The sequence below is a fragment of the Lactuca serriola genome, chromosome 6 (genome assembly GCF_051521515.1).
Source record: "Lactuca serriola cultivar US96UC23 chromosome 6, Lser_US96UC23_V15, whole genome shotgun sequence".
NCBI lineage: Eukaryota > Viridiplantae > Streptophyta > Magnoliopsida > Asterales > Asteraceae > Lactuca > Lactuca serriola.
Window position 1 is genome coordinate 92044306 of NC_136413.1, and position 72089 is coordinate 92116394.

A 72089-nucleotide genomic window follows, 5' to 3' on the forward strand; every position below is an offset into this window, starting at 1 on the left:
GGGGGGATTGGTATAGAAGACGGAAGGATGAACCTCATTATATGTGATGAGATGTCGGGGACAAGCTATAAATAACGGATTTTCCCATCATGTAAGGATCAAAGGTATATATTTTAGGTGTCTCAGACCACTACTTAGTTTTGTCTCACAAGAGTAATTTATTATTATTATTATTGCGCAACTACTATAAAAGAATATACAAAGTAAAACGGGGGTAAGATCGTAAGATCATAGACGATCCGATCCCATGTAAAAAACTACAAAAAGAAAAGTAAAATGAACATTTGTTGTATATCTTTGTCATTGTTGTATACCTCTGTCCTTGTTGTATGTGATTCCATGTAAAACAGATTTGATAGTGGAAGGTATTTGTTCTTGGTTTTTTGGTGTAACTGATAAGTTTATAACAAGTGAGTATGTGGTTTGATGAATGCGAGTCTAAGAAGAGATGATAGAGTTGTGATGATCCTGGTTTTTTACTTTTTGAGATAGATAATTATAACTATTATGAGAAAAGAAAAATGTTTATTATGTAAGATCTTACGACCCCAATTTGATTTTATGATTGCAATCTTGCAAAATAAAAAATGATCCTAAGTAAAATCTCGATTTTAACAACCTTCGATCCAACAACAAAGAAATATAATACATCAAATTTTAGTCCAAACTTGTAAAAAATAGACCAATGTGAGAAAAGGATAAACAAAAATAAATAAAATAAAATCATTAGAAAATAGGTTGCAAATTATGGATATTGAAAGGCATATGAGTTCGACGGATTTTGTGAGTTTGACCTATCTCGACCCGACACAAGTCCGTTTACTAGTTCTATGTTATTATATTTGATCTGGAAAAAAAATGTGTTACTACCGTTAGATATTTCTACGTCTAGTGAGGATCATGTGGGTCGACTAACGTCTAAATTAGGCAACCAAAAGGGCACGAAGGCCAAAAAAAAAAAAAAACAAACCTTATAGATCGAGCATGAGTTCCAATAATTATTCTAAAATAAGCCATAAGGACTATTCACGTAATTTTGTCCCATAAAAATTAAAAGAGGAATATGTTGAATAGAAGATAAACTTAATTGCATATAGTGTAAAAAATGAAAAGAAAAAAGTTTGGTGTCAAAAAATGAAAAGAGAAACGGGCGTGTGTGAAAAGGGAAGGGAGGGAATTTAGCTTTCTTAATAGGATGTGTTGATTGGCCAAAATTTCTATATTCCACAGCATTAATTTTCAGTTAATTATTTTAATAAATGAGACTAGTATTATTGGGTGGCTACACGAGGTCTATAGGTGGCACGTCCAGATAGGTGTCGACTAACTTGAACCGACCCGACCGACGCTTCTTCAGTTCTTTGTTTTTAAATGTACACCAGCAAATTTATAGCTGCCTTAACGTTTCCTTTAATCAATTTGAAAACCACAAATTTGGTGAAACTATAAAGACGGATAAATTAAAATGATCAAAATAAACCACAGATTTGCTAGAGCTAGAATAAAATGATTTTTCATTTTGATTTTGTTAAATTACTTCCTTCATTGAATCAATTTTCAAATATGAGAAATTAAAACTTTGTATATCTTTATTTGGATTCGTTCATATTCCACGAAACAAGGGTGAAGGTAGGTACCGGATTTTTTTTTTTTGGAACTACATATTTGGACCGAATTGTGATAGCTCAAATAAGTAGCTGTAATTGAATTTAATTAAGGGGAAATAATGGGTTTTAAACCTGAAATCGTGACTCTTGATGAAAAAATAAATTAGGGCGAGTTAAAGGGATTTAGGGATGAAATCTTAGGCATTATAAAAAGCTTAACTTGTGAAACCTCCACTTGAATTTTGGAAAACGATAAGGTGTAATCGAGCAAAGAAGTTTTTAAAGGTTTTGAGAGTTTTTTTTAGCAATTAAGGTACGATTATATGATTTTAGCTAGTTATAGTCATTTAGAAACGTTTATATTTGTGTTCTATGTGTTTTAGTTCAATCTTGTGTTATGTCCAACCAAAAAGACTAAGTTTGGTTAAAACCTTATGTAAAAATTTGGGTATTAAATGATACATTTAATCTAAAATTATGTGGTTTTATTTAGATTGAATGTGAATGAATGTTAGGGGTCGTTTGGTTCGTTGGAATCCGAATGAATTGGAATTTAATTTCTTCCTATGTTTGGTTCAAGTTTTGAGAAGGAATTGGATTCCTAAATGTGTCCAACTTTACTTCCATTAAGGGAAAATAAATTCCATCTAAAAGATGAGGAAATTCAAAATTCTTCAAGTGGGAATGTTGAAGATTACCATATTACCCTTTTCATTTTTAACATTAATTATGAAAAACCTCCGTCACTACTTGCGACCACCACCGTTACCACCACCACCATCCATAACCTCCGTTACCACCTACACCACCACCCTACCACTATAATTGTTACTACTAACACCATCATCATCACCACCACCTTTATTGCCACCACCACCGTCACTGCCACCCACACCCACCACCACCACCGACATCCACCAGCTACTAACACCCACCGGCACAACCACCACTGTCTCTACCATCAACACTAGTGATGCCACTACCACCACCACCTTCACCTTTTTCACCACCACCATGGCTTCTGCCACCATCACCGCCGCCACCACCACCGTTTACAATTTTTATAATTTATATAATATATCTTTACATATAATTATAAAACAAAGTAAAAAAATAAACAAAAAACAAGAAGGGTAGTTCTGTTATTTTATACTATTCCAATTCTATTTTCCGTCAACCAAACAAAATATAAAATTCAATTCAAATTCCATTTACTGCTAACCAAACAGAATATTGAATTGGATTCCAATTCAAGACATATTCCAATTCATTCAAAAACATTATGTAAGTAGGGAGCGGAGATAATCAAAAACAATTTAAAATAATTAATTGGTGAATAAAAAACAAAACTTCATTAAGTTAAAAATGGCATACTTTTGGATAGAGAAGACAATTTTTTTTTTGTAAAAAGCATGCCTTGTAACAGATATATTTTACAAAATTAAAACAAAAGAACATTAGGTAGTGTTTTGGGTAGTAAGTTATACATTTAATCTAAAGCTGTAATGGTATTAAATTATATATTTAGGCAAGTCTATTCTATTCTTGTTAAGTAGAGATGTACAAACCTTATTTTTTCAAAAACCAGATCGGTTCGTTTTGAGTCAAACGAGTCAAAATTGGTTTGGTCAGAAACCAGATTTGACTGGAAAATGCTCGAACCTATACACATCACATCGGATTGGCTAGAAACCAAATCGGACAGGATTATGTGAAACCGGTTTGGAGAAAACCAGATCAAATTGGGTTTTTGTTTTGGTTCTCTCGGAATTAGTGTAGCCTATACATTTAGAAAATTAAATTGTCTCATATCTTTTATGCCTATAAATATTCATACCCACTAAAGTTATAACAAGTGTCATCATTCCACCATTCAATTTAATTTTATTTGATATCCCTAATATACCCTTAATGAGATAATTAAAAAAAATAATAAAATGATGACACTTATCATAATTTTAATGGATAGAAAGATTTGTAAGAATAAAAGATATGAGACAATTCAATTTCTCATACATTTATTTGCAAAGCCCATTTGTGGTTTAATTTCCAAACTTTAGCCCAACGAATGGTAAATGTGAATTGTGAACATAAAGCATACGTCATAATGAAGTTATGAAGGCATAAGTCATACTGAAGTTATGAAGGCGGTTAATTTGCTTTCGAAGGACATAACTGATGGGCTTTATAGAAAACAAAATAGTATAATGCGGAAAACAATTAACACTTAATAGGATACATGCATCTTACAAAAGATTTATGTCATACATATTGATGGCAACATACAATGAACTAAACCTAGTATAACCCTAGTGTAATGAAAATTACCAAGTGTAGAGTTACATATCTCTTGATTTGTTGTATTAAACAAATCACTTCAATCTCTTCGTAGTGTAGGTCTTGGAAAGCTTAGCACCAAAAGGATGGTACCTTTAATGGCTCACACCCAAACCCTATAACTAGAAGACAAGAGGAGAGAGGAGAGAGAAGAGATTTTCGGCCAGAAAATCCTTCAAAGAAGAGTATGAACAAAAATTGATGGACTTGGTAACTTAGGGACAAAACAAAATTTGAGTAATTAAATAATAAATTTAATCTCAATTCAAATCATTTTCTTATTTACTACCATGAGGCTTATGGACACCTTAAAAAGATTCTCAAAACCGTCCACCTTGATGGTAAGTTTTAAAATTGTCTTTCCTTTCTCAACTATGACTAATTACAATTCACTCCTTGCATCTTTAATTAATTTTTTAGATTAATTTTGATTAATAATTAATTAATTCCAATTGAGTTCACATTAATTTATTAATCATGTAAATTAACAAACCAATTTTCTATTTTCAATTAATATATTGATCATATAATATATTAACAAATTATTTCCTCATAATTTTCAATTAGTTTAGACAAAATTTCATAATTGGTCACTGTGGTATGTAGAATATCACTCTTTGAGGACTTCCTAGCAAAAAGTCACGCGACTGGTCCCTGTGGTTTGTAAAATTACATGAAAGGTCCTCCTGCCGTTAAATTTAACTTTTCAGCCGTTAGATTTTAATGAAAAAAGCTATTTAGCCCTTGTACCAATATTGCAATACACTACAAACCTCAAGGACCATCTGTGTAATTTTATAAATTTAAAATTATATATATATATATATATATATATATATATATATATATATATATATATATATATATAAATTTTATATATATGTATATATATATAATTTCAACAATTTGATAAATTTTTTTTATCTTTTTGACATTTTGTTTTCAATTTTTATTTTAGAGTTTTAGTAATTTATGGTTTTTTGTTATGTTTTTATTTATTTTGATTCAAGTAAATAAACTTAAATTCGATAAACCATGTCGAAATTATTTTTTATTTAATTTTTCTTATTTGTGAATTGAAGCATTAATGGTTTTTTATTTTTTTTATTATTATTTTTTTAGTTTTATGTCGTTACTATTGATATGTGAATATTTAACTATATATTTAGTATAGACTTTTATTATTTATTAGTTAATTATTGCAATTTATGGACAAAAGGTACTTAATAATGTTTAAATTGTATTTTCAGTCCGAAAGTTATGCTCGGAAGCAAAAGGAAGCAGGAGATACAATCAAAAGCTCGGGAATTAAAGAAAGAAGAAAAAAGAGCCAAATCCTGAAGGACTCGACGAGTCTGGACGTCTACTTGACGAGTACCCATGAAGGTTCGCGAAGCGAAAACATAAAGTCCTTACCGTACACAAATTCTACAAGGGGACTCGGCGAGTCGGTTGGCTACTCGACGAGTAGCCTCTGTTTTCTAAAAACTATAAATAGAGACCAAATTCCAAAACAAAACCCTCTCTGAATTTTTGAAGGATTACCTTGCGACTAGGAAGGCTGCTGGAGCTCTGGAAACTGTAAGAGTCAACCCTAGTTTTCAATTCTAAGAAGATTAAAGGCAACATAAGTTTACTCTTTACTTTATCTATTGTTTTAATCATGTTTAAACTACTAGACATTGTTTTTGAGTTACTTTCTGCTACAATCATGAGCTAAACTTTATATCTTCTGTTTAGGGTAGGAAAATTTACAACTATGGATTGATTTGTGGTTGGATCAATTATTTATTGGTGAATTTAGTTTTATTAAGCTTGTTAAAGAACCTTATGCATTAACCATAACTATTTTTTGTTAATTATCAAGTAATTAAGCTGCATGAACATCTCTTAATTGCTTATCTCATGTGATTTATGTGAAACCATTGTTATGTGCCTAGGAATAGCGAACGTGAAGCTAGGATTAACTAGAAAATGAGTAAATTAATGTGTGAGCTTGTGTGATAAACCATCAACAAGAGGTTAATTGAACGACCAATTTAATTAACCACTACAAGTCTTATTTAACCCGAATAATTAACTAGGAAATTTATTAGTTTAATCAACTGACCATTGTTTGAATTTATATGTTTTCTAAGGATTGGTAAGAGCGAATGTGAACCTAATCACTTTAATCGGTAGCCAATAACAATTAATCCATTGCACTTGCCATAAAATCAACCATAAGAGTAGATAAACCGAACCTAAACAGAAGTCTTCTTATTATTGAATTTAGTTGATTTTTACTTGCTTTAGCCGTTAGTTATTTAATTTGCATGTTAGTTAGTTTATCTAAGTTTCTAGTATTGCAAAACTAGAGAAACCATTTTACTTTTATTACTTTTTTAGTAAATTCTAGTTATTAGTTTAATTACCGTTCCCTGAGTTCGATACCCTGCTTATTCAACTATATCACCAATTGACATGTCCACTGCCTTTTGTGTGTCAAATTCATATTTAAAAAGTAGGATAAAACTAGTTCGTTTAACACATATCAAGTTTTTGGCGTCATTGTCGGGGAACGGTTCAAAAATTAATTTTAATTTCTAGTATTATCGATCCTTTGTGTGAGATCCATCTTGCACAAAGTTATTGCTTTAGTAATTTAGTTATTAGGTTAATTTCTATTAATTCATGTTTTTCTTTTTTTGGATGCTTCATAGTTAATATCGTTAACAACTTTATGTTTGCATTTATCATTATCATTATTTGACCTTCTGTTTTCTATGTTTGTTATAATTTTAATTATTTATTATTCTTCTATTGTTTTTATTTATTTTGATTCAAGTAATGAAAAAAAAAACAAAAAACAAAAACTCAAACACCAAGTTCTAATATATTCTAATATATTAATACATTTTATATTTTCATATTTTTAGGTTTTTTCGTATTTCTTTTATATTTTTTTGTATGAATATATTAGAGTATATTATAATTTTGGTGTTTGAGCTTTTTTGGTTTTTTTTATTATTATAATTTTGGTTATTTATGGTTTTTGTAACTTTTTTTTATTTTGATCCGTGTAAATAAAATAGTTATATTTACAAATATAAATAAAGAAAATGAACATAACTTTTTTATTAACACAAATAAAAAAAAGTTACGAAAACCATAAATAATCAAAATTAATAAAAAAAATACGAAAAAACCAAAAAAATATGAAAAATGTAAAACGTATTAATATATTAGAGTATTTTACAACTTTGGTGTTTGAGTTTTTATTTTTCTGTTTTTCTATTTTTCATTACTTGAATCAAAATAAATAAAAACAACAGAAGAATAATAAATAATTAAATATATAAAAAAACAAAAGTCAATTAAAAATGCAAACATAAAGTTGCTAACGATATTAACTATGATGCATCAAGATAAAAAAAATAAAAAATAAAAAAATATACCGCAACAACATAAAATTAAAATAAAAAACATTAACGTTTCATTTCATAATTAAGAAAAAAAAAAAGGTTTCGATATGGTTTATCGAATTAAGTTTATTTACTTGAATCAAAATCAATAAAAATATTAAAAACCATAAATAATAAAAATTATAAAATAAAAATAGAAAACAAAATGTCAAAAAAATAAAAAAAAATTATCAAATTGTTGAATATATATATATATATATATATATATATATATATATATATATATATATATACTTATATAAAAAATTTATATTTATAATTTATATATATACAAATTTTCAAATTTAGAAAATTATAGAAATGGTCCTTGAGGTTTGTAGTGTATTGCAATATTGGTACGAGGGCAAAACAGTCTTTTTCACTAAAATCTAACATCTGAAAAGTTAGATTTAACGGCGGGAGGACATTTCATGTAATATTACAAATCACAGGACCAGTTGCTTGACTTTTTGCTAGGAAGTCCTCAAAGTGCGATTCTGTAAACCACATGGACCAATTGTGAAATTTTGTCATTAGTTTACCAATGATATAATAATCTAATAAATCATTTTCTCTCTATAAATATCATTCTAACCAAGTTCTAGTTATGAGGGCAACCCAAAAAAGGTTTTGCTTCTAATTACAAGAATATATTAATTTAGTTATCCAACAATAACTGCAAAAACGGTCCTCCTGGTTAGCTGGAAATTGTCATTTTGGTCTAAAAAGGTTTGGACTAGTAACAGAGATCCAAAATTTTCATTTTGTTGCGAGTTTGGTCCAAATTGTTTTTAACTTTTTTATAATGACGATTGTTCCCTTGATATATTTTTTATTTTTTAATTACTTTAATGTTTTTCTGATTAAAAGAAAAAAACTTAAATCCTCAACCCACCTCCTACTAACACATCCAACCCACCCTTTCACTTTTAACCAATGTTGTAGAAAATGCTCGACGTTAGCTGGTGTATGGATAGGGGTTAAAGGATTAATCGGCTAGGCAAGAATTAAGTGATTAATCGGGGGACCATAAACTGCTAATTCGTTGAATTCTAAAAAAATTAAATATGACTAATATCACAACAAAGTTCGTAAATACCACTAATATCATAACAAAATAGATTAATATGATTAATACAAGGGATAATGCCATAAAAACCGTCAATTTTTCAAGAAATGTTCGGTTATATCCTAAATCCATTTTTATGTCCACAAAAACCGTACATTTGGACAAAAATTGTCATAATTGCCCTATTTTCCAATTTTACCCTTCTTTGGCATTAGGAGATGTTTGGTTACAGATCGACACATGTTAGGGGATGTTTGGCATTATGGGATGTCGAAATGAAGTTGGGCATTGTCTGCAACTTCTGACGAGCCTTCATGGTTCTTCTCTAATCGTCAGTGACCACCAATCGAGGGGAAAATGAAGCAGAGACCGGGTAGATCGGAGAAGCAGATCTCTGGCGGTCAAGCAAATCGCGAAGAGGGGAAAGGAGACGATATCCGGTGGGCTCCCCTTGGCCCCATCATCCTCGTCTTCGATAGCAATCGAACCGAAAATTAGAGCTGACAAAAATCGAGCAAACCCGCCAACCCAACCCGAACCCAGCCTAAAATTAGTGGGTTGGGTTGACATTTTCAACCCATTTAACTTAAATGGGTCAACCCGTCTAACCCATTTAATTAAATAGGTTGAGTTGGGTAAAAGTTATCAACCCGTTTTCAACCCGTCAACCCATTTAACTTTAATATATCCCACACTCGAACTGCTGGTCTAGACTCCGCCTACACATATCACAATCATCTCTACTTAACAATTATATAAAACGTTATGCTAACTCCTCTACTAAATCTCCGAAAAGGGTGAAAAACCATTTTACCCCTCTATGTTCTCCAAAGTCCACAACTTAACCCAACCCTAAAAGTCAACGAAAGTCAACACTCAAGTCAATAGTCCATGTTGACTCAACTCGTCGAGTGCAGCTCATGAACTCGTCGAGTCCTCAGTACTCATAAATCACGAAAACCCGAGTCAATTAGCCGAGTTGCTAGCTAACTCGTCGAGTCCATGCAGAGTCCAGAAGACTTGGGAAAAAACCTAACCACTCGTCGAGTTCTCTCATCAACTCGTCGAATTCACTCTGAATCCAGAAACAGGAAAACCCAACTCAACTCGTCGAGTTGGATCCCCAACTCGTCGAGTTCCTCATCCTTTTCTCATTAAACTCATTCCTGTCGATTCTAATGCTCCAACCTCCTGGGATGGAGTTACCATGTAAAATTGCTAACTTTATGATCATGCAACGCCTCATAAGGCTAAATCACCCAAAACTATGCTCAAGAAGGGGTTTAGGACATGAAGACGGGTCAAAGCTTCATAAAACTTGAAGCTTTATGTACATGGGACTTAGAGAAGTCCAGATTTGAAACTCATACCCCTTAGGCAAGCTTAACTCGAGAATGACCCTCATTTTGAGCCAAAAACCCATAAATTCACATAAGAAGAGATATAAGGAATGGAAAGCCAAGGTAAGGACTTTTTACCTCCAAATAGGTGCTACAACTATATGAATGCTAGATCTAAAGACTCCTCCTTGTTCCAAGCTCTTCACTCTTCAAGCTTCCTCCAAGAATGCACACTTTTGGCTTCACACACTCAAAATATGGGCTACCTCACTAGGGTTTCTCTGTATACATGATAGGGTGATGAGGGAGGCGGGGTAAAGGAGTTAAAGTCATTTAAATATGGTGTAAACCCGAATAATTAGGGTTTTTTCTAAACTTCAACTTGTCGAGTCCAACTCTCCAACTCGGTGAGTAGGCTTCATAACTCGTACATCCAGATCAACTCCTACACGACGAGTTGGGCCAACCAACTCGTCGAGTAGCCCCTTCAACTTGCACAAAATCCCCAAGTCCTACATCCAAAAATCGGGGTGTTACACACAACCTATCAAATAATATCTATAAAAGATAATTATTATATATAAAGTTAAGTATATATGAATAATCATGTATAAAAATTGGTATCAAATAAAGACTAAGTAAGGAAAAGAAAAACCAATAATCATACTTGAGTTTAAATAAAAACGTGTTAGTGAGATGTTATTATTCATCCTATAGGCTAATTAAATTCGGCTACCCCGAACCTATAATCATTTATCTTACGAGAGACAGAAATATATGTATAGATCTATACGAGGCTAATACCCCCACATGTGATTGCTAGCTACAATCCTGACAGGATAACTTTCTTAAGTATAAAAATAATATTATTCGACGTCTGATGAAGCATCGTGTGGGGTATATATCGGTCCACATCGTCGATTATAGGGGTTCATGGTAATATTGTTCAGAAAATCTTAATTTAAACTGCCTAGAGGGACGCCTTCAAGTAGCTGTATGATTCGATTCGATAAATAATTATAAAATTTTAGGATGGGTATTATATCCTAAAAGAAATAAATAAGCTGAAGAATGAAAATTTTATAATATTAGTGTAGATAGTACGTCATAAGGATAATATCCAGGAAACGAAAATAAAAGTATTAGATATGGAAATCCTAGGAAATAAGGAAAAAAATGAAAGATAAACATATTCATAAACAAAGATCCTAAAATTTTTCAAAGAGTTTTATCGATATTTATAAAACCTGTGAACTCACCAACATCAAGTTGACGTTTTCAAAAATCGCATGTGTTCCTATGATGAAGGAAAGCTTAGCGCAAGGAAGAGCAAGTTGCATGAAGATAGATAGGTTTTAGTTTAGTGGATGTAATTGATATTATTAATGAAAGATAAATTTATGTTATGAGATTGTGCCATAGGTCAACCCTCGTTGTTTCTGCCGTCGGTCAGGGGTGTGACAATATATATATATATATATATATATATATATATATATATATATATATATATATATATATATATATGAGAGTCATGTATCCTAACATGACAAAGAGAAAGTATCCTAGCATGACAAAGAGAAAGAAAGAGAAGAGGATTATATGTACTATAATCCTACATAAGATTATGAACTTGTGGTTATATTCATGTATCTGAGCATGACAAATAGAAAGAGAGAAAAGGATTATATGTACTATAATCCTACATAAGATTATATGCTTGTGGTATGCACTTAAGATCATGTATCCGAGCATTTGCGTATAACCAAATTATACAAATATGTATAGAGAAAGAACAAGAGTATTATGAGTAATACTCTTGAGAGTAGATAAAGAATGAATGTGATTATATGTATTACAATCCTATGTATGAGTGGATGATGATAAATTATATTTGTAGATACCTAATAGATTTTCGATAGGGATAGAGAATGATTATACGTAATATAATCATAAGTGTATGTAGCTATGTCTAGACATGGATGATATTGTGTAGAATACCTATATGCTAATAGATATAGATAAAGAATAAGTACTTAATGAATTAAGTATTAGATGTGTATTATAAGATCTCCTGAAGAGATAAAGAGATAGAATGTCCATATGACATGTTTTATATAATGAGTCACATAACAAATATAAAGATGTAGAGAAAGATGGTTCTTTCAGGGATAAGAGATAGAAGTACCTTCCGGGACAAGTGATAAAGATTCCTTCGGGAATAAGAGATAAAGATTCATTCAGGAATAGAGAATATGGTTCCTATGGGAATGAGTGGATGGTTCCTTAGGGAACATAGATAGATGATTCCTGTAGGAATTAAAGATTGTGTATGGTTAGAAAAGATAGATAAAAGGTCCCATGAGTGAAACAAGGTAATGAAGTTCTTTTAAGAAGTTGGAGATAATATGTGAGGGATAAAGAGTAAGGAATCCATGAAAAAAAGAGAATGTCAAAGAATCTGTGAGGGATCAAGATGAGAAGTATGAGATGAAGCAAGTAGAGCAAGAGAAGAGCATGCATAAAGCATATATAAGAGTAGAGGTAAAAGGCGATGAGACGGAGTATGAAAGGAGATATAAAGATTTAGAGTAGAGTATAGAAAAGACAAAGGTAGAGGCATATATAGAGTATGTGGAGAGAATGTGATGAGCCTGAGAAGAGGCTATGAAAGATAGAAGAGACATATGAGGGAGAATAATAGCAATGTGTGCTAGTAGAGAGGAAAAGTAGAGCATAAAGTATGAGAATGAGAGAATAGAATGCTAAGGCATGAAAAAAGATAGATGTGATGACATGAGAAAGATTAGACAGTCTATGCCATGAGAAAAAGAGTTTAAAATGTAGAGAATGAGATAAAAGAGAAGAACAATTAGAGTGTGAAAGATGGAATGAGTAGATAACATGGAAATAGAAAGAATATAACTCGCCAGACATTGTTATCTGATGTTGTAGAGATGTTTCATTTTTAGCAGGTTCAAGTAACAACAGTTGTGGTACCAGAGGAGAAGACAGGAGCATAAAGACTTTGATTATGTTGTTATCTTAGTTGTATTTCCATGTTGTTCTTTTATGTTGAAAATTTATTGTAAACTCGTGATTATTGTCTGGGATATAAAATGTTTTTACTTTTATGAGTTAATAGAATTTCATAAATTTGTAGAAATAATCATGATAATCCCTTATGTTAGATGTTAGGAAATCCGGGCCATTACAATGTTGCTCCATATACTCATACATATCAATTGTTATAATAAGTTTCCCATCATCAAACCATTGCTTATCAAGAGTCTTGGTAAACTCGATTTTCCAACATCTATAGGACCCTAGTACATAAACGAAGTAGTTAGCTGTTAATATCTTCTCAAAACAGTCCGAAACCTCAATAATGCCTCCGTCACAACACTAATTACTTGATCTTGGCCTACAACTTGCTCATGAAACCTATTTGCTTCCTTTTTAATTAGAGGGTAATTGTGGTGGAGTCTAGCGGTGGCTAAAGCTATAGGAAAAGTTGTAGGTGAAAGAATAAAAGGTGAAGGTGAAAAGGAAATAAATAATTTACAGGCTTCATATAATAATCAAAAAGTAAAACAATTGACTAATAAAAATAATAATTTTAAAACATTTAATATATATTTGGAATTGTTAAAATTAAAAGTTTGAAAATGATATTTTAAAAATTAAGAAAGATAAATATGATATTTTAAAAATAAATCGAACAAGTAATATTTTATGAAAATTTTCTTATTATATGTGATCAAGATAATTAGTTTTTGTCAACAATATATTGGAATAATAAAAAACTTTAGTGGAGATGGTGTATAGGGTTGGTAAGAGCAGCACAACATATTTCGCCATTTGTTTCTCCCATTTCCCTGATACTGAGTGACCTTTTACTCATTCTAGCCTATCACCTCAACAACAACACGCCGCCTTGCTGCCAGCACCTCCGTTGACTTTCAACAATCTCCACCATGCAAGCTTCCTTGATTGCCCCAACTCCCCGCCCCACCAGCATTCTCCCATCCACAACTTTCCGACCACTCATCCCAACTACCCATAAACCCTACACATTCTCACCCCGAGCCTCCGCCGCCTCCTCATCCACAACCGAAACAGTCCCACCACCACCACAATCTGTCTCCTCCGTCGACCCATCATCAAAACTCAACAAGTTCAGCTCCAGAATCACCGAACCCAAGTCACAGGGTGGCTCTCAGGCCGTCCTTTACGGCGTAGGTCTTTCCGATGACGACCTTAAAAAACCCCAAATTGGTATTTCATCTGTTTGGTACGAAGGGAATACCTGTAATATGCACTTACTGAAGCTAGCTGAGGCTGTGAAAGAAGGGGTTCAAGATGCTGGCATGATTGGATTCAGGTTCAACACTATTGGGGTTAGTGATGCCATTTCAATGGGTACTAGAGGAATGTGTTATAGTCTTCAATCCAGGGATTTAATTGCTGATAGCATTGAAACTGTTATGTCTGCTCAATGGTATGATGCCAATATCTCCATCCCTGGTTGTGACAAAAATGTAAGTTAACCCTCAATTTCTTTTATACTTCACTATTCTTTTTTTTTTTTTTTTTTTTTTTTTTTTGATTGTTTGTTAAAGAAGCAATCTTTTAAGGGTTTTTGTTACAAATTATGTAAAATACTTGGTGGGAATCTCTTTTCACGTTGAAAGTAAACTCTTTCGATCTTTTTGAGGTTGGTTATGATTTGCTATGGAATCTATCTCAAAAAGTTAACCCCATTTCTTGTTAAAAAAGGCCATTCTCAAGAATCTTGATTGACATATTTATTTCTATTGGTCATTACTAAAATTATGAATCATTTGCTTAAAATCATGGGAAAATGTTTCCTCTATATGACAATGACATGATCAGATACATTCAAATATTTTGTTTTTCAGATGCCAGGTACCATTATGGCAATGGGGCGCTTGAACAGACCAAGTATAATGATCTATGGTGGCACCATTAAGGTCTGATTTGTATAATTTATAAACACTTTCTTTATATAATTTATTCAGTAGGTATATTTTTTTTTTGTTAATTGCTTATGAATATGCATCAAATATTTATAAGGTTTATAAAACTTTCTTGCAGCCTGGTCATTTTCAAGGCCACACATACGATATAGTATCTGCATTTCAGGTATAATTAATGTTTTGCTCATATCTTATTTGCTACTTTATCTAAATAATACTTTTTAATTGTAATAATTTTTTATTTGCTATTATTTTTTTATAGGTTTATGGAGAATATGTAAGTGGTTCCATAACTGATGAACACAGAACAGATGTGCTTCGTGCTTCTTGCCCAGGGGCAGGGGCATGTGGAGGAATGTACACTGCTAACACCATGGCTTCTGCCATTGAGGCAATGGGAATGTCTCTTCCTTACAGGTAGGGTCATTTTCGTAATTTCACACTGTTCTATTTGCAATTTACAGATTCACCATCTGATTTTCTATTTTTGTATTTCCAAAAGCTCGTCAACACCTGCTGAAGATCCGTTGAAGTTGGATGAATGCCGCTTAGCTGGAAAGTATATTCTTGAGTTATTAAAAATGGACTTGAAGCCAAAAGACATAATTACCCCTAGATCAATGCGTAATGCAATGGTTACTGTGATGGCGCTTGGTGGATCCACTAATGCTGTATTACACTTGATTGCCATAGCAAGGTAAAACAGCAAATTGGTTGGATTAATGTTTTCATTGAATTGATTTTGACTTTCATTTCTTCATATTACAACTTTTATTATAGCAATTCAATCCAAATTAAAAGCAAATTTTACTGTTTAATTGCAGATCAGTTGGCTTGAGTTTGACTCTTGATGATTTTCAGAAGGTTAGTGATCAAGTTCCATTTCTTGCGGATCTTAAACCAAGTGGAAAATATGTTATGGAAGATGTACATAAGGTCAGAATCGTAAATTTAAGTTCATTGAGAGACAATTTTAGATTTTTGTTGCATACCCTAAACTTTTTTCTTTATTTCTTTTGAGCTGGATTAGATTGGAGGAACACCTGCAATTCTTCGTTACCTTTTGGAGCTCGGGTATCTAGATGGAGATTGTATTACAGGTTGGCATAATAAAAACAAGTGTTTGACTAATTGACTCTCCCAACAATTGTACTTGACTTTTTATTATAATCTTGTGAAAACACTACAAAACTCTGAAATGTACGAAAATTAAGAATTTTGGAAAAGTTATGGAGATTTATTAGCCAAAAGAACCATCTTTTTTGACGCCATTTATCCAAAACTTTGTATTCTTGCAAAATCAGTGCTTTTTGTTTGCATTTTTTATAAAGTGGTTCGATCTTTTTTCAAGTTTTAAGGAATTTAAGTTGTTTGTTTTTTTTTTTTTTTTTTTTTTTTTTTTTTTTTTTTTTCTGGTTATTTTCAGTCACGGGGAAGACATTGGCAGAAAATGCAAAACTTTTCCCTTCTTTATCCGAAGGGCAGGTGATATATCATAATCTTTTCGATTTACATTCGACTTTTTCTTGAAAATTCATTTCATATAGCAAAGATTTTGTCACTTTTTTCCAGCAAATCATAAAAACACCAGAAAACCCGATAAAGAAAACGGGTCATCTTCAAATATTATATGGAAATCTTGCACCTGAAGGTTCAGTAGCAAAGATCACAGGAAAAGAAGGGTTATATTTCTCTGGTAATTCTCCCATTTTCACATTTTTATTTTTTTGTTTAATTTATGAATAATGATTTGGGAGACTTTTTTCAGGTCCTGCATATGTCTTTGAGGGGGAGGAAGCCATGATTGCAGCCATCTCTGAAGACCCCATGAGTTTTAAGGTAAACTTCTTTGACTCTAATCAAGAAATAACAATGTTTGAATAGGAAAATAAAAGTCAATTAAAGTATAATAATTTAATAGAAAGCAAATGAAAGTAAGATGCTAAACGTATGTTACTATTTCTTGAATTTAGCCCCCTTTTTTTATTTGATTTTTTGAATAAAACCTTGTTTCAGGGGAAAGTGGTTGTTATTAGAGGAGAAGGTCCAAAAGGGGGCCCTGGTATGCCTGAAATGCTGACACCAACAAGTGCAATAATGGGTGCAGGTCTTGGGAAGGTAATTTTTAGGGTTTCATTCAAAATGGCTTAAAAAGTTACTATAATTTTTCTTCTTTCTAACAAATTGTTTTTAAAAGCTGTTTAGATTGTGTAAATTAGTTATATATTGATGAGATAAATTTGTGAAATTTTTGCAGGAATGTGCATTATTAACTGATGGAAGATTTTCAGGTGGTTCACACGGATATGTTGTTGGACACATTTGCCCTGAAGCTCAGGTTTCATCTTTTTTCTTTTTCTAACTTCTAAGTTCTAACCCCATGAAAAATTGCACGTTAACTTAACTACCATCCAATGGGCAATTAGGTAATTTTAACTGCAAAATTTGCCACATAAGCAAAAGTTGGTTATTTTGATTGAATGTAAAGAGTCATTTAAAGGGCAACAACGTAATTTCTGCAGGAAGGTGGTCCAATTGGTCTAGTGAAAAACGGGGATGTAATTACTATAGACATCAGCAAGAGGAGAATGGATGTTGACTTAACTGAAAAAGAGCTGGATGAGAGAAGAAAAGCATGGAAAGCTCCTGCATATAAGGCTGAAAGAGGTGTCCTTTACAAGGTACATTCTGTTTTTTAAGTGAAAAATCCACCCACTTTAAATCTCAAAGTTGATGTAATTCTATGAAATTCATGAAAACATTGATATGAATATGAAAATACATTCAACTTTTTTCATTTCTCAATGGTTGTGTTTATAATAATCATGTAACAATCTTTTTTGTTTTTTACAGTACATCAGGAATGTTCAATCAGCCTCGAAAGGATGTGTAACAGATGAGTCATAGAGGCGAATTGAGATTAGGGAAGAAGATCTAGAGAATTATTCCAACTCCGGCTTATTATTTATCTTTGTGTTACAAACATACTTTTGGTTGTTTTGAGATTTGAAACTAGAGGATCTAGACATTGTGCAATGGTCCTAGTTAGTTGTATGTATCATGTTCATTTCAAATTTTGAAAGCATTAAAAGAAGTCTTATATAATTCCAATAATAATTTATGTAATATTAACTATTATAAGATTCACTATATAAAAATTAAATAACAATTGTATTAAAATATATACCTTTTCAAATTATATCTATAAACATTAGAAACAATTTTTTTTATAAAAATGATATATTTGTTTAGTTATTGCTCACCAACTTATGCAAATGGTTCACTATAACTGAATTTAATTTCAATTGATCATGTTGCTGGTTTAATGGTTAATGATTTATTTAGGTCGGTTTAATTGGTTTTTTGATTTCTAAAATGTTAACCAAAACCGAACCAAACATGGTTCGGTTGGTTGGTTTGTTTTGGTTTTGTTTTCGGTTAAATTCAAATAACAAAAATCAAGATTTCAAGTATATATTTATAAGGCTGGAGGGCGTACCACACTTTAGGCGAAAGGTAGTTGGAAGCACACCTAAAAACACCACACTCTGAGTACGGTAGTCGGAGGTGCAGTAACCCCTTTACGTTTCTTCTCTCTTCACTTGATTGGACGAATGTAAATTTCATATATATATATATATATATATATATATATATATATATATATATATATATATATATATATATATATATATATATATATATATATAGGCTTATGTTATTTTGTTTTTACTAACTATTGTGTGCCAGAATGCATAAATCTGGACCAACGGATGAAATTCATCAATGGACATAATTTGAGAGTGCATGATATTACAATGGGATAACATGTACCATATAATCATACAAATTTTAGCAAAAGGGTATTTTGGACAATTAACTACAATTATAAAAGGAAATTTTCGGATATTTATGGATAATTAATTCTCTTAATTTTAAAAATATGATTTTTTTAATTAATTCAATTTTAATTCTAACATAATTTGTAAAAATAACCGATTTATTCTGTCAGAATATTTTTTTAGTTAGAATGATGCTCTTTCAAAATTTTATTCTATTAGAATATTATTGAATAATAACAAAATTCTGGAATCCGAGGTTGAAAAATAACTACATTCTAACATATTCTGTCAGAATAACATAATGCCAATCATAAACTACTAAATACATTTTGAAAAGAATACACAAAATAAACTACCAAACAATTAATTGTGATTCTTTGAATATTAACAACATTCTGAAAGAATAACAAGTGTAATTCTTAAAAAATAACAACATTCTTAAACATTGAGTGTGATTATTCTTTAATTCATTCTTCAAACCTATCCCATCAGTTCTTCAAGCCATTCTTCACGCCATTTCTATCACAAATTCTGTTAGAATGCAACAACAAAATTCTGTTAGAATACATTATCAACATATAAGTATTAAAATTTTATCAAAATAAAACAGCAAAATTCTAGCAGAATTTATTATCAACATATAAATAATTAACCAAAACCATAATCGGAAGACATGAATAAAAAATTAACAAATTTTTATCATCTCAATTAATTAACAATCAAATGAATAAAAAAAATTAACAGATTTGATACTTCCATGGTCCTGCAAAACAATTTATAATACAACTGAAACAAAGTTGATTCAAGAGTTTTGTTAAACACCTTACTTACAACAAAAACCTTTATGAAGAAACCATTTATATTTGCCAAAAAAATAGTTGAACTTATATAAAAAGATTGGATAGAAAATCCAGAAACCTGATTTAAGCATTTTATCGAGCAGTTGGTATGTAGCATGAAACTTTCTTTAAATTCTCAATAATGACAGCTTATCCCTTAAAATAACAGGATACATAGAATGCTTAAACAAAGCCTACATAAACATATATACTTATACCTAGATTTCACCGGAGAAGAAGAAGCAACGACCACCACCACATCCTCTCCACCTCCTGACCTGCTTCGATCGGAGCAACAACCCCACCCCGCTGCTTCTCCCTTTGTTCTTCGGTCTAGTCACTCATCGGAGATCGATACCTCCTCCTCTCGCTTTCTTTCTCTTATGTTCCCATCGATCAAGGCCTATGAAGATTCGACTTCATCGTTGATTTCTTTGCCCCATCGGAACCCCTCCTGCCCTCTGATCGAACCTCTAGCACATCTCCCCTTCTACGGTAGCCCAAAACCTCCGAAACCCCGCTGAATAGCAGGGACCAATGCTGGGAAAACGAGAGGGAAGATAAATGGCTGTAGACATGATTAGGCAGAATATGGTTTTTGAGAACGTCGTTGGTGATTTTTGAAGCGTGAATATGATTTCCAGAGAAAGAGAAAAAAATCGGCTAGGGTTTTTTTTCAACAGATTTTGACTTTGACATCCCATATTTAAAAGAATAATAAAGAACATATTAATTATCTACCATATTTAAATATGCCAAGATTACTATAATACCCTTAAATGATTTATTTAATAATTTATTATTTCCTGAATTCTTATTGATGCATACAGGCACACAATAGTTGTCAAAAACATTTGAACCTATCTCTCTCTCTCTCTCTCTCTCTCTCTCTCTATATATATATATATATATATATATATATATATATATATATATACACACACACACACACACACTAAAAAGTTATAAAAAATATAGTAAAAGTTATGATTTTTAATTGCCTACAAATGGAATAATATTGATATAAAATACATTTTAAAAAAAGTGAAATAAAAAGTAACCATTTCCTATCTTCTGAAGAATAAAAAAAATAAGGGGAAAATAAAATGACGTTGAGGTGACATATAAAAGGTAAAGTGTGAGTATCCTCATGGGTCTAAGAAACATGAATAGAAAAGGTGAAACTTAAGTACTTAACATTCTTAAAATGCATTCGTTCTCTAACATTGGCGAGTTTATGTGTTATATTGGTGGGTCACTTGACCTATTTTTTTTTAATTATTTTTGTATAACAAATTATTTGAAAGTAAAGATTGTGACCTACCAAAAAAAATGCAAATGAACCATCTTAATATTTTGGTAACAAAAAAGTATAAATTAGATTTTTAAAGTCCACAATCTCTATTTTAATAGCCCAATATCTTTTAATATATAATCAAATATTCATAGCCTAATACAAGCTACGATAAAAAAAACATTAAGTCACAAATCAATCGTTTCACAACACGTTAACCTTTGATTTTCAATTCTTCACAATCGCCGATCCAGTTTGCAACTGTCGGTAAATATTCAACAACTTTATAAAAATTGATTAAATTATGTGAAAATTCTATTTCTAATTCCAATATTGACAAAGACGACTATTCATTATTTAGTTGTAAGTTTAATTGAATTCAATGTTGGATTTCTTTTCTTTTCTTTTTCTTGTTAATATATATTTCATAAGCATCAAAGGCAATGCTATTGAATGTTTGGCAATACTTAGGAGCTGTTTGTTTTTTTGTGAAGAGCTGCGCAACCACATTTGTCTGCGCCGCGCAGACAACGCGCAGACATATGCCCTCGCAGAGTGTTTGTTTTTTGGAAGTGAGCAGACCAAAAAACGTCTGTGCGAGGTCTTCCTGGCGCAGACATGGGCCACTGTCTTCAAAGGTCTTCAGACCTCATTTTAACCAAAAAAAAAAAGACCACCCGTTTTATTTTTTTTTTCTTTCTCTTTTTGCTGAAAATGCATTTTTAATCTTTATGACATGAAATTAAGTTTGAAAAATTAATTTATTTCAACGGCTGCAGACGTTAAAAACAAACAATCTTTTTATTGCAGACTGCAGACATTTGGTCCACCTCTTCTGCCGCAGAGGCTTGCAGATGTGGTCCGCAGACTGCAGACATTTTGGCTTCAAAAAAACAAACAACACTTTAGTGATTTCTTTTATTGTTCAATGAGTTCATAGTAGGTTTTTTTATATTTCAAATTTTCAATATGAATTGATTATTTGATTGTTGTTCATGTGTTTGGTTATTTGATTGTTGATTATAAATTGTTGTTTATTTCAGAAATCAAAATCAAGAATGTCTTTAAAAATAATTTGATTGTTTTTTTGCTTATACAATTCGATACGATTCGAACCCACAACTAGTTTTTTTTAGTCAGTTTTATTTAAATAGTAAATCATATGGTTTTATCTTCTAAGTGATTGATTAAATGATATTGTCATTTTCATTTTGTCCCTTTGTGTTACAAGGGAGCATCTAGGCTGGAAGGAGTCTATCTCTTCTGCCAATGATTTGATTAAGTTTGGTTTTTCCTAAACTTGGAATGAACCAAAAACTCGGTTTCCATCCTGAAAAAAAAATTTATTTCTTTCTAAATTATTGATTTCTATGTCCCATTGCGTCAGCATTCAATTTCTTCCGTTTTCAATTGGTTAACAATTTCATCAAGATGTCTTACGTATCCACTTCAAATTACTTGATTGGACACCTAATATGTTTACATCAATGTTTTGAGAAATTTTAGACTGTAGCTGGAAAGCCAACTCAATTTCAAAAAGTGTTTGTGAAACAGCATTGTTGAGGGTTTTTTTTTTTTTTTTTTTTTTTTTTTTTTTTTTTTTTTTTTATTGAAAAAAACAAAAACGCAACTAACATTCCCTGGGCCCAAGATGATTTTTTTAGTATTTTGTTTGATTTAGTATTTTTCCACACTCCTACAATTGATTCACGTTCTAAAAAATAAGCCAAAATTATTTTGTCAGTGTGCAATTATCATATTTCATATCCTGATATTTTATATGTGACACCCCGACCTTACAGATACTGTCATTTATTCTTAGTATTCTTTAATTCACTAGGATAAAACCTTTTATTTGGTTTAACAAAATTACATAAACGGAAATGCATAAAAGAAAATCTGTTATAACAGCTAATAATACATTCAAAACTTCTATTAAATTAATAACTATTTATTGTGGTACCTACTCATTCTTGAGATACATACATGATCAATACATAAACTTTAAGCATAGTGACTAGTTATGGTTTTGATTATTTAGCATAAACATTTAATGCAAAAATAAACAGTCAATGCATTCTTTCTTGAAACATGTTTAAAAATATTCTTTTGAGATCTCATAGTTACATGTAAGAAACTATCTTCGTGGCCTATATAAGGTTGTCCCATATGATCCGTTTGTAAGATGGTATTTCATACCGTACCCTATTCGATGAGTATTTAAATGATCAAGCTTAACATGTATAAAACTTTCATGCTATCTTGATAATATGCTAAAACATGTCTTTAAAACATTAAGCAATTAAGCATGATAAAATAATATATAACAAATATAGCATATATGTATCCCATTAAATCACATAAGTACTCACTTTTTTTTTTTTTAGCTTTCTAGAGTTTGGAACTTCAATACTTCTAAATATCCAAGTTGCCATCAAGCATTTGAGAGTGTTTTTTGTTTTGAAATTAAGAATAATGCTTACCATTGCTTGCCTTATAGACGTATAAAATGATACTTTAAGGAAAAACTTACATCTAGTGTACTTGTTGTACTTCATCCCCTTAGGCTATGGGGAGTGGCATGTTAGGAGGGGCTAGTGGCGAGGCTAGGTATAAGGAAGGTGAGTCCCCTTATTTTTTTAGTTTATCTAAAATTTCTTTAGGATTTTTTGAGGGACTTATCTTAAAAAAAATTTAGGACCTATCTTACCTATAAAGATCTTTGAATTTGTATAGAAAAATATATATAGAAAAAAAAATGAACCATATGGTTTCTATTCTAGACTCGCCACTGGGAAGGGCTCGCCAAGCCTTGCTATGCTGGCCAAGCACTGCCCCCTAAGAGCACCCGCCACCCGACTAACGAGAGGAGAGAAAGGGTGGATCAATGGCTTCTGATTGGTTCTTGGCTATTGTTTTCCTCCTCCAAAATCATATCTATTAAATTACACATTATCACTCCCTACATTTTTCGTGTTAGACACGCTAAGCCTATGTGGCATAAAAAAACTAAAAAAATCTATGTGACAATGTGCTAGAAGTATTACTACTCACTCCAACCTTAGAAGCTTACACCTCAAGCTTCTAGCTCTTTTGTGTCATCTTCTAGCTTAATCTAACCACTTTAGAAGTTTACACCTCTGAGTACTTGTTTCTTTCTGTCTCTTTAAGAGTTTCCACTTCATGCTTCTAGCTTAACTTAGAGGTGTTTGAGATTGCTTTTCAAAACAACTTATTGACTTATTACTGCACATTTCATAATCGCTTTTCTTTTAGCTTAAAAAAACATTTTTTAGAAAACATATAAAACTTGGCTTTTTGAAATTGCTTTTGACTTTTTGACCAAAATAACTTCAAAAATAAGTTTTTAAACCAACACTTTTTAGTTGACTTATTGATTTTTTCACTCAAACCTTTTTAAAAAACTCTTTTTACCGCCACTATAAGTCAATAAACACTTTTATCTAAAAATGTTTTTAAAGTTCAAAAAAACATTCCCAAACACCTCCTTAGTCACTAAAATTCCGAACAACTCTTATCTTGTACAACCTATATATAAGTTTACATGGTTACTCTCTTTGTCTATGTTTTATGCTGTAGTTGTAGTTATTGTAAGCATCTTCGTAAGCATGATGTCGACATATAGTAAACTATTTGTGTGCTTGTTAATTTAGTTTTAACTTCTCTTTAAAATAAAATTTGTATTAGTTTTTCATAACAAATATTTCTGAAACGTTTCCCATTTTTGTCTATCCTAATGTCAATTAAAGTTATTATTATGTAGATATTCTGAAATGTTTCCCATTTTTGTCGGTGTCCTTTTAGCCGATATCAACATTTAAAATGCAAACAGAACTATAATCCTCCCTAATAAATGAAAATAATTTTGTCACTTGTAATCCTCTTATGCATTATGCTACATGTCATTTTATGGTAATTTTAGATTAAATTATATTCACGTGTCATTTTATGATTTTTTTTATTTTATTAAATTTCATATAATACTTAAATGCAATAATAAATGTATATCCAATTCATTAATGCAACTTTCCTTATAATTTCTAAATTTTAAATTGAATCAAATTATTTTAGTTGTTTATTTATTTAAATTTTTAGTTTAATTTAAAAGATAAATAAACACTTTTATTTTAATAATTAAATATTTTACTTTTTTCTTATAAATTTAAATTTTTTAAATTTATCTTTTAAATATTAAAAGATAAGTCGAGGAATTAATATTAGAATATATACTCATTTCTATGGGTACATGTGAAATTTCGTTTCTCTCCTTCAGAAGAAAAGAAGGTTTATAACTTCAGTAAATCAATTTTCAAGAAGATTATATCTGCGGAAGAATGGAGTTTAAGTACACTTAGGGAAAGAGATTTCCACCACCCTGAACAAAAAATTATAATAAAATTATAATTTCTGGGATTATATTGATAGCTTTTATAAAGCTTTCCTATATGAGAATCTAAAAAAGAAACATTCTTGGTTCTTCAAAATTTGTGATCATGTTTATAAACAATGACTATCAAATTGGTTTAGCAATGGTGGATCTCATATGGTCCCAATATTCAAATTCTTCTGAAACAATTCAAATCTTTATATGTGGAATGGCTAAATGTAACACAAATTTAATGAGACAATTTCTCATTCTATTAGTGGAAAACAAGTAATACCTTCTTTACACTTTTTTTTATGAATTTTCTATACCTTGGATTTGGAAATGGATTCCAAAAGTAGATTATAGTCCTAATAATTTTCCATATTTGTAAAGATATCTTACGAAGTTTTGGCAAAAATGTTACAAAAAGATCAAACCCCAAATGAGATCAATGCTAGACAAACGATTGATAATATCAATCAAGCAATTTTAAAGTATAAATCTCAAAAGGAATATTTGTCTCATAAGGAGCAATCCACCAAAGTTCCAGCCCTTATGAAATAATTATTAACTCCATAAAAGCCCATGGAAATCCCTTCCCATCCAAAGATGACATAATCAAGACATATTTCCGACAAATGAAGGAAGACCTGTTTCAAAATTTCAATCAATAGAATCACACAACTCAATGCTCTCAACAGAAAATAATTATAATTATTTGGTAGGAGAATCTCAGCCGATTGATGATGAGGATGAAATTATTGAAGATTTCATTGTAGAAGATGCCTTCTCCACTCTTGAAGACATAATGATGCAGAAACTACAGAAGAACATATAACATTCATAGAGACTATACAGTGGAATTCCTAAACTCGTTAATATCTACTGTTTACTTTAATAAAGTAACAATTATGAAGGAGAATTAAGACAATAATACATAGCCAGTTATTGTCAGATGTCAAACCACACTCATGATTGCGCTCAAATTTTGTATTCCAGTAATATGTAAATTTTAATTTAAATTTCATGTTCGGGCCTATATTAAGATGTATATGTTTATGTTTGAGACAAATTCCTTCTTATGCTTCTTCTCATCCTACACTCTCTTGTAAAACATTCAAGTTAATAAAATAAGCTTTGCAATATTCGGGTGCCTCCTTCCTACTGTGTTCCTTCTATAATATAATATCATAAGTCTTCTTTATTTATATTTTGTTATCGTTTGTATTAGCCTAATGATAGGCTATTACTTTTAAAATGTTAAATAATTTTATGGAATTATAGCTTAATTAGTTTCTTAGAAACCAATGTATCATATAATCATTTACCAATGTATCATATAATCATTTGACATACAAAAATCTAGGCTAATAATAGGTAATTTAAATTGAAACATTATTTAACCATTAGTTGCAGTGTTGCCCGTTTTATTAGTCATGGTTTGGCGTTTTTAGGGCTGTTTGCCTTTGACTCGGTTTTCGGTTTTCCAATGTTTCCGTTTGATTATCTGTAATTCTAAATTATCTTATTTATGACTGTATTTTAACATAATTATTTGGTACCCCTGGAAACCATTATAATCTTTTGACCAATGTCAACATTTTATTAAAATGCAAAAGCAGCTATAATACTACAATAGACAAACACTGAAGCACAGTTGATGAATTCACATAAGCAAAGAGATAAACTGGTTCAAATTTTCAAGAAATACAATACAATGTGAAAATCATACGAAACAGAACAAACAAGTGACTTCCGATAGGCTAGCCACCCTTGCACCCTTATTCCTGTAAAATCCCATTTTCAATAATACACTATTCTTTCTCATGTAACAACAGATGAAACAAAAGGCAATGATGATCTACTTGGCATAACAAACATCATCACATGAGTCCCCTCTCTCAAAAACAGCAGCCGCACCCATCCCTGTTCCAATGCACATCGACACTACACCAAACCTACAGTCCCTCCCACGCTTCTTCATTTCATGCAACAGAGTCGCAACACAGCGCGCTCCTACAAATAGTAATCATTCACCATTAATTTTTTTTTTTTTTTTGGGATTATAATTCACTTCAATGACATAAAGAGTGAAAGTGCGTTTGTTGTGGTTTACCTGTTGCACCCAAAGGATGTCCAATGGCCATTGCGCCTCCATTCACATTGATCTTTTGTGGGTCAAGCTCAAGCTTCTTTTGGCAATATAAATATTGTGAAGCAAATGCCTTCACCAAAATAAACAAAATATATATTAATTGTTTCTCCACTCACATCTTTTATAACAAAAAAGAAAATGAAAAATTATTATTACCTCATTGATCTCAAAAAGATCAATGTCTTCCAATTGTAGACCAGCAGCCTTGACTGCAGCTGGAATCGCAACAGCTGGGCCAATTCCCATAATCGCTGGTGGTACACCAACAGCAGCAAATGTCCTACAATCAATCCAACAACAAAAAAAGGACTTATTAATTCCAAGGGCATTTTCGTCTTTTTGGACAGACAATATATCAAGAGCAAGTGTCTGTCCCATAGTGTTAGTCTCGGTGAGACTGTTGACAGTCTAATGCATGTCAAACACAGTACATCAGTATCAGTGTCGGTCTCGGTCAAACTGTTGACAGTCTGATGCATGTCAATCACAGTATAACATGTTCTGTTCTATAACAAATGGGGCCCACGTACCTAAATACACCAAGGATTGGCAAACCCTTTTGAACAGCAAGGCTTCTCTTCATTAATAGAACAGCTCCAGCACCATCACTAACTTGGCTGGAAGTTCCAGCAGTGGTGGACCCATCTTTCTTGAAAACAGGTTTTAATTTTGCAAGATCTGCCAAACTTACCCCTGGCCGGATCCCATCATCAACAGAGATAGTTACAGGTGTCTCATCTCCAGTTTTTGGGTCAACGATCTTTTCACCGAAAAAAAACAAAAAAAATAAAAAGTTGAAAGAAAAAGGAAATACAAAAAGTGGAAGACATTTTCATTTTTTCACCTTGGTTGGAATTGGAATGATCTCGTCCTTGAATCTTCCAGCAGCAGTTGCAGCAGCAGCCTTTCTATGGGACTCGACCTATTCATTATCAAAAAAAAAAAATTTAAATAAAAATTACATTTACAAGAAAGATAAAACATAATAAATTAATTTAACTTACTGCAGCCTGATCTTGTTCCTGTCTTGTTACTTTAAAGCGTTGGGCCACATTTTCTGATGTGATTCCCATTGGAAGAAGACAATCTTGGGCTTGTGCCATGGTTTTCACCTGGTGCGATCAAGGGGCAAAATGGTCAAAAACTGAAACTTTTATATTTTTTTATTATTAAAAAAGAGGGAGAAAAATGTTAATACTTTTGGGTTAACGGATCCTTCCCAAGCCATAGGATTGGTGGTCATAGATTCAAGCCCAGCACCAATACCTATTCATATATAAAATTAATTCAAATGGTGTGAAAATTAATTTATTAAGTATAATAAGAAAAAAATAAGTACTCACCGATTTCATAGAATCCAGCTTTAATAGCTGCAGCTACATCAGCTACTGCCTGAAGACCTGAGGAACACTGTCTGTTGACAGTCCTAATTGGAACAGTTTCTGAAAAAAAAAAAAAAGTAAATCATTATATTTATTGGACAATCATGTTAAAGGAATTAGAGTATTGTGGACATGGAATGGAAAGTATGGAATGGAATCCTGAATTCCATTCATACCAGGAAAGCCGGCATAGAAAGCAGCCATCCTGCATTCACTTGCTCTTTGGGAGCCTGGTCCCAATACTGATCCAACAACAATGTCTCCAACTTCAGCTGGATTAATATTTGTTTTTTCTATCAATGCCTGAGAAATTACAAGGAAACAATGTAAAAGCTGTACAAGATTTTTTAAAATGAATAATAAGACACAAGTTGAAAGGATTTTACCTTCAAAACTGGGGCAAGTATATCATCAGGATAGGTATCCTTGAATCCACCCCTCTTTGATTTGCAAAGAGGGGATCGGTATGCACTGCATAAATCATCAAAATAAGGAAAAAAAGATTACTGACAGAAAGTTGCTGCCTGTGGGTATATTAACATAAAACTACAGCAAGAAACTTGGAAAGAAAGAATATTCAACAGATGTTACTTACGCTACAATTACTACATCATCCCCAAAAACTTGACTCCTTTGATATGCAGCACTATCACCTGCTGCACAGACTGATGCCTGATTTCAAATTACAAACATTAACCACAGTATTGAGGAGAGAATAAACATGACAAGATGAATACTCGTAAAAACATGTAAAATAGACAACATTTGTTCAATTTCAACAAAATCAAGCCAATATGGTGGCACCTAAGGCGATCCATTAGTTTACAAATTCATGAAAAGAAAACATAACAAAATAGCACAAGATGTAAGCATTTAGGCCACATCGAAATACCTTGTTTTAGAACATAACCAAATAAGGACCTATTCTGATCCCAAATTATCCAGGAGATATGCAGGGGATAACTATTGGATGTGATTTTACAACAATCATTTCATCAAAACAAGTTTGAGAGGGCAAAATGAAACGATTACACAGATAAAAATCAATGAAATTGTGAGGAGTTTATGCTAATTCTGAGGTTCTGGGAAGTAAAAGTCATACTTCCACATGGTCCTATGCTCTTCCCTATGTCCTATCCTATATTCAACACTTTTGGTACATCTTCAAACCCCCATCATGGCAAAAATATTCTCTTATTGTACTTTCATTTGAGCTAACTTATTATATATTGATGATTTATCTATTATCAAGCATCTATGCAAAAAATTATCTCTAAAGGTGATCCCAAACTACATCGAAAAAAGCATCAATTTTGATTCCAAATTTTGATTGTGATACTTGCAACAGCAACAACAACCTATCACAAAGCTAACTGGAGAGGCCAAATTAAAAACCTTTGTAGTGAAATTATAAAGGGATCAAGCACCATGTAGTTCTGGGATACAAAAGTCAATACTTCCACATGCCCCTAATCCCTATGCTCGTCCCCACAAGCAATACCTAGAAGCTCAAATTTCTATTCAACACTTTTTTCCGATGCCTCTTCTAAGCTTCGTGGTTGTACAAGTGTTCCTTTTGGTACTCTCATTTCAAGTAACTTACTATAATTTGCTTTAGCTATTATCAAGCATCTGTGGTGGAAAATATTATCCCCAAGACATATTTGTACTTGGTACGAACTGAGGAAACAGGAAAAATAAAAGAATGTCTTGGATCAATCAGGGTACGAACTGAAGAATGTCCATATGATGCCGGTATATAAGGCAATACCTCCGACAACATAACGAATTTTAATTTTAGCAGATCAAAGTCTAATAAATTAGTCAACTGTATAAATCTTTGTGCAACAAAGATCAAATCAGGTTAAAACGATCATAAAACGCATGATATCATGTACGAAACCTAACTTCACGGTGATAATTTTTTTTTCTTCTTCTTCAGCATCTGAATAAATCAGCACGATCAAATTACTCATATACAGATGTAACTTAAGAATTAAGAAAGAACGGATCGAGTCAAACACTAGAGGCATGAAAACAGTTCATTGATTAAAACTAGAATTGAACTTACGGAAATTGAAGAATCGAGATTTTCCAAGGATGAAGAGGTAGAAGACGGACGAAGATGCTCCAGCAGAACTCTTTGTCTCTCGATTGCTCTATCCATTTTCTCTACGAAAACAAAAATAGGTTGCTTGCGCGTTTGAATTGATTAACCGTAGAAGCAACGATGTGCAGCTACGCTATTGGTATTTATAGAGAGAAGGAGAAATTAATTTATGAGTGTGTAAAGGTTGAACATTGGGATGTGTGATGCTTATCGTTTGAGGCGTTATATGGCGGTGTCTCTCGCATGTCAATTTCATAGCAGATGATATTTTAAATAATTGACCATTGCGATATGGGAGTTTTTCAATAAGTTTTTTTTAGTTTTATGTTTTCATTATATAAATAAATTAAATAAAAAATTTTATAAATATAACAAACTTTCATTTGTAAAGTTGTTTTTTTATAAAGTTTATTTATGGGTTTTACTAGAGATGCATAAATAAGTGTCCGACCCGACCCAGATTAATGAGTGGTCAATAAGGCGTGGATCGAGCCCACATACTTTATTTGAGCACAAGGTTGTCTTGGGTCAAAAGACATGAACCACTTAGAGCAACTCCAATGAAAGTTGTTTTTTTTATAAAGGTTATTTATGAGTTTTACTAGAGATGGATAACTAAGTGTCCGATCCGATCCAGATCAATGATTGGTCAATAAGGCGTGGATCGAGCCCACATGCTTTATTTGGGCACCGGGCTGTCTTGGGTCAAAAAAATGAGCTACTTAGAGCAATTCCACTAGACCTGCAAACTTGTGTTTTGCAGGTTCAATTTGTTCCAATGGACTTCTAAACTTGCCGTCAATTTTATGTGGTGCTATAGGAAATCAACAAATTTGTGTGGAACTATTCATCACCACTAAACATATATATACATTATATTATTACATATATTTATTTTTAACACTTATTTAATAATAAGAAAACTTTGCTTTTATAATTATAATATTAAAATATTTTTTTAATGTTAATTTTTAGTGTGTGGTTGGACTTGAAAATGGTTTTTGTGAGTTTTTTTTGCATAAAAATAGTGTGATTTATAATGCTAGCCTTGGAGTTGGTCTTAGGCATTTCATTTTTTTCAATGTTTTTAAAGTAACAAAGTTACAACAATATATATTAGTAAAAAAAACATGAACTATTTTAGACATTTCATTTTTTTTTTAATGTTTTTTAAAGTAACAAATTATATATATATATATATATATATATATATATATATATATATATATATATATATATTTTATATTTTCTTCATATTTATCACTTATAACAATTTCAATGGGTAGGAAGATAAACAAGAAGAAATATGGTTTGTCAGTAACTTTATAATCATTAGTTAAAATTAATATATGCATCGATTTGAATATCCAAAGTCAACATTTATATGTATAGATATTTAATAACATCATGATTTTGTATGATACAATATACATTTGAATATAGTTAAAAAGAAAAAAAACACACACATACAACCATAGAAATGACATTGTTATATGACAAATTAAAATTTAAGATGATTTAAAAAATATACATAAACACAATAAAATCAATTACAAATTAAAATGGTGAATGAAGTATGATTTACTAAAATAAATAAAATATCATATAAAAAAATAAAAGTTTTACAAATTGTTTATAAATTTCTATAAACTTCTTTATCACACATTGTAAGTTTTGTTTGTAAGTATATCATCATTATTTAAATTAACAATTTTAATCATTCTCTACTTTAAACTCTAAATAAAATAATATGTTATTAGTCACGTGTAAAAACAAGATCTTTTATAAATTTCTTAAGATTTTTAATAATTTCTTACAACATTTTTATGATATTTTTTTCCTATATTATTTTAAACTTTGCTTATATATTTTTTTTAATTTTGTTTTTTTATACTTTCACATAATTTTAATACAAGTTATTTTAAACCAAATATTTTCTAATGTTTTAAATTTTTCTAACAAGTTTTTAATTTTTAATTTTTTTAAACATTTTCATACAACTTTTTTTATAACTTTCATACAGTTTGTAACATCCCAAAAATAGTGATAAAATTTTCATTTTTATTTTAATAAAAAACCATCAAGTATTCATAAGAAACCAACCAAAGTATGTCAAATAAGAGTTATTATCAGAATACAAATTCAAATCATAAAGAAAATACGAAACACGGGTGATCAAGTCGGGCCCTTCCATTTCTTACTGGATGTACCTGAAACCACAAACAATCTGTAAGCACAAAGTTTAGTAAACTTCCCAAAATACTATATGCAACATACATATAATATAACATGTGGCTATATCAGGTCCGTATCAACCATCGGGTTTGTATCAACCCAAAATAACAGCAAATAACTGTGTCGGGTCCAAATAAACCCCCGGGTTCGTATCAACCCTGAGTCCATAATGACACCGAGCCCAGATTAGCTCCATAAATAAATCATACAATCACATCAGTCAAAATCATACAACAACATGCATTCTACTCATACAATACAGCGGGCCGACCTTGGTGCCTTCGACCCACTTAAGGTGGTAATAAGACTCACCTCATAGACAGACGAAAAGCTGAAACAACATGCTGCTCTAAAAACCACGTTATTGGTCACCTTTACAAATAACAGTGACCAAAACTCATATTACAACTCAAAATACCCAAAAATACCCTTAGGTCAAACTTAGTCAAATCTTGGTCAAAGTCAATGTCATACCCCGAAACCGATGGCGGAAACGTTCCGGGGCGGAGGACGTCATGTAAAGTATCACAACCAATGTACATAACAAGCATAGTAAACACAACCATTACATTACATAGGAATATTTACATTTGTTTGAAAGCAAGAAAAATACATGTTTTATCTATACATCAATATAACAAAAGTAAAGACGTGACTTCTATACGCTCCGTCTTCTCCAAAAGATCGCGGGATACCTGTCTAACGAGAACCTGAGAATACAAGCAGTTTTAAAAATATCAGCATAAAGTTGGTGAGTTCATAAGCACGTTTGAAAGGATAACCGGTTATTTAATCTTGTGATAAATACTTCATTTCCTTTGATAAAGATTTCTGCAATATCGAAAACCATTGTTACTGAGTTATGAAATACATAAGCATGTTTTCCTAGAAAATCCCATATTTTCTAACATGTAAGTCGATTTCCATAAGATAAGAAAAACCCTAACTAATCACCAGCAAGTTAAGAAAACCATAAGTTAAGATCCCTGGAATACCCTTCAGTACGAAAGTAGGTAATTGTAATACATAAAACTATAGATTAAGAACCCTAGAATACCCTCCAGTACGAAAATAGGTAGTTTTAATACATAAAACTATAGATTAAGAACCCTGGAATACCCTCCAGTACGAAAGTAGGTAGTTTTAATACATAAAACTATAGATTAAGAACCCTAGAATACCCTACAGTACGAAAGTAGGTAGTTTTAATACATAAAACTATAGATTAAGAACTCTGGAATACCCTCCAGTACGAAAGTAGGTAGTTTTAATACATAAAACTATAGATTAAGAACCCTGGAATACCCTCCGGTACGAAAGTAGGTAGTTTTAATACATAAAACCATAGATTAAGAACCCTAGAATACCCTCCAATACGAAAGTAGGTAGTTTTAATACATAAAACTATAGATTAAGAACCCTGGAATACCCTCCAGTTCGAAAGTAGGTAGTTTTAATACATAAAACTATAGATTAAGAACCCTGGAATACCCTCCAGTACGAAAGTAGGTAGTTTTAATACATAAAACTATAGATTAAGAACTCTGGAATACCCTCCAGTACGAAAGTAGGTAGTCTTATTACATAAATAAGACTATAGAAGAAAGAAAGAAATCCGTGAATAAAACTAATTAATTTAATACGTATTGTGAGTTGTATAACCAAACTAATTTGACCCGTGACCTCCTTGACGTTCTTCAAGCGTCGTTCGATTCCAAAATTTGTCACCCCAGGCGTGCCTGCCTAACTGTAGCTAGCAGTTAAGGTGTGGGATTGTCAGTCCCGAATAGATCTATCCACAAATTTCACGTTCTCCCTCTAGGAGACTCTGGTTATACTTCCGGAGAGGATTTACTGGTACCCCGAAGGGTATAACGAAGACAGTCTCACAAGCTAGTATTAACTGATTCACAGGATAATAGACCGTTCTCGAGTTTCGAAATCATTTGGAACAAAGTAGAGTATAAATAATCAAATACGAGATAATTATTTAACAAGATACTCTAGGTTAAACATGGATAAACTAAATCAGACATAGTTTATATTGAATTTGCATGAATCTGAATCCGTAAAACAAGTAATAAAGATCCCAAATTATTCCCATAATAATTTGAATGATTTTATAAGTCCCCACGCTATTTTGAAAACTATGTAATTATATTCAGAAAACGTCCCTTATGCTCCGCATATTACAAAAGGGATAAAGTATCTAGAGTTTGTCAGAAATTCATATAATTACATCAGTTTTAAGTTTCGAAAACCTTTATGATTTGCTTGTATTCCCCCCCCCCCTTGAAAACATGAAAAACTCGAAAAAGTGTAGGGGTATGAACTCACCAGACGAGAAATGTGCCGGTTAGGATGCTAAGTATCAGTTTAAGGCTTGAACACGCGCGAGGTTCCTATGTAACATGAGGAGATACATAATTGTATCTAATTAGACTTTGAACTACTAATTAAGTAATATAATACACTCCGAGACGCGAAAACACTTTATTTCAAGTGTTAGGAATGATATGGGTTGCGTCTAAGGGGGGTGTAGGGCCTAGATATGGAGTTTGCTCTTCAAGAGTAAACTCTTAGAAGAGATTATGGCCCATAGACCATATCCCCATGAGTTTACGGCCGTAAACTCATTGGTGGTGTGTTCTTGGATGATTAAAGGCCTTATAACACTTGTGGAATTAGGCTAGGTTCAATTCTAGGGCATAGGAAGTGATTAAATCACCAAATGGACCATTTATGGGAGTTTACGGCTGTAAACTGTTACTTGTCCCTTCCTTTTGTGTTTTGGTGGTTCTAGGTTAAGCCCATATGATTCTAGTCCAATATACAAGCCATAGAAGGAAGTTAGGGCATCATTTGACCTCTTTAGAGGAGTTTACGGCCAAGGAACCAATCCTAAGGGGGTTTACGTCCGTAATCTACTAAGGACATGGTTTCCTTGATGTTTAGTGTCCCTACTTCGATGGTGGTTGGTTCTAGACATTATTCCAAGCCATAGGAGGTGTTTAAGGGGCAATCTAACACCTTAAATGGTGTTTACGGTCTATGAATGAGTGTTTACGGTCCAAGAATGTTCTTGGTCCGTAAGCTCATGTTTACTCCCCAAATGACAAGATTTTGGTGTTCTAGGTCCATTCATGCAAGCCCTTAAGTCATAGATAAGCACTAGAAGTGATTTTGGAGGGTTTTGGGGCTTCAAAACCCCATTTAAGGGTGTTTACGGTTTGGGGTTGTTCCTGGGCCGTAAACACAAGTTTTTGATACTTTTGGATGATTTAAACATGGATTTTCATGCTAAACAAGCTAAACTATAAGCTAGGATAGATCAATTACCAATTTAGAGCTTGAAAAGGGGTGTTTTTGGATCAAGCTTGGCTTGTAGAGAGAGAGAGAGTGTGTGTTAAGAGAGTGGAAAAGCTTCAAATGAAGTCCACTCACCCTTATATAGGGTTTGAGTTGGTGGCCCGGTGGAAATCTACCCGATACTGACGTTAAACGGAGCTTATGGTCGTACCCGATTAAATTGTCGTAACCCGACTTAGTTGTAACTAAAAATCTTCCAAATGAATAATGGGGGTGTTTTCACATGTTTCTAATGCATTTGGACACTCATGAAGTCATAGTAAAAGTCTCAATTTAAATAACCTAATTCAAAAGTTAACGGAAAATGTTAATAAAAACTAGTTTATTAACGGAAAAAGAGGTTACAATGACAGGATAAATTTCAGGTTGTCACAGTTAACGGTCAAGATGGACCCTCCACGTCGTGGCCTTTAAACAAAAAAAAAACAGACGCATATCCCTTAGTTGCCACGTCGTGACAGATTAGGTCACGCCGTGGGAACGAGATCCAAAACATCTTAATGAGTTAAGTTGAATCCTCCAATTGCAAAGGTTCCAACATCTATATCTGATCATTTCTAATGTCCAAAAGGGGTAAAGTTGCCACCTTTATCACCTGAGATCCATCAAGAGGTTTAGATCTTAAGTCTTAGATCCAAAAAGGCTAAAGGATTGTAATGACTTATCAAGAACCACTTAATCCCTTGAGTCTCAAGCTCATTTGCTCCAGAAGAGATTATAACACCGAAACCATCCTAAAGTTTGATGCTTTTTAGACTTGCATGTCCAATTCAAGTCTTGGACTCAACTTAGGTCAAAAATGGGATTTTATGACCACAAGATCCAAACCAGGAACTACTCCTAATGATCCAGAGATTCATAATGTTGCAACCTTTATGAAGTCTCTCCATCCCATCTAACAAGGTCAAGAAGGAATAAGACAAAATACAAGATCTAACATTCTATAAACATAAAATTTGGAACTTGGGGACTTACAAGAGTCCAAAAGATGTAAAATAATATGGTGAGAAGAGTTCCCTTGCTAAATCCAAGTCAAGAAGTCATCTCATTCTTCTTCTAATCTCCAAAAATCAACACAAAAAGCTTAGAGAGCAACAATGGGAGTTAGAGTTTGCTTGGAGGCTGAGAGAGTGTGACGGAGGATGAGGGTGAACAACCCTAGCCATCACATTCCCTTAAATAGGGTGCAAACCCCGAAAATTAGGGTTTCTCATTAAACGGCTGCTGCATCGTGGCTATAGGTTGCCACGCCGTGGTGGTCATTTAAAATTCGTGACACATCAACCCTGACCATGTCGTGGGATGCATTCACAACGGTGTGGTACGCCTAAAATCCAAAATTCATAAATTTTAAATACCTCCAAGGATCCGGACATTACACAATTATTTTTAAACTTTCTTTTACAACATTTTTAAAGTGTTTCACATATTTTGTATGACAAATTAATACTTTTTTTTTATAAAATTTTAAAATACTTTTGTTAAATATTAGTTTAAAACATTATATTAAAAAAAGTTAAAAGTTTATAAACTTCTAATTAAAAATATTAAAAAGTTGTAAAAATTTTAAAACATTTACATTATATAGATTTTTTTGTATTTTTATTTGCTACTTAATATTTTCTTTTTACCTTTTTAAAAGACCCTTCATACTTATCGTTCATATTTAATTTTATTGTTAGATACTGTTTACTTTAAAAATGTTGTATATGCTTGAAAGGTCTAGTATGCTCAAGAGTCATATTAAAGTGATATTGCTAATTAACATATGATACTAATGAGTCACACTAATAATAACTTGATATAATTGATTATTTATTAGAAATTGATTTTAATAAATATTTTATAAAACACTTATAATTAAATTGGAAATTATTTATTTCATAGAAATTATAGTTTTCATTAGCAATTAACATTATATTATTTTATATGGTATTAATTAATAAGTCATGCACAACTTTTTGGAGTAGTTGAAACCCTTTTGTCTTTTACTCAAAAGACAAAGTTTATATTTTATAAAACTCGAGTTTATAAAATTTAAACTAACTCTTCTTTTTATACATATAATTTTGAAAATTAAAGGAAAAGAAAGGAGTCATTGGCATTCTATTAGTTTATTCAAAAGAAATGAAGCATGAGAGACATGTTTATAACATGGGGACATATGTGCTTAAAGTGTTAAGACTTAATGGTTAATACTTTCACTTTATGCATATAAATAAGAGGCTTGTATTCTTGAATGACTTGCTTTATTCCTCCCTCTTAAAACCGTAACCTCTTTAGAGGAGGTTACTCTCTCCCTTTTGTTCTTCTTTTCTTTAAGAATAGTTGCATCTTCATGCATTCTTTAAGTTCATATTGGTTATGAACTTAAACCTTAAGGGTTTAAGAGTTTATGGACTAGCATCTACATCAAGTTGAGTTATTATTGGTGTCTTAAAGGTTCCACATTCTTCATCAACTTCTAAGACTCCCAAGAGGACCCAAAGAACTACAAAGGTTGTTATTTCTTCACCTCTTCTTTGGTTGGTATTTTAACATTTCTATAACTTGCAAGAAGATCCTTGGTGGGTATAAATTGTTTATGTTATTTCAAAATTATTAAGTCTTCCGTTGCTATATTTTTCTAGTTCATGAAACTATTTTTGAACTAAAATTCAACAATTTATATCAGAGCCACCTTGCAAGTTTGGTTAGATATTTTGATTTTTGGAAATCTTAGTTTTTGGAGAATATAGATAACTTGTTTTTGTATAAAATAAGTTCATACATATTTTCTATGTCAACTTTATATTTGTTATTTTATATGACAAAAGTTTCATGCATCTTTTGTCATTTAAAGTTGTCTTAGAAAAACAAAGGTTGTTTTATGTGTATGTTGATGTATATTATGTGCATAAACTAGCCAAGGACCATTATGATTGTTGCGTTGTTATGTTTATTGTTTTTATTATAAAAATGATTGTAATAATTTATTTATTCATCTGATATGTAATAATTAAATAGATTAGTTTTTCTTGTTTATTTTTTTAAAGTAATAGATTAGTTTTTAGAAATAACTTATTTGTACAAACATGTAACAATAAATGAAGTTGGAGCCATTTTTGAAGACAAAATGACAAAATTTCGAGTTCAACATGTGCTGGGCAGAAAGATGACACTTTCTGAAAAGTGTCATGAATGCTACACATGTGCTAAAAAAAGTTCGTTTTTTTATATATCATCATGGATCTCTATGGAAAGAGGACGAAAAATTGTGAACAATAGTATATTCGAGTTTTTTTTTCGATAAAAAACATAGCCTAAAAAAAATTAAAAAAAAATGTAGTGAATTTTGTTATAATCCGATGCATGTGTGTCCATTATAAAAGTCTACAACCCTTTCTTTTGCCGTTGATCGCTTTAAATTTCAACGCTTTATATTGGTTCCTTGGTTCCTTGATTAATAATGGTTCTCTATTGAACTTTTATATATATATATATATATATATATATATATATATATATATATATATATATATATATATATATATATATATATATATATATATATATATAACCAACTCTATAAAAGTAACTAAAACAAACTTTTTAGTTATGAAAGATAATTTATAAACAACTATTAAGAAAAATTGATTATAGTTTATTATTTTCTTTTGATAAGAAGTACATATTAAAGTATGATATTAGATGAAAGTTATAATAATTAAAAAAATAATTTAGTAAATTTATAAATGATTAAATATATATTAAAAATAAATAATAAGTTGTTATTTAGTTTTTTTGAACTATTCGATTCTTATTTATAAATCAAAACTAATCTGAAATCCAAAATAATAATTTTGTATAGCTTAAAATCAATCCAAAAATCTGAATATCCGAACCAAATAGTTTATCCAAATTGTCCGATCAAATAATTCGGTTTTAACCAAATAGTGAACAGTCCTAACAATGAATCAATATAAGAATATTTTTCACAAGATATTTTTCGAGTTTCATCAAGAATCTCATCAAACCGGTGAATTTGCCAAAATGTTTCTATAAATTCTTCTGCTTCATATACAATAACAAATTTGCATGCAGACGAAATAGAGAGAAGTTTGAAATAAGGGGCACAAGGAATGTACCCAAAAGCAGACAAGAATGAGCTGTGAGAAGTAAAATCAATGGGAATTTGAAATTAAAAAGTAAAAAGGATACAAGATGCTTTTAAATTCCGCTCATGCCCTATGTAAATTAAGTACAAACATACAAAAACCCTCATTGTTTTGTAGACCTTGATTTGCAGTTATTATTATGTCTATTCCAACATTGATTTGAGGTGGTTGTAATTTTTTTTTTCATACTGATGTTGTTCTTGAATCTTGATCATTAAAAGCCATGGATAATGATGATAGTTAGATGTTTGAACTTAATTTTGAAGATAATGGAGGGGGGGGGGGGGGGGGGGGGAGGATTCCTTTTAAAATAACTTTTGATTTTTAATTTTCCAAAAAGGTAAAATAGTTCAAAAAATATTAGGCAAAATAGAAAAGTTTTTTTAAATCAACTTTTTCCATGAACAATTTTTTTTTAAAGTCATAATTTTTTTTAAAGTCATAAAATCTCATCTTGTTGTGACTTTTGCTTTTTAACTTTAAAAGTCAAGCCAAACATATTTTAAAGACTTCTTTTTAGAAAAACTTCTTTTATAGAAAATCATTTTTATAAAATGACTTTAAAAAAGAAATCCCAAATACACAAATACACTCTGGGTATCCATTGATCATCAATAGAAATATATAAACAAATTATTGAAGAATTAAAAAAATGTTAACCAAGATAAGGGCAATATAATCCATTTACTTTTTCTTTTCAATTGTAATGATTTTAAAATATAAAATAGGATTATGAAATATTAAAAACTATTAAAAATAAATTTTGACAAATTTAATATTTTAAATGATTATGAAATGTAAATATGATATTTTGACGTTTCATAAGGACATATATAAAATTCTACATTTTTTTAGCATATCTTGATTTTGAGACTTGTTTTGTACTAATAATTAAGAAAAAAAATAAAAAGATATTGGATTTCTTACAAACTTAGAGTAAATTACACAAACCCCATAAAACCAAAAAAAAAAAAAAAAAAAAACAAGAAATAAATAAAACAATAAAATTGACTGCTTATATGACTACTACAATTGAAAATTGACTGCTTATATAATAACAATAAAATAAATAAAACAATTTACTACAATTGAAAATTGATTAGGCAAATTCTCAAAACTTATAGGACTACAATTGAAAATTGACTGCTTATAGATTAACACTAAAATAAATAAAACAAAAATTTTAAAAAACAAGAAAAGTGATTTGGTATCAATTTTCGTAACTTTTAATGTAAAAAAATAAGAAATAAAAACAATAATTACTATATGTAATATTTTTATAAGAATAATAAATATTTCCAAAATTTTAGAACTTCAATAATATTCTTTTAAAATTTTCACCAACGGTGTGTTTATCATAAATAATCTAATATATGTTTGGAATATTCAACTGATTTTATAATGTCTTACGATTTTGATTGTTTTCTTTCATTTTTTCATTTCTATTTTTGGACCTCTAAAATATAGCCAGAAAATTTTATTTTTACTCTATTGCTCTTCATTTTGTTTGCATTGGACAATTTGTAATCTAAAAAAGATCACATTATAGAGAGAGAATCAACAACCAGATTTCACAAAAACCAAAATAAAATTCTTCATTTCAATAATCAAGAAATCTTTTTAGGACTAATATCGCATCTTACAACTAAAAAAATTCCAAGATTTCACCAAAACAGAGTACATAGATTTATATACTCCCATCGGCTACTAAAACACTACTACTTCACACATTCATCCACTAAAACAATGATTAATCAAACTAGAAAACAAATGCGATCATCATATCATGCAGCCATTTGAGGTGAGAACGAATCAGCAGAAAGCAATGGCAGCTTATTATCCAACGAACTGAATGGAATCTTGTTTTCCAATGAACTGTTGTTCAGATTCAAATTCCCTTTCTTTGCAACATCACTCTTATCTTTTGAACTCAAAGGGCTGAAATTCTCCTTTGAATCAAAGAGAACTTTCGTCAGACTCTTCTTGTTTTCACCCTCTGAATCTTCTGAAGTCTTCTTCATCGAAGGAAATGGAGTAGCAGAGTGTTGAGAAAGCTCCCTGTAATTCCCACAAAGTGTAAATATATTTTGAATACGCAAATGCCTAGATGCAGCTGTATCTTCTCCATTTTCAGATCCTGTTTCCATGGAATCAAGATTGAAAGCAGAAATAGGAATTGGATTCTTGACTTGATACACAGTCTTCTCCTCGATAACTTCTTTCTGCACTTCCTCCTCTTTATCTTCTTCTTCTTCTTCTTCATCTTCATCTTCCTCCAAAACAGTGCTCAAAAACGGCTTTCTTGTTGAATTTCCAACATAAACATCATCATCATCATCATGTGCTTCATTCTTTAAATTCTCCATAAATGGATAACCCAAGATAGCTTTTATACTTGTTTTATGATCCATGGATTTCTCCAAATCCAAGGATTTATCCAAATCCATGGATTTCTCCATTCCTGGATCCTCACCAGCATACATTTCCATCAACTTTTTAGCAAAACCGTTTCCTTCTGTAGAACATGAAACATTAACATTTCCATTTCCATTCGACCGAGTCAACTCAGTCTCGATCTCCTCCAAACGCCTTCTCAGCATTTCAAGCTCTTCCTGTTGTTGTAAAATCTTCTCTTCCATCTTTCTCCTTTCCATTTCAACAACTTCATCAGCCATTTTCTTACACTCTTCTATCTTCTTCTCCAATTCACTTCTCAACATGTTCGTTCTTTCCTGAACTTTCATGTTAATTTCTTCTTCAGCGTTCTTATCTTCAGCCTCTGAAAGCTTAGATCTCAGAGTCGCAATCTCTTCTTCTTTCTTCATAAGTTGTTTGTGAGCTTCCATCTTTTCTTTCTCTCGAACTTTATTCTCCATTTGCAGCTTGTGAATGAACTGATCCATGGCTGCAATCCTTGATCCCAAAATCACATCTGATGAAGAATCTTGACCATTTTTCTCCTTGATTGGTGTATGAACACCTCGAACAATGCATTTAGCTTTTGCACCATATTCCAATGTTGATATAGTCTTGTGTATTTCCTTCGGATCTGGACTCGCACATAATATCATAAGAATCTTGGATTTATCATCTTCAAATGAATCCTGTTTTAAAAAAAAAAAAAAAATTACTGGACTGGACCCCACTAAAAACTGTTAACATTTACATTTACCTGTAAAAGCATGGTTAACTTGCTGTCTCTAAATGGAACATGAGAATCGCCATTGGCAATGGATTCCACCACTCGTTTTAACGCTATATTACCCTGATTAATCTTCGCTGTCTTCAAGTTCAATAAAAAATTAAACATTTTTTAGTAACATTTTATAAATCGTGTTGAAGAAATGAAAAGTTTTAGTCAAATTGAAGATTACCTGCATTTTGGCTTCGAATCCAGTTTGACCAGCTTGTTCTATATTTTCAGATCCAGCCATGTCAACAAGCATAAGTCGTCCACCAACAGTTGGGACATCAAGAATTATCTGAACCAATTTGATACAAATTTAGTTGAAGAAATAAAAATTTATAAGAAAGAAAAGTTGTAAAGGAATAAAATTTCAAATCAAACCATGCAGTGACTCCTGGAGCTTCTTTCATTGCAAAATGTGCTTTTGATAATCCTACGTTTCTCCACCTTCTGGATCTCTTTGGATATCTTTCCTGCTTCAGTTCCAGAGATGAAAGTCGCATTCTTTGCCTTCTTTCCCATAACTTCTAATTTTACCTATAGTTTCAAAAAGAACAACAACAACTTTGAAGATCTATACCTTTTTAATGATCTATTTCATAAACATAATGTCTAATTTTGGAAGCATGAAAAGGTTTGGAATGTTTTTTTACCTTTGACGCATTGCCTTTCGACCAGCCAATGTTGAATCCACCTTTACTATTGGTAGATAAGAGATCATAGATTTCCTCATTGTAAATCTCAAGAACAGTAACTTGCACGAACGTACCAACTCCCACCTTCTGTTGTTCATCATCGATCTCGTCATCTTCGTTTCCCAAAATATCACTTAAAGACTTGTATACAATCCCCTGCTGCTTATGGCTCCCGAACATAGTATGACTCTTTCCCGAACCAGTAGGGCCATACATCATGATTGTACATTTATCGCCCAATTTGACACCATTGATTCTGGGTTGAACGAAATTTCTGTAGAACCCCTCAAGATCTTGATCTTCGGAAACCCCATCGAGGGTGAAATCACGATACCCGATATCAGTTCTGACTCTAACAGAACGACCATCGGAGTTAACCTGCAAGGCCGAAATGGGTTTATCTTTGAGGTCAGGGTAGTCCCTAATCCGGCCGACAACTTCAACTGGGTGATCCGGATGTTGATGGGGTTCTTTGACGGCAGAATTAGGGTTTGGGGAGGGTTTTGTTGAGTTGAAATTGAGACGATGTTTAGACTGGGGAGTTCTTATATGGGTGTTGTTCGATTTAGAAGAAGGCGTTGGAGCCATTGGAGACGAGTGTGCACGAAATCAAGACTTCTTGATGAAAGAATGCAGAGAAAATGAAGAAGATTAATGGCGAGGAAGGGTGAGAGAAAGAGGAGTGTTGATGGAAAGTTGAAAGCCAAAATGGAAAGGGTGGTGTGATTTTGTGGGAGATTGAAAATTGAAATCTAGCCGTTACAAATCTCTAACGGGCAAAGAGGGCGCTACTCGGGTAAATCGGCCATGACGAAACGAGACCCTTGTGAATTGTGATGAGAAACTGGGCCCAACATGTAAGCCCAGACTTTTTGAAATCTGAATCTAAAAACAAAGGTCTTTTTTTTTTTTTGATTAATAATTTTCAAACCTATTGTCCTATATATTTAGTTAATATTGCGAACTAGAAGAACTTGATAATCAGAATTCACCATGTCAATTGAAAAGAAATTATTGAGGTGGAAAACAACCAATTGGAGTCACTTGGCAACAACATATATGGAACCAAAGAAATCGATGCTTGTGGTTATCTTACGTTTGGAGTTCCAAGTGTGAAATAACACGTTGTTTTTCTTATGTAATAGATGCCTTCTATTTTTGGAACTAAGAACCCTAAAGGGTCTGAGAAGACTTACCTTCCAGACTCCAACTCCGATGATGAAGCTTTTTACTTTAGCTTCTTGCATTTTTTTGAAGAAACTTTCAAAATCCCCTCAAAACTATGTGATGACTCTTTCCTTAACTTATTGTGTGATGAAAACATTTTAAGGAGTATTGATGGAATGATGGAGATAGAGGAGTATTGATGGAATGATGGATGGATGATGGAGACAAAGGAGTATTGGTGGAATGATGGATGGATGATGGAGACAATCCCGGTGGCCAACAAAATGAGCATGCCCACTCAGATGAGAACGATGAAGATGTTGGTGTGGAGTATAATATGCATAATCCCACTATTGACTGGAAAGAAATTAATCCACAATTATGATATTGTTATGAATCCCCTTCTCAATTCAGGTTTGCTTTAACAAACCATGCAGTCCATGCAGGATACCAACTTTATTTGAAAAAAGTGATAGAGTGAGGGTTATAGCTAAGTGTGGAAGCGGAACTTGTGATAATGAAGAAATACGGTGTCCATTTAGGGTTGCAGATGAATGGAAGTACAATGAAAGGATATTCCAGATTTAATTTTGTAATAACATTCATCTATGTGCTAGGAATTATCACCTTGGTTCCCTAGATACTAGCAATTGGATAACCAAACACTATCTAAAAGCAAGTTTGTAAAAATCGTTCAGTGGTAGCTCGATGGTTGATTGGGGTCAAACGATTAATCAGTTTGGTGGGGATTAATCAGAGACCCTAAATTACTAATAAAACTATTATAAAACTTAATATAGCCTAAGAAAATTAGTATTTGAAAATTTAAAATTTTTAGATTTTTAAATTTTAAATATTTGTTATAATATTTGAAATTTCGAATATTTAAAAATTTAAAATTTTGAAATTTTGGTGTAATATTTGAAAGTTTAAAAACTTGAATTTTTTAAAATATTCTTGCCTAGGCGCGCCTAGCCCGAGTTTGACCGATATTGATCAATTTCCACCAAACACCCCTAATCGTAATCAGTTGCAGACCACCTAGTGCCTAAGTGGCTGGCTAGGCCGATATTTACAACATTGTCTGAAAGATATAATCATGAAGTCCAAGATGACATTTCTAGAGATGCAAGTGGATGTGCTACAAAGTTTTTCAGTGAGTGTATACGCTGGGCAATGCTAAAAGAAAGGGCTAGCACAATTGGGATGATAGAAGGGAAGTTAGAAGACCACTAAGTCAAGGTTTAGGACTATGCAGTTGCAATTATGATGACTAATCCGGGTACAACACGCTTGGTGGGTGGTAAAAAGTAATCATGGGTTTAACTATTTCAAGAGGCTTTATGTTGGCTTCAAGGCTTTCAGAGATGGATGGTATAGAGGTTGTAGAAGGGTTATAGGATTGGATGGCAGTTTCTTGAAAGGGAAGATAAAGGGGGAGATTCTAACTGCTATTGGGAGAGATACAGAAAACCATGTGTACCCAATAGCATGGGCAGTTGTGAATGTTGAGAATAATAAGAATTGGACCTGGTTCATTGAGAATTTGGTTGCTGATTTGGATCTTGGTGCTGGCAATAGATTTATTTTTATCTCAGACCAACACAAGGTACATACAAGATATATATATATATATATATATATATATATATATATATATATATATATATATATATATATAAAACATATTATATATAGTAATAGTCATTAATTGTAATATGTGTTTGTGTTTTAATTATAGGGAATTGTACAAGCTGTGGCAGACCTACTCCCCCATGTTGTGCATGACACTGTGCTAGACAAATATTTGTAAATTTTAGGAAGAGTACACATAATTGGAGCTGAAGAATTTGTTTCGGGAAGCTTCTATGAGTACATTGGAAGGAGACTTTGTTGCTACAATGGAGAAGATAATGAAGATAACAGAATTATGATACAATCATCTTATGGGAAGAAAACCTGAAACCTGGTGTAGAGCCTTCTTTTCTCATGGGCATGCTTGTGAGGCAATGGAGATTGGAATTTAAGAGTGTTTTAATGGCACTATCAATGAAATGCAGAAGAAATCGCTACTTATGATGCTTGAGAAAATAAGGATTTTCCTTATGAAAATGTTTTATCATAAGGATCAAGAGGTATCAAAATTGAGGGGTAACTGTGGGCCGAACATCTCACTAAAGGTTGAGGAGTTTGGGAAGGATATGAGGTAATATTTTTTTAATGTCCATGTATTATATATATATTTTTTGTTTTTTTGAGTAATTTGTTTGTTTTCTATGTAGGTTGTGGACAACGGTACCAAATGGAGTTGATGTGTTTAAGACCTATAGCTATAATAGATACAAGGTGGATTTAGCTGCTCACATTTTCACTTCCAACTTATGGATGTTGTCTGACATACCATGTGTGCATGGTCAAGTTGCGATCAATTTCATCCACAAAGATCCAATACAGTTCTTTTCTTCCTGGTTCCATAAGGACAAATATGTTGCAACACACATGGAAAACATACTACCTGTACGTGGAAGCAACATGTTGCCAAGGATTGAGTTTACTAATCCATTACCACACCTAGTTAGAAGGGTGCCAGGAAGACCCAAAATAAAGAGAGTGAAGCATGCATCTAAATCACAAGATGCCAAATACCTCTCACAAAGGTTAAAGGTGCCTAGGACTGTGACGTGTGTAAATCCCCAAGAGCTTGGGCATAATAAGATTTCCTGCACAAATGGTGAATATTAGAAGACCTAGGAAAGATGGGGAGGACAACCTATATTTGACCAATTCCCTCAAGTTAGGCCTTCTAAACCAAGAAGGGATGGTGATGTAGGTGTTCATGAGGGTTGTATAGGTGTTATGATGGTACTCCTCCTGATTCTGAATATAGTGTTCATGATGGTGCTCCTCCTGTTTCTAAATCTGGTAGTCTTGCTAATACTCCTAAGAAAAGGACTAAGATGATCTCAAGGAGGGGAGGAAAAGCTAAGATTACTGGACCAAGGCACAAAACACCAAAGAAAACCCATGGTAAGCAACCTATGCGTCAATGAAGTGAGGATACGTCCCTAAGATGTGATGAGTATTTTGATGATCTTTTCACCCATACACTAGGTGTCCACTACAATATGAGTCAAGTAAAGGAGGAGGTGCATGAACAAGATAATGCCCATGTGGTGGATGTAACATCCCAAAAATCATGAAAAAAAATTTAGTTTTAAAACCATATCAAAATCCATGAATCATACAAAAAGTAGTTTCCAAAAGTCATAATTAAAAATCAGAGTATCCCAAAATCATAGGTCAAATAAATATCAAGGATGATGTGCATAAACATGCATTTGCCTTGACCATATCCTCTGATGTACCTGAAACCATAAAATCAAATTGTACGCCAAAGCTTAGTGAGTTCCCCCAAAATAATCCACACAATAAGACATATACAAATGTGCATGTTAGGTACACAGTCATCAGACTGGATTACTGATGGGTTTTGAACATAACTACAAATCCTATGTGTTTATGCAACCCTAATGCTTTGGATCTAGGTTTTCACTAGTTGAACATGCAAACTTGAATACAAAAGAGAAACCCTAGGAAGCTAGTATATAATTCGAAATCTATACAAAATAGGGTTTAGATGTGTACCTTACTTGTTATGTAGTAATAACAAGAAAAACTTGTAGATCTTGAACTCTTGAGAGCTTAGTGTCACAAATGTCACACCTCTAATGGCTCACAAACAAACAATGCAAGTACATGATTGTAAGAAGAGGAAAGAGGTTGCAATTTCGGATTTCTTCTCTCTTGGAATAGAGTGGCCGAAAATTGCAAGGGATATGCTTCTTAAATAGTTAGGTTGCTTAGCCCCAAAGCTAGGGTTTCTAGATGGAAACCCTAATTTCCATCTTAAGCCCCAAGCAGCTCATAGATCCACCTCCTTAAGGCCTTGGAAAAAATTCTAAGGGCCTTCCTAAGAAATTTCAGCCAACCCTACTAAGGATGATCTAGGAGCCCAAACCACAACTATTAAGTAATTGCAAACCAGCCCCTACACTATTAATTAATTCCTTTAATCGCAAAATTAATTCCAAATTAATTTCTAACTAAATATTAATTAATAATATGATTTCCAATTAATATATAATTTCCATAACATATTAATAAATCATTTATTCCATTTTATTATTCCAATAATAAATTCTTCCTTTTTCTCAATAAATCATCCTTTCTAGTTGCATGTGTGAAGATAACCCAAAATGACCATGCCATTATCAATTCAAGTACATACCAGTTATAGTTATGAGCTTAGACACCTAATCCAACAGTCTCCCACTTGGATAAATCTAATAACTATAGTTGCAAGTACGACTTCAAAAATTGACAAGCAATTGTAGCTCTCAAAGTTGCTGTCGAACTCTGACCTAGTCAGATATATGTCATTAGCTAAGTGATCAAGTATTCCTCCATTCTATAAGATATCGTATGAACATGATACATGGATTATAATCATTCTCTCTGTCCAATGTTTGTTTCCTGATTTCTGATTTATGACGACTGAAATCAGACTACTAATTGAACACATCAATTCAGTCCAGGCTTGGGCAAGCACTTTAGATGTCATCATCAAATCATCGAGGGGCCCACATGTATCACTTTTCTCATTTGGAAAAAAGGAACGGATAAACTTCAACTCATATGCTTGCACTATTTACTCATCAAATCACACACAACAATACATTTTATAACATCAAGTTATTGATGCGTTCACGTATTATCAATGCACAACTGACTCGTAAACAACAACTCATTTGTCTCCATTTCAAGAATATAAGATATTATCGTCTCAAGATTACTTGTGATAAAATCCATGAAGTAATTCTCTGAGCGCGGTTAATCCAATACTCAAATCCCCATTTCAAAATTAGTCGTGAATGTTGCAGCAAGCCATTTCTATGTCTAAGCCCTTAGATAATCTACAGTCTAATTCACGATAGTCTTAATTCACTACTTACTTCCAAAGTATGATCGACTGTGGATGTTTTGAATAATCCAATTATTCAGGAAGTAAAACATGCAAAGTGAAACACAATAATAACCTAATTAACTATGGTCTCAAAACTATTGAATACAAATAAACCACTTATTATTTAATCACCATATTAATTAGGCTTTATTAATTGTATAATGTTTCGATTAATCAACTAAACACTCGAACTAGACATTAGTCATGCCATGTTATAAACATGCATACTATGTATCTCTATGGTCCTTCCTTTGTGAATAGATCAATTGGACATTATTCTAATGATGCTCATTTTAGAATTTCAAATTCTTATTAGAACTAATAAGAATTCCAAATTCTTTTCATCACTAAATGTGTTAGAGTCTAACCTTGCATGCAATATCCTTTTGTGATGATGTGGCCTAAAAGTCACGAAGACTTTGCCAACAATGTCACGAAATGCTTCATTTAAAGTTTGTTACATAAAACATTTTCATGGTAATGAAGTATCAAATTCAAGGTAACTCCTCGAACACCTTCCTCGCATTAAGGTTTTTAACTCATATGTAGATTTCAATAACCAACTCCCATTATGGAAACATTTCCATATTCCCATATGACTATCAATTATGATCAAGAATTATCCCAATCAGAAATATGGTCTGTCCAAATATTACTATACTTCCAACAGTCCACAAGCGACTAATCTTCAACGAACCTTAGATTGTTTTTGACAATTGTTTAACAACTTTGGTCATATCTTGTTCTAGTCCTTTTTCTCTCTTAATGCCCTAGGCATTTGAAAAATCAGACCAAGCGAATATTATATCATATGCAATCAATTGTCTTACATAAAGACATGATACTTGATCAGTCTCCTGCTATAATATTTCCATATATCGAATTTTCCTATGTTGAATCACTTCAACATGATATTTATATATGTTCATGACTAAATTCCATTAAAATCCTTCAATCTAAATTTTTAGATTTGAAATGAAGTATAAGTGCTCTCTCCCTTATAACTTTCTATAGAGAAACAATTTTCAAACTTTGCAACTTGAAAATTTGTAACCTTCGTTTCGTACAAATAGTATTGCTAACCTGCAACACTTAGCATAACAATTGTGTTCCCACTAGCATAACAATTGTGCTCCCACTACCTTTGACATGTACTCAGAAATCAACTGGACTCCTAAAAATCAATACTATTGACTTTCTGTCTAAAGTTCAGATTTCTAATACGTGGTGCTTTGATAAGTCATCATCTAGACTTGTCAAGCTCATACACCTTCATTTGATAGCATATGTGTGTGTTTAAACCCTTTCAAAACTTATAGCGATAAGTCATGAATGTTCAAACTATTACTTGCCATTTCTCACAATTCGAACTATGAAAAGGGATGCCATAATCATATACGAATTTGAGAACGTAATACTAGCGAAAGTGTTTCCTCATAATCATTTTCATGAATTAGAGAGAAAACCTTTGCCACCTAGATTTTAGGGTGTATGTGTTCCTATCCATGTGAATTTATCAATTCCAACCTACAATCATGAGACAAGGTTGAGGACAAACCAAAGTCAAATTTTGTTTTTCCTTTCATGGACTGAACTTTACTTATTCTTAATTTCTTGCCATATGGTAGCATAAGGGCCTACCATGTCTTCCATGTTGTTTAAGCAGCTCACTTCCATTGACTAATGTACTATCAGTGACCAACATGATCTGCATTTTATAGTCAAATGAGAACCATAAAACTCACATGCATTGTCAACTCTACTGGAAGGTGCATAGAAACAAGAATGTGTCAACTGAACATGATAGGTTATCAACCTCAGGTCGTGTGCTAGTGATAACTAAAAGGTTTATTCTTGATTGACTCTTGAAACTCTTCAAGGCCAATAAAACTCCCACTGACTTCTTGACATATAAGTTTTTCTCTCAAGGAACAATCCTTGACAAGCAAAAACAAATATGTAAAAGTTAGTGTGGATTCTCGACAAGAAAACACTTCATATAATTTGGTCTTAGTTTTTCCTTTATTTCAACCAAAACAACATAACTACCAATTCCAAATGTTCTAGAGTAAGAAAACATTTTCACTCCACATTTCATGAGGTGTTATAAACCTACTTAGTTTCACTACTAGAAAACAGACCTTTAATGACACGCTTTTTACGACACACACTGATTAATGATATGCATAAGGGCGTGCCTTAAAAATAATGTCAGATCTTTAGAAATTTGAAAAATTTAGGACGCGCATTTTTGCGTGCCCTAAAATTAGTGTCTGACAAAACAAAAAAAAAAAAACACGGAGGGTGCTTATGTTCAACGCGTGTCGTCTAGAAATGTCTCTTTATAATTTACAAACGCGCGTTCCTATTAAGAAATGGGGACTAAAAGTAGGGCTTTTTTTTTCAAGAACGTCATTTTGAGGTCTAACCTCTTATTCTTCTCCCCCGTCTCCCTCAAAAACCCTAGTTTCCATCTCCATTAATCTTCCCTCACCGGCGATCTCATCTAAAACCTCGTTCTTATGATCCTCATCTTATAATTCTTAAACCTCGCTTCAACGCCCCTTCTCACAAAATCAAAAAAATTGACGAAGAACTAGGGCTTTTTACCCCTGGAATCGAACCTCACAAAATCCTTCATAGAGTCGGCGATTGGGGCTCTGTGACTACTTACACTCACAACATCAATGATTTTAAGGTTTTTATCCCCGAAGGGAACAATGGTGAAGGTATTACATCAGATGGTTGACTTGTAGGGCGTCGTCACCTGTTTCGTGCGTAAGGAGGGTTAGCGGATGAAGAGGTGGAAGAATTTTTAAACATGAGGCTGAAGAAAGATAAGAAGATTAAACAGTACGTATTTATTTTTATATTCATCTTCTTCATTTTTTTACGTATTTGAGCTCGTTTTTCATCCATGTTTGATTCAAACTTCAATCTATCTTACCCGATTTGTTTGCTTATGTTTTATTCTTCAACACACTTGTTATCGCCATTATTGATTTCATGGTTAGTTAACTGATGGGTTCAAACTTGTCATATTCTAACATTAAAAATTAACCTTTCGTGTAAGATTTGCATTCTTTATGAAATTGAGTATAATGTTGGTATTGAATTTCCAACCTCTATAATAAATCTTTTGGATCACTACTGCAAATAAATGAAATTTTCATTTTTTAACCAAACATTCGATTCATCATATGGATCTAAAGCTACATCTGCATCATATTGGATTTATAATAAGATCAGGATAAGAAGTTAATTTCAATCTAAAAATCCTATGCTTTGACCAGAAACTAACAAGAACCAGTGATCAAAGGCTAGCTGTTGGCTACTCTTCTTTTACCAAATGAAATTGGGGCATGTTAAGCATACATAGAGGTATACATTGGATTAAACATATATACTTTGAAGGCTTTTTTTAAATGTTGTATAAACCATTCTGCATCATGAAATGTTTGTAGCTGTAAAATCATGTTTTTAGATAATCAATGGATCTGATACTGATTGTTATGAACTTACAGATGACAACTATTAAAAGGAACTTTAGGATGACAATGAACCAAATTTTGTTCAATTTATTTATTAGTTATTATCAAGGTTGATGTCAATATAATAGATTTTATTATCAGTCTAGTAATGGAGATATTATTTATGACTCAATAACTAAATAATAATATGTTTTAAAATTTTAGGAAGAGCAAAAAGAAGCTTGAAGAACTGTTACATCAATGGTCAGAATGGCATACTCTAGAATGCTCTTTATCTGAGGCAAAATTTATTTTTCCAACAACAATTAAGTTTAAGAAATTCTCATAGTTATTTCAAAATGAATCAACTTGTTGAATCTTTTTAGGGTTCTAATGAAGATCTTTTTTGGTAATAATTGTTTTGTGTTTTGTGAGCAGTTAACAGATTTTGGGCTATCAAAGGTGGGTCTAATTAAAAGTACAAACGATTTATCTAGTCCAGCAGTGAGTGGCACATCACTATTGGGTGATAATGGGACTCAGTCATCTCTCTCATCTCCATCTCCATCTCCATCTCTGTGTGCCACTGGGACTCAGCAAGAAAGACGCAAAAACCGCTCTGCTGTTGGACAACTCCAGACTATTTGGCACCCGAGATTCTTCTGGGAAATGGACATGGTTTGTTCACAACTAACTTGATATAATAATTATATGAATTGCTTATAAAATCTCATGCATTAAAATGTTTTATTCAAATATCTTTCAGGTACATCAGCGGATTGGTGGTCTGTTGGTGTAATACTATTTGAGCTGATTGTTGGCATTCCTCCTTTCAATGCAGAGCACCCTCAGGTGGGGTTGGGGTTGGGGTTGGGGTTCTACTTTCACTTCTTTGTTAGTTGCTGTAATCTTACCTTTTCTTCACTGTTTTTTCAGATGATATTTGACAACATTCTCAACCGTAACATACCCTGGCCTGTAGTGCCTGATGAAATGAACCCTGATGCCCAGGATCTCATTGATCAATAAGAGAAACTTTTTAATTATCACCTTTAAAATTTAAATACATTTTTCTAAGTTCAATCATTGTGCAGATTACTGATAGAAGATCCCAACCAGAGACTTGGAGCTAGGGGAGCAACCGAGGTCTGCTTTCTTCTTTTTCTTGATCAACATTAATCATTGTGAACAAGAAGCTGAATAATTTGATAAATGCAGGTGAAACAGCATCCATATTTTAGGGATATTAACTGGGATACCCTTGCCAGGCAAAAGGTGCATGAAATACATTAACTATTAAACTTTGCTTGATCTGATCATTTAAAAAAAGTAGAAAATAGAAACAAAGTTAGTTATTTCATATTATTTATGCAGATATGTATTATTTGTTAGGGTAGCAAAAATTGTAATATTTCTGGTACATCTGATGGCCTGTGGACATTCTAGCTTTTAGAGATACTTGATTTAAAGCATATGATAATTTTATATGTTTGTAGTTTATTGAGCATTTGTTGAAATGCTGATACGTCTAGCTTTCTAATACTTACTAGAAGACGATCATTCAATAAATTATTGTTTGAATCAATTATGATGATAGGGCATCTGAAGTCAAGGGGATACTCTAGAGGGTTGAGGAGCTCAGAGATTTGTACACCAGAGATGAAGGTAATAATGTTACTTAATTTAACATTATCTTAGTTAGTTAGTTGTTTATGTGTAAGTGTAACTAAAGCATTATATTTTTCTGTGTTTGTAGACATCATATGATTGTGAGAACCCTAAGGAATCTGAATCACCCCGGTTTCAAGCCATACTCTGGGTAACAAGTGCTCCTAGAAAAAGATATCCCGCTGACATCAAAAGTTTTTCCCATGAATTGAACTCAAAAGGCGTACGACCTTTCCTACTTTGGAAGCCTCGAGGTTTAAATAACGTAGAGGTAGGCAGGCCTTTATTTATGTATCTTGTATTGTATATTTGTATTAAAATAAATAGCTGATTGATTTAAATTTAATTTATGTGAGTGGGAGCAAGAGGTTTTGTCAATGATACGGGGTAAGTTTGACAAAGCAAAGGAAGAAGTGGATGCTGATCTTCATATATTTGCTGGGGATTTACTTGGCATTCTAGAAAAGAATGCAGAGAGTCAACCGCAATGGCAGGAAACTGTAGAGGACTTACTGGTGTTGGCTTAGAGGTGTGCCATGACATCTCCTGGAGAGTTTTGGTTGCAGTGTGAGGGGATTGTTCAGGAACTGGCCGAAAGGCGCCAAGAGCTCCCCATGGGTATCTTGAAATAGCTTCACACCCGAATGCTCTTCATACTCACAAGATGTACAAGGCTCCTGCAGTTCCATAAAGAAAGCAGATTGGCTGAAGATGAACTTGTTCTTCAACTCCGTCAATCCCTTCATTTAGCAGATAAACGTATTCCTCCAATACCCTCAAAACCATCATCATCATCATCATCAAGAAAATCTTTCAGTCAGGAACAACACGGGATGCTAGAACCCAAGAAAGAAAAACTCATACTTAAAGCTCACCCCTCCATGTCATGTAGGACCCGCTTTGGTCCTAAATCTGACCAAGGAATGAGCACATCATCTGCTGGCAGCATGACTCCTAGGTCGCCATTGATGACACCAAAAACCAGCCAGATAGACTTGTTATTGGTAGGGAAGGGTGCCTATTCTGAACATGATGGCCTTCCACAGGTAGGTAATAGGTTCTTATTTGTTATGAGATATAGGTACTGATATTGAAATATTTGTAGATGAATGAGCTTGCTGATATTGCTCGATGTGCTGGCAATACGCCATTGGATGATGATCGATCTTTGTCGTATCTGCTGACGTGTCTTGATGACTTAAGAGTCGTGATCGACAGGAGAAAGTTTGACGCCCTGACCGTCGAGACATTTGGAGCACGCATAGAGAAGCTTATTCGATGATAACATTTTTATAATAAACATGTTTTTTATGAGGTGTGTATTTGTTAAATCATAAATCATAAATCATAAATGTTAATTATTAGTTGTTACAAGCAGGGAGAAGTATTTACAGATGTGTGAGATGGTGGATGATGAAAAAGTTGACATCACAAGCACGGTTATCGATGAAGATGCTCCATTGGAGGATGATGTGGTACGGAGCTTGAGAACCAGCCCTATACATTCCGAAAATAAGGACCGCACTTCCATTGATGACTTTGAGATTATAAAACCGATTAGTCGTGGAGCATTTGGGCGCGTCTTTTTAGCCAAAAAGAGAACCACAAGAGATCTTTTCGCTATAAAGGTACCTCACCCTTTCATTCTTCATTTGTTTATTATATATTTATATTTATGGATTTTTTTGGCAGGTTCTTAAGAAAGCTGACATGATCCGGAAGAATGCGGTCGAGAGTATATTGGCAGAGCGTGATATTTTGATATCAGTCCTCAATCCTTTTGTGGTAATAATATATAATTTTTTTGGTCTTTCTTTAGAAAATATAATCAAATATGAAATACTTAAATTGTGACAGGTCCGTTTCTTTTATTCTTTTACTTGTCGCGAAAATTTGTACCTTGTCATGGAATACGTGAATGGCGGTGATTTATATTCGTTATTGAGAAACTTAGGCTGCTTGGATGAAGATGTTGCTCGTATATACATTGTAGAAGTGGTATGTTTTTATTTTCATTTCATTTCTTATCAAGACATCGTACCCTGAAAAATCTATCCAATGCCAATTATATGATATAAACCGGCTAAAAGAAAGTAAAATTATAGGTCTACAGTTCAACAAGTAGTAAATTCAATTTCTGCTCACCAAATCCCTAACCCTAACACCCTATATATACTATTATTCTAACTTGCTAACCAAAAAACTTAGTCAATAGGTTGTTACGAAAGAATAAAAATAACACTAAGCCCACTACAATGCAAAATGTTATTCTAACAACCTTTGAGTGCTTTAAATAATAAACCTCTCCCATAATGCAAATTTGTATCATTACTTCCAATTTTTTTTCTTTTGTGGGGAATATTGCTATAAATATAATTGGGTAGAATAGATTTTTGAAAGTAGGATGCAATAAATTATAATAGACAGACAAATGAATGGAAGTTTGTTGAATTTAAATTAGTTTGAGTTTTGATATATTGTGCACTGCAGGTTCTTGCTTTGGAGTATCTACATTCTCTGCGTGTGGTTCACTGTGAGACAACCTGACCCTTCAACTCCCAACTTAAAGGTTCGTTGTTTTTTTCTTTTCTTATTCATAGTATAATTAATTGTAACTTTCAGTGATCATTATTGATTTTTTATTATTATTATTTTAATTATTCAGATTGATCTGCTAGCTGAGATTAGTCGGTCACCTTGCATTCTGCCGGAAGTTGATGCATCTCTGAAAACTAAGAGAATGAAAAATGATGTGGACGAGTATCTAAAGGTACTTTAAAACTAAAACAAACTATTAACAATTCTGATTCATTTCAGACTCTTAATTAATTTATAATTTTGTTTTGTTATACTTATACAGACAAGGCCACAAGGGACTTCTTTTCTGTCTGAACTAAAGCAGAAACTTCTTATTTCACCAAGTGAGGCAGCAAGGGCAGGAACACGATACAATGTGCCATTAATGAATTCCCTTGTTCTTTATGTTCGAATGCATGTATTTTTTTGGTTAATATAATTTTTTTTGGTATGCAGTTCCTGTCATAGTTGCTTCAACTGCTCCTTTTGACAAACAACCAGAAGTTGATGTTAGTGATGAAGAGTTTCTATAATTTGACACAACTGCAATTCCTGTCATAGTTACTTTAAACAAGGTGTCCCTTAATAGAAATGTAGTATTAGGTTATATATAGTTAGGGAAAACCTCTTAATAACATTGTACAATCGGATCCCCTTTACACTTTGTTACTTCTTATTTATGATTATATTGGATTTAAAATTAGTTTTCATGCTTTATCAGGGTGCTGCAAATATAAAAGTGGCAGGAACAGATATGAACAACAAGAGCAGCCAGTCACATAGTGTTTTCACCTGCTGGTTCTCAAAGGTAATTTGGTAGCTTAAACCATTGAGCTAATGATGATGCGATCCTTTGTTTATTTGTTTTCAGAGGTCAAGTATTGCTATCAACCAATTAAAATTCCGTTCACCAATGGCGTAATTAAGGTATCAATATCATCACACTTACTTATTTGTCTATATCATTTTCATGAAAATGTTTATGTTGCGTATTATATATTCATATGCCCAGTTGTGCTTTCTATATAGCAAATGTTAACCTTGGTCTTTGCGTTTTTGTTCATAGATTACAAACACCAATTTCTTTTAAACAACAGAAGATCTAGAGTTTAATTGGGTGATTGAAGGTGATTTTGATTCTTGAAATGAGACTCAAGATATCATATTTTGGCATGGCTAGAAGCTTTGGAGGAAACGAGACTCAAGCAAAAATAAACACATAGAGAGTTGTTGGCACATAGTAAGCTAGATGATGCAATTGTATATAAATGAGTTCATTTTTTTATAACATTTATTCACTTTTGGAATAATTATTTGTATTTGACATATTAGTGAAATGAATTATCTTTGTTATTTATGGTATTTTATTATGTATTATGAGATTTTTAATGTATTATTTAATTTGAAAATTAGTAAATCTATAAATAATAATTTTTTTAAACATTTAAAATTATGATACGCAAAAATGTGTGTCATCTTCATTTATGACATGGGCTTTCTTGACAGGGGCTTTCTTGATACGCTTTGCGTGTCATTTACACGCGCGTCGTAAGGTTACGACACACGAATGCGTGTCGTCTTCCTTTATGACATGGCCTTCCTTGATACGCATTGCGTGTCATAAAGGCGCGTCGTCACTGCGTGTCGTAAATGAGCGTCGTAAATGCGCGTCGTCTATAGACGACGCACAAAAGCGTGTCGTCTCTCTTTATGACAGGGCCTTCCTTGACGCGCATTTGCACGTCGTTTGAGCCTTTTATGACGCACAATGAGCGTCGTAAAAGGCTGTTTTTCTAGTAGTGTTTGAAATAAGTTTCTAGATACGATTTGTAGTTACTAGAGTATGACTCTAAAACTTTATTTAATACGAAATATGACTCATCTCTTGATTAAACCATTTCAACAATATCCAATTGTGACATCTCCATTTTCACGGCCAGAAAAGACCGAATTTTGTTTATGCTTTATAAAAAATCAGAGTATCTCTATTAATAAAAATGTTGCGGAATTTCTTCCCAGAAAAACATGATAATTTCATTATCAAAGCATTTCCGAAGAAATGTATTTTTATTCGTTTTAAAACATTTGGGATGTCATCGTATATACAGAAAACATAAGCATAAACAGAACTTACATTCATTTACACTAGTGATCTATATGTCCGTAATCTCTTAGTGTAATGTAACTTCACCTCGTCACCTGTGATTCAAGTAAACTGAGTGGGTCAGGTTGGGAAACCTGGTGAGTACATAGGGTTTTCAACCCATAATAATATAATTATTATGTTTAACCATCAAACAATTAACCCAATTACCCATCCGCATTATCATCTTTATTCCTAAGTACCTTCCCTAAGGATTTATCCTAAGAGTCGTCTCCTACATCATATTTACCTCTCATCTCCTTACATCGCATTTCCTTATATGTTTGTTCCTAAGGACTCTCCCTAAGGATCATCGCCTACATCGCATAGACAATATTGATTCAGGGATTACTCCCTTAATACGTGCCCAACAAGGGTTAGGGCATCATCGCATGAATACGTAGTTACAACATCGCCTGAACTCGTAATTCATAGTAAGGGGTTAGAGTATGATCGCATGAATATGTAGTTACAACATCGCCTGAACTCGTAATTCATCACCTATAGGTTATGGGCCTGATGGTGTTTCCACGGGGTTGTCTATAATAGTCTGTGGTCGCCATCTATACTCTGGTAGATGACTACATCTCCAAATTGCCGGACAAGGTTATAGTATCTTTCATCCTACATCACCGATTCATCATCACCTATCTATCCTCACCTAATTATCATCACCTTCCAATCATCACCTATCTCTCATCATTTTATTTCATCACACACCAACTATTTCATCTACCCATGTTTTATCCTAACATATTTGTAGATATAAAATAAATATACAGTTTAAATCATTTAAAACATGTATAAAATCATTCATCCAGCATAGACAACAAGTAGTCAGATAATATGCACACATAGCATGTAATTTATATAAAATACTTCATATTTATGTGTAAGATGAAAGTAACTATGCACTCACCTGATACGGTGGTGACTTGGTACTCAGACAACACTTCGTTGTCTTAAAACAATTTCCCTCGACGAAACCTAGTATCATTACCACTAGGGTTTAGTTTAATATTCACAAAGACTAATTAATAGTCTAGCTATTATTACTATTATATAAGCGTTAAGCAACACTCTTATATAACTCATAATAATAGCCCAAATAATTATTTTAAGGTCCTAATAATGTTACTATATCAAAACATAAGCTATACTAAGGATAAGATAGGCGTAGCTCACTTACAGCGGGATTTTCTCAAAACCGGGCTCCAATGAAGCAGAGTTTCTGAGCTAAAGGCTCTTCTTTTCGGAGCTGTCGGGCGCTCCGGGGCTTCTGCCTTGTGCTAGGGGGTTCCCTAGGCTTTTTGGGGGGTTTGTGGGGGGGGGGGGTGGTTAGAGAGAGGTTCTAGAGAGAGAAAGAAGGGATTGAAGGTGTGAGGACCGAGCTTCACCCGACACCTCTATTTATAGGCTGCCTGGGGCGTCAACACATCGTGGTGCCTCTCACCACGTCGTGGGGTTGCGTCGGCTCCAAGATTTCCCCTGGTGCTGACACGTGGCATCGCACATAGGGTCGAAATCAGCCGATTTTCAAAAATTCATAATGCTTGCATACTAGCTATGTTGGTTTACGTTCTTTATATCCACGCATAGGTAAAAATAATATCTATAACTTTCATTTTGACTCCGTCGGCTAATTCTCGACCGATCTTAAATTTAACAGTACGAGGAGATTATACTGTTAAATGACCACGAAAAATTCGTAACTCCTTTATATGGACTCCATTTTTGTCTATCTTTTTACCGTTGAGCTCCTATTAATGAGATCTACAACGTAGGTCACGTAGGCCAAAAACCGCTCGAACTAAAATTCGAGTTTCGGGTCGTGCACTGCTAAGCCGAAATTTCGAGAAATCATAACTTCCACACACGAAGTCAGATTTGGGTGTTCTTTTTATGGACGCTCTTGGTTTAATGTGTAATACAACTTTTGTTTAGATCTCTAAGGCCAAAAATTCCTCTATCATAAATTCACTATTGTACGCTTCCCGGTGCCGTGCCGGTTTTTGCCGTAAAACTTCGACGGGTCATAACTTCTTCGTTATAACTCGGATTTAGGCATTCTTTATATGTACGGAACCCTTGTAACATATACTACTATTTGGTTAAGATTATTACTTCTAAATAATCTTCCATCAAAAACTCATTTTTGATGCTTATTGTCTCTAAATTGACTAGCCCGGATCTACGGGCGTTACAATTATCTCCCCCTTAGGATGATTATGTCCCGGAATCATCAACAAAACAGGGCTTGTATAATGACTCCCTACATTAACTCTTCATCCTAGGTAATAACCGTAACTTCTATGTTGCTTCGAACGAGTATTTAACTCTTGGACTCCTTGACTACAGGCGGTGCTCGATCTTGCACCTGCTCCCTATCTCATGTTAGACTCCAAATTATGACCTTGAAGTCATAATCTCGATCATCACTAGATACAAACTTAAAATAAGGTCTATTATTACTAAAATGGAGCGATGTGTCATATTCTAATGACATATCATCGTATGTTGCAATGCTTAGACTCAGGTCTCTTAGAGTCTTCCAGAACAGACTATACTTTCCTTCATGTTCTAATCTCATCTTAAAAGGTAGCATTTCTAGCTACAAGCAACTATCGCGATACCTCTACTGATCACTTTGATTAATTCTTTCGGCTTAAGTCAGGTGCTACATCGAACTTGGTTCTCGAAACCACGTGACAGACTCGTCGTAGTCGGACTCAATTTGGTATGACCACTAGGGTCGGAATAACAATCATCTTCTTAATCATTACCGAAACAATGGTAATGACATACTTGAATAAAATGGAATAAATTACTAGCTTCTTGGTAACCTTGTGACTTTCCCTGATCCAAGTGTGAGCCATGTGCTTCCGATAGTATAGGCCTCTACTACCATTCACACCTACTCATACTCGTCCCAAGTATTGTCTCGCAGTTTTCGAAGTCATTATCATAAAACAATTTTAACACATACTAAGGTGTCCAAACAATCACAAAAATTTTCCTAGACTCTACTAGGACTTATTCCATGCGTATCTTCAATCATCAACTCTGCTTCAACTTGGTTGGTGATGGAAATGTCAGACGACGGGACTAACTTCATGGATTATACCAAAAATATTTCTTTCTGCTAACCGAAAGTGTACTTCTCCCGTACTAGACATATTATTTATTAGACGCGTTCTAAAGGCAAGAAATCACTCTTACGATATCTTCCGATAGGTACCACTCAGTGTCTTAAGCCTTCTCATTTCCTCCATTTACTTAATTCACTACGAGTCTTTACCAAGACGTTATGTTCACGGAAACATGCGTTCAGTGTATCGAGACGAGAATATAGATATAGAAGATTTAGACGTGTATTCCTCCTTATTACTCCGAAAAGTTGCATGCCAGTTCTAACACCGTAATTAAACGTTTAGAAATCTGAACACATAAAATTTCCAGATCCGGTCGGCAACAAACCATAGATCCGATCAAACAATAGCATAAAGCATCACAAATCATTTAGCACATAAATGCATTTTAGGCATCTTCCCTAATTAAGCTAGTGATTGTGTCTATTCAGGTGTACTTCCTAAAATATATTAGACACACACCTCACGATCAACGCTTAGCATTTTAAGTTTAAGTCTAGAAATAAATCCTTATTCCTAGTTCGCTTAAACTAATGCTCTAATACCAACTGTGACATCCCAATTTTCACGGCCAGAAAAGACCGATTTTTCTTTATGCTTTATAAAAAATCAGAGTATCTCTTTTAATAAAAATCTTGCGGAATTTGTTCCCATCAAAACATGATAATTTCATTATCAAAGCATTTCCAAAGAAATGTATTTTTATTCGTTTTAAAACATTTGGTATGTCATCGTCAATACATAAAAATAAGCATAAATAGAACTTACATTCATTTACACTAGTGATCTATATCTCCTTAATCTCTCAGTGTAATGTAACTTCACCTTGTCACCTGTGATACAAGTAAACTGAGTGGGTCAAGCTGGGAAACCTGGTGAGTACATAGGGTTTTCAACCCACAATAATATAATTATTATGTTTAATCATTAAACAATTAACCCAATTACCCATCCCCATTATCTTCTTTATTCCTAATCACCTTCCCTAAGGATTTATCCTAAAAGTAGTCTCCTACATCATATTTACCTCTCATCTCCTTACATCGCATTTCCTTATATGTTTGTTCCTAAGGAGTCTCCCTAAGGATCATCGCCTACATCGCATAGACAGTATTGATTCAAGGATTACTCCCTCAATACGTGCCCAACAAGGGTTAGGGCATCATCGCATGAATACGTAGTTACAACATCACCTGAACTCATAATTCATAGTAAGGGGGTAGAGTATCATCGCATGAATACGTAGTTACAACATCGCTTGAACTCGTAATTCATAGTAAGGGGTTAGAGTATCATCTCATGAATACGTAGTCACAACATCGCCTGAACTCGTAATTCATCACCTACAGGTTATGGGCCTGATGGTGTTTCCATGGGGTTGTCTATAATAGTCCGTGGTCGCCATCTATACTCTAGTAGATGACTACATCTCCAAATTGCCGGACAAGGTTATAGTATCTTTAATCCTACATCACCGATTCATCATCACCTATCTATCCTTACCTAATTATCATCACCTTCCAATCATCACCTATCTCTCATCATTTTATTTCATCACACACCAACTATTTCATCTACCCATGTTTTATCCTAACACATTTGTAGATATAAAATAAATATACAGTTTAAATCATTTAAAACATGTATAAAATCATTCATCCAACATAGACAACAAGTATTCAGATAATATGCACACATAGCATGTAATTTATATAAAATACTTCATATCTATGTGTAAGATGAAAGTAACTATGCACTGACCTGATACAATGGTGACTTGGTACTCAGACAACACTTCGTTGTCTTAAAACAATTTACCTCGACGAAACCTAGTATCATTACCACTAGGGTTTAGTTTAATATTCACTGAGACTAATTAATAGTCTAACTATTATTACCATTATATAATAATTAAGAAACACTCTTATATAACTCATAATAATATCCCAAATAATTTTTTTAAGGTCCTAATAATGTTACTATATCAAAACATAAGCTATACTAAGGATAGGATAGGCGTAGCTCACTTACAACGAGTTTTTCTCAAAACCGGGCTCCAACGAAGCAGAGTTTCTGAGCCGAAGGCTCTTCTTTTCGGAGCCGTCGTGCGCTCCAGGGCTTCCGCCTCGTTCTAGGGGGTTCCGTAGGCTTTTTTTGTGTGTGTGTGTGTGGGGAGGGGTTGGGGGGTTAGTGAGAGGTTCTACAGAGAGAAAGGAAGGATTGAAGGTGTGAGGAATGAGCTTCACCCTACACCTCTATTTATAGGCTGCCTAGGGCGTCAACATGTCATGGTGCCTCTCACCACGTTGTGGTGTTGCGTAGGCTCCAAGGTTTCCCCTGGTGCTGACACGTGGCATCGCACATATGGTGGAAATCAGCCGATTTTCAAAAATTCCTAATTTTCGCATACGAGCTCCATTTTCGACGTTCTTTATATCCAAATGTAGGTAAAAATAAGATCTACAAATTTCGTTTTGACTCAGTCACCTAATTCTCGACCGATCTTAATTTTAACAGTACGAGGCGATTATACTATTAAATGACCGCGAAAAATTTGTAACTCCTATATACGGACTCCATTTTCGCCTGTCTTTTTACCGTTGAGCTCCTATTAATGAGATCTCCAACTCTCATTTAGGTCGCGTAGGCCAAAAACTGCTCGAACTAAAATTTGAGTTTCGGGCCGTGCACTGCTAAGCCGAAACTTCGAAAAATCATAACTTCCTCATACGAAGTCAGATTTGGGCGTTCTTTTTATGGATGCTCTTGGTTTAACATATACTAAAACTTTTGTTTAGATCTCTAAGGCCAAAAATTCCCTATCATAAATTCACTATTTTACGTTTCGAGGTGCCATGTTTTTGCCGTAAAACTTCGACGGGACATAATTTCTTCGTTATAACTCGGATTTCGGCGTTCTTTATATGTATGGAACCCTTGTAATATATAATAATATTTGGTTAAGATTATTCCTTCTAAATAATCTTCCATCAAAAACTCATTTTTGATGCTTATTGTCTCTAAATTGACTAGCCCGGATCTACAGGCGTTACACCAATTCCTCTTCTTACTCTTACAAATGCACTAAGATGTCCTTAGAGTATCAATTGTGACATGGTTTCATAATCATTAAGATGATCATAAAACACGATACCAAAGTACTCTATTTTTCCTTTCAGATTAGAGAAACCTTTATCTTTCTACCTAACAGATTCATCATATTTGTTCTGCCACTCTTTAAAACTTTTCAAAGTGTTAGAATTGTGCTTAATCTTATAAACTCAACCATGTTACTGAGCATCAGTAAATCACGACAAATGTACTTATAGTCCTTTATGGTGGATCTAAATAGTCCACATCAATGTGTACTAGATCCTTTAGTCCTTTACTTTGATTCACATAAACATGTGATCAACGAATTAGTTTTAATTTTTCGAAGATCAAGATTCTCATACATCACACAATTCGAATCGTATGATTCCAAGTTTCTATCCAATTGAAACTTGGGTGATGAGTATTCCCTTTTCACATGGTCAATTATGACATTACCACAAATGATATAACAAAGAATCAAATCCACTGTTAACATTGCTAATAATAGAAATATAACCACCAATTTCCATAAATACCATTGTAAGGAAATATTTAAAGTAAACAAGATAAAATGAATAATTTACTTTATTGATAATGTGCGGAAAAATTTGTCCTTACAATGAAAATATATATGAAAACTATGTTTCTACATATTTCCTAAGCAATCTATTAATCTATCATAACTCCTAAGCAGCAACTTCAAATTCTGATCATTGAATCATCTGATTGAAATCTATCTCTCACGATCAGAATTAGATTATTTCTTCTTAAGCTTCATTCTTTCTCGTAGATCCTGCAAAACATCAAAATGAAACTATCACATCATGTAATAAGAATCTATGGATAGGAACTAAATAAAATAGAGTTAGATAGTGGATGTACCTGAAGTAGAGTCATACAACTTGACTTTACTATCTCTGCGATCATTCAAGTAGACACGGTAGCTTCACATCCAATGTCCCTTCAATTGGCAACAGAAACATATGGACTCCTCAGGAACAACACATGAGACTATCTTAGAACTGGCATTTCTCTTTACCATATGGTCAAACGGTTTGACCTTGGCCGGTCCCTTTCCATTGGGAAGAGAAACATTTTCCGGTTTACCATTTTTGCTATTGTCCATGGAGTTTTGGGAGACATATCCTTCAAACACACTTGCTTGACCAATGCTCTTCAACACTTCTGCTTCAACAACAATTAGCAAATATGTCAGATCAATTAGGGTCACGTCGTGGTCCCTCTTACAGAAGTCTTTAATGAACTGACTACATGAGTTTGGAAGCGAAACTATAACTGTAACAACCCGAAATTTCATATCACTTCTCATACTTCAACTTGTAATCCAATTCGATCAACCAAACGTCATTTTCAAATTCATTTCCGATTTCACCATTTTATTAAGTCATTAGTTTATATCAACCTAAAATGGCTTAATGGGTGTCCTAATACATTTAGAAATCATTTTAGCATCCCATTTTAGTAATCAGAATAATTATAAAATCGACCGTATCGAGTCACGACAAATTGGTCGGGTATGACCAAAAGCCTCACTTAACGTCGGTATCGGGTAAAATTCCGTCGTGTCCAATTCCCGAACACTATATAAAGTGTTTTAAGACTTCATTTGAAGCCTTTGGCCAATTTCTCATTAAACTCTCACAACCTCTCTCCTCAAGCTAGAATTAAGGTCCAAATCTCAAATCTAAGGCTTCAAATCTCTAAGGTACTTTCCCTAGCTTGTATTGTAACCTTCTTAGCCTTCAAATTTGAGTTCAAAGCATGGATTAAGACCATATTCATGAGTTTACGGCCATGGAGCCTTCATGGGCCGTAAACTCATATAACATGGGTTTTTAAGCCCTAAATTCCCTCCTAAGCAATTTTGGACTTTAGGTATGGCTTAATGACTTCATGGACAGGACTTATAACATTTAAAACATAGATTTTGAGCCATTTGAAGGAGTTTACGGCCAAGGCATAAGCTTGGGCAGTAAACTCAAGTAAATGGGGTTTTTCATGAATTTAAACCCTTCCAAATCATAGTTGGGACTTAGATATGACATTAAGGCTTGCTAATCTAGACTTGGAACACTTTAAACATGATTTTTGGGGGATAAAAGTGAGTTTACGGCCAAGACATATTCTTAGGCCGTAAACTCCTCTTAAATGGTGATTTAGTGCCTTAAAACATGTCAAAATGCTTTCAAACTCAACCAATGGCTTTGTAGTAAAATCTAAATGGATCTAAAAATAGTTTAACGGTTTGTAACACATCAAAAATGTCATTTATAGGAGTTTACGGCCTAGGAACATACCCTTGGCCGTAAACTCATAAAACTTGCTTAAGGATGCATCAAATTCACTTATATGGCTTGTATAAAATTCTAGAATCACATGTGATTGTTTTTAAGCATCAAAAACTAACTTTTCATGAGTATAAGAGAGTTTACGGCCATAGAACATGCCTCTAGGCCGTAAACTCCCAAAAATAGGTTTAATGGTGTTCTAAATTCATTTCAAGGCTTGGAAAATTAACTAGAATCACATGTGATTGTCCTTTGTAGCTTAAACTAATCATTCTTGGCCATGGGTGAGTTTATGGCCATAAACTCCAAGAGTATGGCCATAAACTCCCTTTTAAATGTTGTTATTTCCTTCCAAGTGTTCCAAGGCATTTTTAGATATCCATTCTAGCAATCCCCATGTCCATTTAAGCCCTTAAACCTTCAAAATCACACCAACATGAGTTTACGGCCGTAAACTCATGTGTGGGTGTGTTTTGAGGTTGCAAACTCTTTAAAATGTTTACTCTTAGGGAGTAAACTCAAGTCCCAAGTCCCTAGTGCCATTACAAGTCCGAAGATGTCACCCGGGTCACTCCAAACGCTCGTTTTGAGGTGTTTAACCTCGTTGGAATGTAATGTTCCATATACTTAGTGAATGTATCCCTAATTGTATATATATGGACATTAATTCATTTTACATAGGGACATCGCGAGTAAACAATCCCCGAACCAACGTCTAGTATCCAAAACCGACGCATTTCCGAGTCCGGTGAGTTCATACCCCTACCCTTTTCACTGTTTTTCACTGTTTTCAGGGGGGGAACACAAGAAAAGTACAAGAGTTTTCTTGTACTCAAAACTTATTTTCATGTGTGTGTTTCACATTTCATATGCTTTTAATATTGATTACACAACTGATAACTAGTAGAATATATATAGATCACTTAAACATTTATTTGTGAAATGGGTTTTATAAACTGTTATGTTTTATATATTTCACAAATGGTTTCCACATTTTATCAGTTAAAAGCATGACTTTACAACACACGAACAATATATTTCATACACTGTCTTGTCCTCGGTAACATTCCACAGAGATACGCGAATGGAGGATTATCCTATTATTACTAGTAAATTTGTTATTCTGTATGATTGGAGACACGTCCTCGGCGAACACTCCACAGAGATACGCGAGTGGAGGACTACACCCGTAACCAGAATCTATGGAATTTAGAGAGCGTGACTTGAGTGCATAGATCTATACGGGGCTGACTACCCCACACCTGGCTTCTAGCTACAGCCGAACCGAAATGGTTCAAGGGTGACGAAAGTCATAAGGATTGTGGACTACTTATTGCCACAAGGCTGTGGACTACTTATTACCACAGGTTCAGTCTTTAGTATGGTTATGGAACTCGCAACTAGGATAACAGAGATTTACTTATAGTAATAATGAACCACATACTACATTTTACAGATAACCAGGATTCAGTTTACATCTTTTACATCTTTTACATCTTTTACATCTTTTACATCTTTTACAAATGATAACCAACATTCAGGAAGGTATGGGACCTTCCTGGGGAAAACTTTGTACATAACCAGGTTTAATAGGATACATCTTTCACATTGAAAACCAACATACAGGAAAGCATGGGGCATTCTTGGGTAACATACACATAACCAGAAAAGTGTAACCAATTGTATATCATTACATCTTTTACAATAACTAACTATTTAGGAAAGTATAGGACTTTCCTGGGAATACACTGGTACATAAAAGCAATAGAACAATGAATTGGATAATCATACTATACTTTACTTTTATGATACAACAACCAACTTTTAAGAAAATATGGGATTTTCTTGGCGTGTGATACATTTCAAAAACAGAAAGGAAACATAAACATTTTTACAAAACAAAACTACTTATGAACTCACCAGCGTTATGCTGATTTTCAAACTGCTTGTGTTCTCAGGTCAAAGATAGTACAGGTACTCGAAGACTTGCTTAATTCAGGATCGTGTGCGTGCAAGGCTCGTTCGTTTTGTTTATATCTATATTATGTATCATGACTGTATAAACTGTGTCTTTTGAAACAAATTGTAAAACTTTTAATATGTAATGTAATGTTTGTTTCACTTTACTTACTATGTACATTGGATTTGATACACAACGTGGAGTCAACCCCGGAAATGTTTCCGCCTTCGGTTTTCGGGGTGTGACAGATTGGTATCAGAGCCCTTGTTTATAGTGAATAAAGTATACCAAACCTTACATGGTATAAAACTATAAACACTAAAGGGCCTAAGTGCTCTGAAATAAAAGTATCTTCAGACTACAAGTATTTTAAAAAATATACAAGTATACCGAACCGTCGAGATTCGTATCTATAAGTAGAACAAAACATAAGTAAATGGATGTTGTGTATTGCAGTTAAACCTGGGCAATTATGTAGTCGTGTCTTGGGTCAATATAGCCTGGCCAACTATATTCATTCGAGACACGACAAACATGTGCTTGGGAGTGACTGTGGTATGCGGCATGCCTAAAACTTACCCTAAAACCACAACCATCGAGCCAATATTGTAGCAAACCATGAAATACTATGGGAGTATTTCTCGAATCATCGTACATGTATAGACCGCCGATCATTCCGTTAGCGATAGTTTACTTACTTCAATAACTCTTTCCTGCTTTACCGCTTAATTGGAATTAATATCTGTCATATCTCTTGATTCAGAGGACTTATCATCCTCTCTCTTTATTGATCTTATTAGATCAAGATGCCTCCCAGGAAGAGACCCAGCTCCAACAACCCTCCGCCACCTCCTCCTGAAATCGATCCCGTGTTATTTCAAACAGCTGTTACCGCCGCGGTGGCAGTTGCCATGTCCCAGCTAAATACCGGTGGTTCAGGAGGTAGTAATCAAAATCAAGATGGTAATCAGGAACGCCGTAAGGAGGGTTCCTATAAGGACTTCATGAATGCGAAGCCTTCTTTCTTCAATGGCACTGGTGGTGTCATTTCCTTATCCCGATGGTCCGAGAGAATCGAATCC

The 72089-nt window shown here is 33.2% G+C and overlaps 3 protein-coding genes and 1 pseudogene across 3 annotated transcripts; 2 read left to right on the forward strand and 2 right to left on the reverse strand.

The window, feature by feature from the left end:
• The first annotated feature begins 13618 nt into the window (after positions 1–13618).
• Positions 13619–17922, forward strand: LOC145056514 (dehydratase family). The gene is made up of 14 exons (XM_079004206.1): positions 13619–14337; positions 14719–14790; positions 14915–14962; positions 15059–15213; positions 15299–15493; positions 15621–15732; positions 15827–15896; positions 16223–16281; positions 16369–16492; positions 16565–16635; positions 16813–16914; positions 17054–17134; positions 17319–17477; positions 17650–17922. Exons 1-14 carry the CDS (start codon positions 13774–13776, stop codon positions 17701–17703), a joined length of 1866 nt encoding a protein of 621 aa, XP_078860332.1. The 5' UTR covers positions 13619–13773; the 3' UTR covers positions 17704–17922.
• An 8878-nt stretch (positions 17923–26800) lies between these two features.
• Positions 26801–30991, reverse strand: PKT3 (peroxisomal 3-ketoacyl-CoA thiolase 3). Its single transcript, XM_079004207.1, has 12 exons — positions 30767–30991; positions 29291–29367; positions 29082–29166; positions 28872–28998; positions 28657–28755; positions 28512–28579; positions 28318–28425; positions 28158–28235; positions 27844–28073; positions 27470–27593; positions 27275–27383; positions 26801–27174 (listed from the first exon to the last, which is right to left on the reverse strand). Exons 1-12 carry the CDS (start codon positions 30860–30862, stop codon positions 27020–27022), a joined length of 1356 nt encoding a protein of 451 aa, XP_078860333.1. The 5' UTR covers positions 30863–30991; the 3' UTR covers positions 26801–27019.
• Positions 30992–42135: 11144 nt separating this feature from the next.
• Positions 42136–45177, reverse strand: LOC145056517 (P-loop containing nucleoside triphosphate hydrolases superfamily protein). The gene is made up of 5 exons (XM_079004209.1): positions 44407–45177; positions 44135–44290; positions 43941–44048; positions 43739–43849; positions 42136–43670 (listed from the first exon to the last, which is right to left on the reverse strand). Exons 1-5 carry the CDS (start codon positions 45034–45036, stop codon positions 42351–42353), a joined length of 2325 nt encoding a protein of 774 aa, XP_078860335.1. The 5' UTR covers positions 45037–45177; the 3' UTR covers positions 42136–42350.
• A 10143-nt stretch (positions 45178–55320) lies between these two features.
• LOC145060004 (putative serine/threonine protein kinase IREH1) lies at positions 55321–58323 on the forward strand (annotated as a pseudogene).
• The last annotated feature ends 13766 nt before the right edge of the window (positions 58324–72089 follow it).

Coding starts and splice junctions, on each gene's coding strand:
- LOC145056514 (XM_079004206.1), top strand. CDS start 13,774: ATGCAAGCTTCCTTGATTGCCCCAACTCCCCGCCCCACCAGCATTCTC. Junction 14,963..15,058: donor ATATAGTATCTGCATTTCAG/GTATAATTAATG, acceptor ATTTTTTTATAG/GTTTATGGAGAATATGTAAG. Junction 17,478..17,649: donor AAAGAGGTGTCCTTTACAAG/GTACATTCTGTT, acceptor TGTTTTTTACAG/TACATCAGGAATGTTCAATC.
- PKT3 (XM_079004207.1), bottom strand. CDS start 30,862: ATGGATAGAGCAATCGAGAGACAAAGAGTTCTGCTGGAGCATCTTCGT. Junction 29,167..29,290: donor GATGATGTAGTAATTGTAGC/GTAAGTAACATC, acceptor TGATTTATGCAG/TGCATACCGATCCCCTCTTT. Junction 28,756..28,871: donor TTTCTATGCCGGCTTTCCTG/GTATGAATGGAA, acceptor TTTTTTTTTCAG/AAACTGTTCCAATTAGGACT.
- LOC145056517 (XM_079004209.1), bottom strand. CDS start 45,036: ATGGCTCCAACGCCTTCTTCTAAATCGAACAACACCCATATAAGAACT. Junction 43,850..43,940: donor GATTCGAAGCCAAAATGCAG/GTAATCTTCAAT, acceptor TTGAACTTGAAG/ACAGCGAAGATTAATCAGGG. Junction 43,671..43,738: donor AGTTAACCATGCTTTTACAG/GTAAATGTAAAT, acceptor TTTTTAAAACAG/GATTCATTTGAAGATGATAA.